Source organism: Cenococcum geophilum (genome assembly GCF_001692895.1).
Source record: "Cenococcum geophilum 1.58 unplaced genomic scaffold K441scaffold_14, whole genome shotgun sequence".
Taxonomy (NCBI): domain Eukaryota; kingdom Fungi; phylum Ascomycota; class Dothideomycetes; order Gloniales; family Gloniaceae; genus Cenococcum; species Cenococcum geophilum.
Genome location: NW_027137572.1, coordinates 860,462 through 931,749, shown reverse-complemented (window position 1 = coordinate 931,749; position 71,288 = coordinate 860,462). Strand labels below are relative to the sequence as shown.

The window sequence follows — 71,288 nt, the reverse complement described above, 5'->3', positions numbered from 1 at the left end:
CTCTTGTAAAAAAGGACGTTATATAAAACTTCCGTAACTTCCTTTAGGAGAATAGAGTATTTGTCCCTATAGATAGGGGTGCTATTAGAGATAATATCTAGGAGCAAGTTATTAACGTAAAAGAAGAGCACAAATGGACTCTATAAAAGGTTAAGCACCAACTACGCACTAAGAGGAAGCTTAACTTATAATAAAATCCAAATAATACGCCAATAGAGACGCGCTCTAATTCCATTGCTCTAGGCATAAGTTCTTATATTCCGCATCTATTGCTTCTACCTCTATCTCCAGCTCCCCAGAATCTACTAATTTAACTAGTAATGTTAACCACTACCCCTTAAGAGCAAGTGCAAGATCCCCTTACTTCGCGATTTAATAACCTTTAAACTCTACTATAGGAAGATTAGGTACCACACTATATTCCACTAAGCCCTATATCTCTACTACAGCCTATAAAGTAATCCCCACCTTAATCTTTAATATAATTTTAATGTAGTTTAATACTACTTAGAGGCACCTTAAAAATGCTTATAGAGCTTATAAAGCTCTATATAAACTAGAAGAAGAAGTTTAATAGGGAACTATATAACATCCTTAATTTAAAGCTATATATTTTCTATAACTATTACTAGAAGGTTAGACTAGAACCTAACTAATATTATAATACCTATTCCGTTATACTTAAGGGCCGCGCCAGTACCTTCTATTATAATTATTTGGCAGAAAAAGGATATAATTTTAACCAAATAATATATAAAATAAGATATTACTTTAAAATAAAAGAGAATAAGTAGCAATATATATTAGAGTAGAGAGAGACTACCTTTTTAAGAATTATTGCTACAAACCCAGGTGTCTCTTAGCTTAATTGTCTTTAAAAGCTCTTTAATTAACTTTAGATAATTTAGCGTGGTTTATCCAAATTATATTAAGAGGACCTTAGCTTACGCGATTAAGTCATTAGCGTATACTAAGGTATCAAAGAATATAATCTTACTTTCTTTAACCCTATAAGTACTTATAAAGGAGTGTATACTTAATTAAGATCCTCTATTAGCACCGCTCTATACTCTTAAGAAGTATAGTAATTTAACGCCTAACTCTAATTTACCTTAATTAACCCAGCTAACTAATATGATTATAACTAGACTAATTAAATATATAGTGGACGTAGTAGGGGATATAGTAAAGGGTACAATTAACGTCAACTATAAGGCAATTATAGAGGTCCTTATAGAGGTTCACTTTAGAGCAATTATTAAAAGAAGTGTTATATTTATAAGAAGCTAAATTACTAGTTAACTAGACACCCTCTTAATAGATAAAAGGAGGTATATAATAGGTTTTGCTAGAGCGCATAAAACGTCAGAAACTAAGAGGTTACTATAGCCTACTTTTAAAACTTCCTGGTTTAATATAAAGGCGAAAAAGATCTTAAGGGTAAGGTTAATAAGGCTAAACAGCTCCTTATAGATATAAAAATTAAGGACTACTCTCCTAACTAATACTTTACTAAGTATAGTAAGGTAAATAGTATACAAACTATCGCTATCCTTAATGACTAATCTACGCTCTATTTTATTATAAAGTTAGATATCTTTAATAAGCTAAAGGAAAGTTCCGCGTTCTCCTTTAACAATAGATACTTAGCGAACGTCTTTTATAGCATTATGCTAGATACTAGAGCCATAGGAGTATCTATAGTAGGAGAGCCTTAAGTTTAAGCTCTTTAGCAGCTTAATAGCTCTGTTTAAATTAATTAATTAACAGCAGGCCAATATACAATTCGCTTTAGTAAGGGTACTATAATCTCTCTTAGCACAATTAAGGTCTAAACCCCGTTAGGATATATTACTTTCCATATTGTCCCCATAAACACCCCGTTCCTATTCTGCATCTAAGATATAAATAAATTAGGTATTAAGCTTAATAACCTTAAGAATATGCTTATCTAGGGAGATAATTGGGTGCCCGTTATACGCAAGTAGGGTCACCCTTAGTTACTCCTTTAATAGCCAGAAAGGAGCGTTACTTAGAGCCACCTAACTAAGTTAGAGTTACATTAACTACACTATTGTTTTAGCTACCTATCTGTTTACTAATTACTTAGGGTCTTTTAGTAAGTAGGTTATAAAGTTAAGGTTAAGGTAATTAAATATCTTATAAAGTACTACTACTACTGCTAAATGAACTAGAAGTCCCCTAGCCAATTTAAGTTTACTCTTAAAGATAACTACAACTTTAACTTCTGCATTATTATAGATGTTATATATCTTAGCGGCAAGCCAGTACTTTAAGTTATTAACTTCTTAACCTCCTTCTAAGCCGTACGCTTTTTAAAAGATATATTAGCTAGGAATGCATAGGATACTCTTTAATTATGCTAGATTAATGTCTACCTAGAACCCCCTAATTAAATTGTTTATAATATAGGAAAGAACTTCTTATCTATAGAGTTTCAATAATAGGCAAAGGCAATGATAATTAAGGTTAAGGAAGTCCCCGTTAAGGTATATAATAGTATTAGAAAAGTAAAACAATATTATATACTATTACGCCGCGTATATAAGATTATTTCTTTAGAACTAAAGGGTGCTAGCAAAGAGCTTATCCTATAGATGGCTGTTAAGGCTGTTAATAATACCGCTGGCCTAGATAGGCTTGTACCTACGTTGCTAGTCTTTAGCGCCTACCCTTAAATAACTAACAATTCTTTACTATTTCCCTCTATTGCGTAATAAGCTAAGGCTATTTATAAGGCAATAAAGGAGGTATAATATCTCTACGCTATGCGCCAGGTTAATAATGTACTAGAAATAAGAAATAGCCTAAACACCTTAACTACGCTTAATCTACCACTCTAATCAGAGGTACGCGTATAGCGTAAAAAGGGAGGATAGTTAGGCCTATATAAACTCATTATAATTAATAGTTAAACTTGTACTCTTTAGATGCCCTATAGACCTACTTAATTCCGCTTAACCGTTATTAAGCCCTACTATAGGGATAATAGCTCTAAGCCTTTATAGGATACCCTAAAGGATACCCTAGAGGAGAACTATAATTAACGTGCTCTAGAAGGCGAAGGCAATTCTAATATAATTATAGTAGATGTACCGCAACTATGACGCGGTAGAGGTCGCCTAAAGGGATTATAAAATTGCTAATATCTTATTAATTTTAAAGAGCAATTTATTACTGCTATTAAGAATAGAGATAAACTATTAATAGCCTTTATAATAGCTAAAGAGAAGGCTAACTTTAAACTCGTAAAACAGCTCTAAAAGGAAGGCCGTATTATAACTTTAGGAGCTCTTTTCTAAGTATTTAATAAGTAGAAGATCGACGGTCTTATTATAAGAGGAGTCTTTAAATTTAAGAAATATAACCCTATTAAGTTCAATAGAGTCCGCATATTTAAGTTAAGAATGGTTAATAAGATTAAAGGCAAAGCTACTAATACCCCATTTAAGAAGTTAAGGCTAGTTATTTAAGGTTATAATAATAACGGTAAGGAAGTAATCCTTACGCAATCCCCTATAATTCAATAAGCTAGTTAATAAGTCATTATTACGCTAGCTTCCTCCTTAATAAAGAATGGGATAGCGGTTTACCTATAAGATATTACTTAGGCCTATACCCAATTAGAGACGCGCCTTTAGTGCTTAATACTAGTATACCTTCTAAAGCAAATTCGCTACTAATATCCTAAGGATATAATCATGGTCGTACTTAAGCCATTATATAGAATCGCAAAGGTAGGAACTCATTGGTGGGCTACCTATAGTAAGCACTATAAGGAGAAGCTTTTAATAACTATTTCTATATTTAATCCCTGCTTCCTTATTATAACTATAGGAACTCTATTTAGAATTGTCGGTATATAAACGGATAATATAATTATCTTAGGAGACGACCAATTTTTAGCTCTTAAAGAAGATAAGCTAGTAAAGGCAAACCTTATAGTAAAGCCAAAGGAAAGACTTAACTTAGTAATACTATTACTCTTTAATAAATATATCCTCTCCCTAAATAAGGGCTCCATTACTCTACGCTAGAAGGGTTAAGGTAAGAAGATTAACGTTATTAATGTTAATTCTCCAAAGTAAGGATATATGGAGTAACGCGCTCGCGGAGCTTATATGGCTTCTATCTATCAACCTAAGGCTTCCTTTAATCTCTTTATTGCCGCTTAACACTAGGAACTAACTAAGGATAACGTTCTTGCCCTAAATAAGCGTCTTTTTTAGTAAATGAACCATCTTAATCGGGGACTACTCTACGTGCCTATTAACCTTCCTACTACTAAGCTCTTTATATTTATTAATAGATCGTTTATAAATAATAAAGATTTTAGCTTCTAGTTAGGATATAAGATTATTATTATAAATAAATTTACCAGAGAGAATAACTTTATAATCTACAGTAACCTTATCTATTAGAGCTTAACTAAGAGTAAGCGCGTTACTTAAAGTGTTCTAGCATTAGAGATATATAGAATAGTCGGCGGAGTTAATATAGCAATTATAATTGGAACTACCCTTAAGATAATTATAGACCGGCTTAAACTTCCCGCTATCCCTATAATTGTATACACTAACTTATATTCCCTCTATAAGTGTTTAGTTAAGCTTAGTACTATAAAGAAGAAGCGTCTTATAATTAATATTATGGTACTTTAGCAGTCCTATAAGTATTAAAAACTCTTTAAGATCTAATGGATTAATAGCTAAGATAACCTAGTAAATATAATAACGAAGGCAAACCTAAATAAGGCACTAGAGACATTTATTAATATAAATACTCTATATATATAAGTTAAAGGTTAGGTTAAGAGGGAAATTTAAAGAAGTTAAGATCTTATAGAACTTTAACCGCTGGTTAAAGTTATCTAATTAGTTAGATCTTTGCTAAGAGCGCCACGCCTAATTAATTTAGGTGGTGGTATGGACTTCTACTAACTAATTAGGATTTTCCATACCCGGCATAGAAAATCGCCATTGGCTCGCTTACTACTAGCGTCTTAGCGGCCTACCCGTCTTCGCGTTATTTACTAAATTCTACCAACTGCCGCATTATCGTATATCGTCTGGTTTTATTGTATATTATCTGGTTTTATTACATATTATCTAGTATTGTTGTATACTGTCTGTTTGTATATATATATATAGCAACCATAAAAAGAAGAGTTACCAGTGTTGGGAATAAGGCAAGTTGCCGTCGCATAAAGCATATTGCCGTTACGTGTTGACGTAGCCCTAGCGTAGTAAGGAACCTTAAGTTCCTCACCCCTTTCCTTATTCCTATTAATAAGAATTAACCAACATCACTATAACCCTACTTGAGTAGTCGTTATTAGTGAGTCACCCTGTGTTTTTAACAATAACCGCGTTTATAAAGATTTGGTCGAGTACTTTAGGTTAGAAGTGTTACTAAACCTAGGGTCCTAAGTTAACGTCCAAAACGCGTTAAATAATATCTCGAATTGCCTACCTCTTGACAGCAAACCTATAAGATCCTATAAAACCGAAAATCCTACCTACCTTTAATATACGACACCCTGTTAATTTTATACTTACTATAGCGTTAACCTACCTAAAGAAGTATAAGGAAGATATTAACCTAAAGATATAGAATAAAGCTATAATTAACCTTGCAAATACTAATAAATAAGACTTAAATGGATTTTTATTATACTATATAGTATATTATAAGGACAGTAAATACAATAATACCGCGCTATAGGAATGTGTAAAGGAGGACTTTGTTAGATGGACAAAGGAAATATAAGCCCCCGTAAATAAGGATATTGTATAGGACTTCCGTAACTTCCTTTAAAAGAATAGAGTATTTGTCCCTAAGGATGGGGGTACTATTAGAGATAATATTTAGGAGCAGGTTATTAACGTAAAAGAAGAGCATAAATGGACTTTATAAGAGATTAAGCACTAACTACGCACTATAAGGAAGCTTAACTTATAATGGAACCTAAGTAATATACCTCTAGAGACGAACCTACCTCCGCCTTTAACTCCTCTGTATCCAATTTAACCCGTAACCTTAATATTGGATACTATACCCTAATAAGAGTAGGTATAGGATCCTATTGCTTCGCGATTTAACGACCTTTAGACTTCACCGACTAGACTTACATTCCTACTGCAGCCTGTAATGTAACCCCTACCTCCTCTATCTTAATCTTAAATTAGAGGTAGTTTAAAATTGCTTATAGAGCTTGCGAAGCTCTATTTGGATTAGGAGAAGAAGTTTGGCGGGGAATTATATAATATTCTTAATTCGAAACTACGTATCTTTTATAACTATTGCTAAAAGGTGGGAATAGAGTCTGATTAATACTATAACGCCTATTCCGTTATGCTTAAGGGCCAAGCTAGTACCTTCTATTATAATTATTTAGCAGGAAAAGGATATAATTTTAACCGCATAATATATAAGTTAAGATACTACTTTAAAATAGAAGAGAATAAGTAGCAGTATATATTAGAATAGAGAGAGACTACCTTCCTAAGGATTATTGCTATAAACCTAGGTATTCCTTAGCTTGATTGTCTTTAAAAGCTCTTTAATTAACTTTAGATAATTTAGTATAGATTATCCAAATTATATTAAGAGGACTTTAGCCTACGTAATTAAGTTATTAGTGTATATTAAGGTGTTAAAGAATATAACCTTGCTTTTTTTAATTCTATAAATACTTACGAAGGAGTATATACTTAATTAAGATCTTCTATTAGCACCGCTCTACGCTCTTAAGAAGTATAGTAATTTAACGCCTAACTCTAACCTACTTTAATTAACCCGCCTAACTAATATAATTATAACTAGACTAATCGAATATATAGTGGCTGGGGTAGGCAATATAATAGAGGGTATAATTAACAACTATAAGGTAAAGGTGGAGGTCCTTATAGAGGTTTATTTTGAAGTAATCGCCAGAAAAAGTGCTATGTTTGTAAGAAACTAAATTGCTAGTTAACTAGGCATTTTCTTAATAAGCGAAAGGAGGTATATAATAAGTTTCACTAGAGTGTAAGAAATATTAGAAATTATAAGGTTATTATAGCCTACTTTTAAAGCTTCCTAGTTTAATATAAAGGCGTAGAAGATCTTAAGGGTAAGGTTAATAAGGCTAAATAGCTCCTTATAAATATAGAAATTAAGGAGTATTTACCTAACTAATACTTTACTAAGTATGGTGAGGTAGATAGTATATAAACTGTTACTATTCTTAATAACTAATCTACGCTCTATTTTACCACAAAGTTAGATATCTTTAATGAGCTAAAGGAGAGTTCCGCGTTCTCCTTTAATAACAGATACTTAGTAAACGTCTTTTATGGTATTATGCTAGATACTAAAGCCGTAGGAGTATCTATAGCAGAAGAACCTTAAGTTCAAGCCCTTTAGCAGCTTAATAGCTCTATTTAGATTAACTATTTAACGGCAGGCTAACACACAATTTGTTTTAGTAAGGGTACTATAATCTCTCTTAGCATAATTAGGGTCCAAACCCCCTTAGGGTATATCACCTTTTATGTTATTCCTATAAATACCCCGTTTCTATTTTGTATTAGAGATATAGATAAATTAGGTGTTAAGCTTAATAACCTTAAGGATATACTTATTTAGGGAGATAATTGGGTGCCCGTCATACGTAAGTAGGGTTACCCTTAGTTACTTCTTTATTAACTAGAAAAGAGTGTTACTTAAAGCTACCTAACTAAGTTAGAGTTATATTAACTATACTATCGTTTTAGCTACCTATCCGTTTATTAATTACTTAGGGTTCTTTAGTAAGTAGGCTATAAAGTTAAGGTTAAGGTAATTAAGTATCTTATAAAGTACTACTATTACTACTAAATAAACTAGAAGTCCCCTAGCCGATTTAAGTTTACCCTTAAAGATAACTATAACTTTAACTTCTATATTATTGTTAATATTATATATCTTAGCGGCAAGCCAGTACTCTAAGTTATTAACTTCTTAACCTTCTTCCAAGCCGCACGATTCTTAAAGGATATATTAGCTAAGAACGCATAGGATACTCTTTAATTATACTAGATTAATATCTACCTAGGACCCCCTAATTAAATCGTCTATAATATAGGAAAGAACTTCTTATCTATAGAGTTTTAATAATAGACAAAGGTAATGGCAATTAAGGTTAAGGAAGTCCCTATTAAGGTATATAATAGTATTAGAAAAGTAGAGCAATATTACGCGCTATTACGCCGCGTATATAAGATTATCTCTTTAGAATTAGAGGACGCTAGCGAAGAACTTACCTTATAAATAGCTATTAAAGCTATTAATAATTCCGCTAGCCCAGATGGACTTATACCTACATTACTAGTCTTTAGCGCCTACCCTTAAATAACTAATAATTCTCTACTATCTCCCTCTATTATATAATAAGCTAAGGCTATTTATAAGGTAATAAAGGAGGTATAATGTCTTTATGCTACACGCTAGGTTAACAACGCACTAGGAATAAGAAATGGCCTAAATACCTTAATTACGCTTAATCTGCCACTCTAGTCTAAGGTACGCGTATAGCGTAAAAAGGGAGGGTAGTTAGGCCTATATTAACTTATTATAATTAATAGTTAAACTTATACTATTTAGATACCTTATGGACCCGCTTAATTCTATTTAACTATTATTAAGCCTTACTATAAAGATAATAGTTCCAAGCTTTTATAGGATGCCTTAAAAGAGGCCCTAGAGGAGAACTATAATTAACGTGCTTTAGAAGGCGACTATAATTCTAATATAATTATAGTAGATGCGCCGTAACTATAACGCGATAGAGGTTGCCCGAAGGGATCACAAAATTACTAATATTTTATTAATTTTAAAGAGCAATTTATTACCGCCATTAGGAATAGAGTTAAGCTATTAATAGCCTTTATAACAGCTAAGGAGAAGGCTAACTTTAAACTCGCAAAACAGCTCTAAAAGGAAGGTTGTATTATAACTCTAAGAGCTCCTTTCTAAGCATCTAACAAGCAGGAGATTAATGGTCTTATTATAAGAGGAGTCTTTAAATTCGAGAAGTATAACCCTACTAAGTTTAATGAAGTTCGCATCTTTAAGTTAAGGATAGTTAATAAGATTAAGGGCAAAGCTACTAACGCCCTATTTAAGAAATTAAGGCTTATTATTTAAGGTTATAATAATAATAGTAAAGAGATAATTCTTATACAATCTCCTATAATTTAACGAGCTAGTTAGTAAGTCATTATTATATTAGCTCCCTCCTTAATAAAGAATGGAATAGCGGTTTATTTATAAGATATTACTTAAGCCTACACCTAATTAGAGACGCACCTTTAGCGCTTAATATTAGCATACCTTCCAGAGCAAATTCGCTACTAGTATCCTAAAGATATAATTATAGTTATACTTAAGCCATTATATAGAATTACAGAGGTAGAAACTTACTAGTGGGCTATCTATAGCAAGCACTATAAAGAGAAGCTTTTAATAACTACTTCTATATTTAATCCCTGCTTCCTTACTATAACCACAGGAACCCTATTTAGAATTATTGGTATATAAACTAATAACATAATCATCTTAGGAGACAACTAATTCTCAGCTCTTAAAGAGGATAAGCTAGTAAAGGCAAATCTTATAGTAAAGCCAAAGGAAAAGCTTAATTTAATAACACCATTACTTTTTAATAGATGCATTCTCTCCCTAAATAAGGATTCTATTGCTTTACGCTAAAAGGGTTAAAATAAGAAGATTAACGTTATTAACGTTAATTCCCTAAAGCAAGGATATGTAGAGCAACGCGCTCGTAGAGCTTATATTGCTTCTATTTATTAACCTAAGGCTTTATTTAATCTCTCTGTTGCCGCCTAATACTAGGAACCAACTAAGGATAATGTTCTTGCCCTAAATAAACGTATTTCCTAGTAAATAAACTATCTCGATTGGGGATTACTCTATATACCTATTAATCTTCCTATTACTAAGCTCTTTATATTTATTAATAGATCGTTTATAAATAACAAAATTTTTAGCTCCTAGTTAGGATATAAGATTATTATCGTAAACGAATTTATAAGAGAGAATAACTTTATAATCTATGGCAATCTTATCTATTAGAGCTTAACTAAGAGCAAGCGCGTTACCCGAAGTGTTTTGGCGTTAGAGATATATAGAATAGTTAGCGGAGTTAATATAGCAATTGCAATTAGAACTACCCTAAAGATAATTATAGATTAACTTGAACTTCCTGTTATCCCTATAATTATATACACCGACTTATATTCCCTCTATAAGTATTTAGTTAAGCTCGGTACTATAAAGGAAAAGCGCCTTATAATTAATATTATAGCACTTTAGCAATCCTATAAGCGTTAAGAACTCTTTAAGATTCGATAGATTAATAGCTAAGATAACCTAGTAGATGTAATAACGAAGGCAAACCTAAATAAGGCACTAGAGACGTTTGTTAATATAAATACTCTACATATACGAGTTAAAGGTTAGGTTAAAAGGGAGTCCTTAGAAATTTCTTAGTTATGTGAGGTCTTAAAATATTTAGGAACTTTAACCGGCGGTTAAAGTTATTTAATTAGTCAGATTCTCTTACTAAGACTTTTTAGGAGGGGGGATTCTACAGACCCTAACTTAACCTAGCTAATTAGGATTTTCCATTCCCGGGATGGAAAATCGCTATTGGCTTGCTTACTACTAGCGCCTTAGCAGCCCTTTAAATAAAATGCTTACCTACGACTCCTAAGCAAGAGAGCTATGTACTAAGAGGCAAATTTTAGGATAGCGAGACTTATATTATAATAGCAATAGTAAGTAAAGAGGATTTATATTTGTTATAATAGTTAAGCAGTATTTATCTATAGATAGCAACTATAAAAGAAGAGTTACTAGTGTCGGGAATGAGGTAAGTTGCCGTCACGTGATGGTAAGTTGCTATCACGTGTCGCCGCGGCACTAGTGTGGCGAGGAGCCTTATGTTCCTTGCCCTTCCTCATTCCAATTAAAAAAAAGCTTTATTAACCAACATCACTGTAACCCTACTTGAGTAGTTATTATTAGTAAGTCACCCTATATAACCAACACAATATAAATAGGTAGATAATGTAGATAGGTAAGTAATATAGATAGGTAGGTAATATAGATAGGTAGGTAATATAGATAGGTAGATAATATAGACTAGTAGATAATATAAATAGGTAGGCGATATAGATAGGTAGATAATATAGATAGGTAGGCGATATAGATAGGTAGGTAATATAGATAGGTAGATAATATAAATAGGTAGGCGATATAGACAGGTAGGTAATATAAATAGGTAGGTAATATAGATAGGTAGATAATATAGATAGATAGTAAATATAGACATAATAGATTATATAAAGAAGTATATATAATTTATCTTACTAGCTTTATAAACGGCTTTAAAGTAGCCTTTATTATCTAAAATTATAAGTTATATAGGTTGCGTAGGTTACGTAGGTTGCGTAGGTTATATAGGCTATATATAGGCTACGCGTAGGCTATATATTAAATGAACTTAATATAGGCTAATTTATTAAGTTGGTTAATGCCCTTAATAGCCTACTAACGACGCCAACTTCTAGTAGCTAAGGTTATTTATAAGGGATAATATTTTGCTAATATAGGCTTTAAGTAGGCTAATGCCTACCTAATAGAGCTTTTAATAATTAGTAAGGTAGCTAACTAGCTATAGAACCCTATATATACGGCTATTAACTAAATAGGTTTTCTAATACCTGCTTTTAGTATAAGAATATTCTCTAACTTATAATTAGCGTTACTATTAATATAGAGCTAGAGGGCTAGAGCCTACTAGAAAGTAGTTATAGAGATTTTAAAGAAACTTTAGCTAAATAATATTACGCTATACTAGATTTTAGGCTATTTAGGATTTATAGAAAATAAGAAGGCTAATAAGTTTACTAAAATAGCGATAAGACTAAAGAGTAAGGAGCTATTATAGAGAGACGGCCTCCTATAGTACCTTATAACGTAAGCCTTAAAAAAAGCTAAAATAATAATAGAACCGCTTTTATTATAAAGATTTAATATAGGTAAGTTTATAAAGAAGATTAATATAATACTCTACTTTAGAAAGGCTGTAGGATTATACTAGTAGCTAATTAGCTCTAAAGTTACTATCTTTACATAGCTATAGACCGGCAAGTTATTTCTAAAGAAATATCTCCATAAAATTAATATATTTAATAATTTAATTTAATATTTAATAATTCATTACTTAACGTCCGATTTAGATCCTTATTAGGCCCACGCGGACTACTCCTTATTTATATATAGGGAGAAAACTCTATTTAAGAAAAATAAGAAAACCCCGTAATCTATCTCCCCGCCTTTTAGGACTTGCCTACTTAGCGCCTATAAGTCGCCTATAGTGCTCTACTACCTTACTATTTAACCTCCTTAGAAACCACTACTGCCGTAATAAGCCTACGGACGCGCTAGTATTATAAACTATTACTTTACTACTATAGAGTTACTAGGGGGCACCTACTGCTCGCCCCCTTACCTTTTATTACTATTTCCCTTATAACCTAAAACTAATTTAGCACATTTTAACTAATAAGCCACTAGGTAACCGCCTTAAGGCCTTTTTATATTANGAGCAGTATATTATAGTTCTCTATGCCAGCTACTAAGAGCATTATTTCTTAATTAGTACGTAGGGGGCATAGCAGTATTACATATTTTGGTGTCTATCTTAGCTAGCTATATTTATATCTTAGGCAGGTGGTTATATAGTAGAGTTTAACGTACTTGCTTATCTAGGCCTCTACCCTAGTTTTCTAGTATTTATCCCAAACCTAGGCCTAAAGGCCTAGGGGCTTTCTATAAGCAGTTAGCTGCTACTACCTTAATAGGGGGTTTCACCAGTTCTTTTAGATATCTTATAATAGGTTAGCCCAAGTACTAGTCTACCCCCCTGCAGTCTATATAAGAGTCTCCTCCTAGAGTTAGTACGCTTTTATATAGCTTAAGAGCCTTCTATAGCCTCTAGTTTTATACCTTTTCTATTATTTCCGCCAGTATAAGCATAAGCTGCCTTTTCCAGGGGTCGTAACTCCCGTCTTATATGCCTATTGGTGTAATCCTATAAAGGTGTTATGGCTATATCCTGTAATATAGAAGCCTTAGGTACCTTTTATAGTTAAGGCCTAGACTAAAAAAGCCTCCCCTACCTAAGTAACTCCTATTTACTCCTTAAGCGTATCTTACTAGCGTACCGCCCTAAAGGCAAATAGTTCCGTCTATTAATATACTAACATACGCATCCGTTCTCTTAAGCTACGTAGTAGTCTCTCTAGCTAGGGCGTAATCCTTCCTACCTACTAGGTGCACTAGGGGTCAGAGCCTAGCTAAGGGGTAAGGTCCCTAGAGCTAGCAGTAGCTATTATGTACTACGCCTTATAGGAGGCTAGTAAAAGTATAGGGGCGTAATACCCTATACTACTACTAGTTTTTGTTTCACGTTACCTATAGGAGTCTCCTTATAACAGGCCAACCGTATTTTATAGGAGGGGGGCTATAAAGACGCTAGGTCCCGCACCAGGCGACCTACTCCCCCCCTCCTACTAATTAAGCTTATGTCCCCTCTTTTTATAAGCTATACCTATATCTCTAACTGTTAAGTCCTTATCTAACTAGCCTATATTTCCCCTATAGCCTCCCCTATATATATATATTAGGTCACGTACACCACGTCTATTAAGACCCTCCTATAAGTCACCTTATATATATACGTATTAGGTTACATACACCACGCCTATTAAGACCCTCCTATAAGTCGCCTATGAGTCGACTATAAGCCAACTATAAGTCGACTAAGTCGTACGCCATAGGGCCGTTAAAGCTGGCCTGTGTTTCCGCTGCCTAAAGCTTTACCTATATTTCCACCTCGTTAAGCCGTCTAGTCGCCGTCGCGTTGCCGTCGCGTCGCTGTTGTGTCGCTGTCGCTATACCAGGTCGCGCGCACTACGCCTATTAAGACCCTTTTTTAAGTCACTTAGGTGTAACCGGATACTAAATAGACCCTTATAGAGGGGCCTTAATAAGTTCTCTAGGTAGGGCCTTAATAAGTTCTTCGCGATAGCCTTAGGGCCTTAATAAGTTTTGTATAAAGTATCTGCAACGCGTTAACCTTAATAAGTTCTTATAAAAAGAGGATCCCTACGCCCTTATTGCGTATACTTTATAATCTCAGAGCTAGTGCAAGCCTAAGGGTGTCCTATTATACGCCTAGGACGTATTTATATCAACTAGCTAGATAAGGCCAGTTTCGGGCCTAGCTACAAGCCAGGTAGTCGTATATCGGGCGGTTTTTGTATCCTAGTTTCCCTTAATGGGCCTCCCTAGATGGTAGAACAGGAGCTTTAAGCGGAGGTAGTGAGGCTCCTAGTGTTGTTAAGGGCGATGCTTTGCACGCGTCGCGGGCTTATCACTACAGAGTTGAACAACAGCGCTGCACACGCTGCGACGGCTCTCTACCATTGCCTCTGCACTTGGCTATTAAGAGGAATAGGATTCTAGATAATGTTTCCACCCGCGGCAACGTGGACGCGTATAGTAGGGCTTTGCGGGCAAATTAATATATTAGAGACGGCGTTATATAACTATAGGCTTATAGAATTAATATAGCACTTCCTTTTTTCTTATAAGAGGTAGATATAGTAGAGGTTTAAACTAAGAGAGTAGTATAGATATTAATTTGGGGATCTATTATATGCATTAAGAGGCTACTTACGTAGATAAAAAGGAGGTAGGAATATTAACGGCCTAATTAAGCGCTAGAAGCTAGATATTAGCATAATTAAAGCTATAATTAAATTTATAAAGGAGACTAGACGTTTATACCTAAGTATATAAGATATAAAGAGTATAAAAGCCAACGTTAATAAGCGAAGACTTTTAAGAATTTCTTTAATTATCTAACTAAATATACCGCAAGCCTCCTTTATACGTACCTTTACTGGTGTATTGCTAATTAAAAAGCGTATAACGCTAGAATAGCCCTACGGATATAAGGCATTGAAAACTATATTGGGAAAATATTCGCAGGATAAGATTTAGGTAGACTTTGGTTTTCGCGTTTTATATAATTGACATGCAATTTAACTAACTTAACACGCAATTGACTAACTTAATACGCAGTTGACCTACTTAATATATAATTTAACTAACTTAACACGCAGTTGACCTACTTAATATGCAATTTAACTAACTTAACACGCAGTTAACCTACTTAACATGCAATTTAACTAACTTAACACGNAGTTNACCTACTTAATATATAATTTAACTAACTTAACACGCAATTAACCTACTTAATATATAATTTAACTAACTTAATATACAGTTAACCTACTTAACAACTTTAAAAGCTAACTGTATATTTCTTAACGTGCGATTAAGGTAAAGTTATATACTATATATTTAACTATTATATATAATCTTATACAATCTTATATAATCTTATATAATCTTATAGTCTTATTACTTGGAGGCTCTACACGAGGCTTTATATAAAGCTTTGCGTATAGAGGCTCTACATAAAGCTTTGTGTATAGAGGCTCTATATAAAGCTCTATACAAAGCTCTGCGTATAAAGGCTCTGCACAAAGCTCTATGCATAGAGGCTCTGTATAAAGCTCTATATAAAGCTTTGTATAAGGCTCTACATAAGGCTCTATACGAAGCTCTACGTATAGAGGCTCTACACGAAGCTCTGCACGAAGCTCTACACGAAGCTCTGTATGAAGCTCTATACGAAGCTCTATATATAGAGGCTCTGCACGAGGCTCTGCGCGAAGCTCTGCGTACGGAGGCTCTACTTGAAGCTCTACATCGGGTCCCCGCACGTACCTCTGCCAAGTTACCCCCTTTACAGCCACCTTATTTTTTACCCTTCCTTACATCCTCCCTACCTTAGGAGGCACTGGAACGGCAGCCAGCAGAGGACCGTCGCCAGAACTAGACAACCGTCGCCAGAACCAGACGACCGTCGCCAGAACTAGATGACCGTCGCCAGAACCAGACGACCGTCGCCAGGACTAGATGACCGTCGCCAGAACCAGACGACGACCGTTTGAACGACCAGCTAGTAAACACCACAAACGATTTAATTAATTAATTGATCGAATTGAACCAGAGCTTTAATATTGGCCCGTCACTGAATCGAATTAAGACTTCCTAGGGAGGCACCCCAGACGACTACCGTTTGAATGTACAGCCAGCGAACGGCCATAGAGAACGATTCGAATCAATAAGAGCCTTCGATCAGGCCGACTCCTCCCCCAAATTAAACCAGACACTGACGCAGGCAGGCAGGCAGGCAGGTAGGTAGGCAGGTAGGACTGTTGCCAGAACTAGACGACCGTCGCCAGAACTAGACGACCGTCGCCAGAACTAGATGACCGTCGCTAGAACCACGACCGTCGCCAGAACCAGACGACCGTCGCTAGAACTAGACGACCGTCGCCAGAACCACGACCGTCGCCAGAACTAGACGAACGTCGCCAGAACCAGATGACCGTCGCCAGAACCAGACGACCGTCGCCAGAACTAGCAGACGACCGTTACTAGAACCAGACGACGACCGTTCGAACAACTAGCTAGTAAACACCACGAACGATTCAATCGATCAATTGAATTAATCTAGAGCCTATTACCGAATTAAATCGAATTAAGGCCTCCTAGGGAGGCACCCTAGATGACTACTATTTAAATGTATAGCCAGCGAACGGCTATGGAGAATAATTCGAATTAATTAGAGCCTTTAATTAGGCCGACCTCTCCCCCGAATTGAATTAGACACTATAGGCAGATGTAGATAGGTAGGCGATGCAGATAGGTAGACAATATAGATAGGTAGACGATGTAGATAGGTAGGCGATGTAGATAGGTAGGCGATATAGACAGGTAGGTGATGCAGATAGGTAGGTGATGTAGATAGGTAGATAATGTAGACCGGTAGATAATGTAGATAGGTAGGCGATATAGACAGGTAGACGATGCAGATAGGTAGGTGATGTAAATAGGTAGGTGATGTAAACAGGTAGGTGATGCAGATAGGTAGGTGATGTAGATAGGTAGGTGATGTAGATAGGTAAACGATGCAGACAGGTAGATAATGTAGATAGGTAGGCGATGTAGATAGGTAAGTAATGTAGATAGGTAGGTGATATAGATAGGTAGATGATGTAGATAGGTAGACAATGCAGATAGGTAGGCGATGTAGATAGGTAGGTAATGCAGACAGGTAGGTAATGTAGATAGGTAGGTGATATAGACAGGTAGATAATGTAGATAGGTAGCAGATGTAGATATAATAGATTATATAAAGAAGTGTATATAATTTATCTTGCTAGCTTTATAAACGGCTTTAAAGTAGCCTTTATTATCTAAAATTATAAGTTATATAGGTTGCGCAGGTTGCGTAGGTTGCGCAGGTTACGCAGGCTATGCGTAGGCTGCGCGCAGGCTGCGTGTCAAATGAACTCAACATAGGCTGGCTTGTCAAGTTGGTTAATGCCCTTAATGGCCCGCCAACGACGCCAACTTCTAGCAGCTGAGGTCATTTACAAGGGACAATATTTTGCCGATGTACTTACTTAGGCTCGCCTCTAAACTTTAACTTTCTTTAATAGTAATATATTACTTTCCTTTATTTTTTTCCTTAGTTAAGTATAGTGTTAGGTAATAGATATATAATTCTTATAGTTGGCTTCTAAACTAGAGCAAGCATGTTAATGGCAGGAAGTATCTAGTTAGCGCTCTGTAACGGCCCATACCCTAGATAGTGCATGGCCATAATAGAATATACATACATACATACATACGTTGTGAACGGCTTTTTGACGCAAATGGAGAGAGAAGTTTAGGTCGATTTTTGCCACACCTCTGTTGTTGTGATCAGAGAGAAATCGAAGACCCAGCGCGGTAGAAGCTGCGGGCAAGGAAAAGGCACCAGAAGCTTCAACAAAGAGTCAGTTGGCCACGTGATTTTGTCTGACGGCTAGAGGATGCGGTTATCCGGTAGTAATAGCCAGAAAATCTTCTCGCGGGCATTTTCAGGGAGATGTCCCAAGGCAAACTTGTTTGGCATACTGGTGATAGACTTGCTTGCTCTGTGAGACTACGGACGAAAGTGGAAATGTAACACTAAAACACGAACAACCACTCAAGAACGTCAGAAATCGCAGCTCTACTAACAGCACACAGCACCCAGTAAGCCAAAGCATCAAATGCTCGCGGCAGTACTTATACCGTATTAATCAAGGAGGAATGGCAATCGTGAAGCAGATGAATGACTTTAGAAATCGCTCGAGAATGATGATTAGCGCCTCTAGCAGCGGTTATTTATTATGAAACAGCGTTGCTGATATATATTTCTGAATTCGCTATGAAGAGAAGACGGTAGCTGGCATGCTCCGTTGTTCAGGCAGGCATGCGGGCAGGCAGCGAGCTGTCGGGTTGAAGTCATTCACAAGGTGACAGCTCTATAAAAGCGGGAAACTTGACGCTGCCCATTACTCCTCATCAACCTCACAGAGCCTGACAACCACAACTTCCGATCCACTCCGACCTAGTTTCAAGGCTCCGTTGAGCTCCCCATCCGTATACTAACTTGACCACTTAAGAAAACTCGCTACAACTAAGATGAGCGCCTCCAAGAAGCGAATCCTTAAAGTGGGACCTCATCTTCGCCTGCATCACAAGGCAACGCCAACTAACATGATGCACAGGAGTATGGAGAATGCATGAACGACACCCCTTCGGGGATGAAAATAAACTTCGATGAACAGAACATGACTGAATGGGAGATCCTGATGGATGGTCCCGAACAGTCGCTTTACGCTGTCAGTGCAAGGCCCCGAGTCCCCAAATTCTACCTGGGCGCTGCTGACCACATACTCCACTTAGGGCGGCCACTTTAAGCTCAGACTGACATTTCCTACTGAATATCCTTTTAAGCCTCCAGTAGTAAGCTTCAAAACCAAAATCTACCACCCGAACGTCAGCAACGATGACAAAGGCTCTATGTGCCTGGGCATGCTCCGTCCCGAGGCATGGAAGCCACCGAACAAAGTCGTCTCCGTCCTCCACTTAATCCAAACTCTCCTCATAGAGCCTAATCCTGATGATTCAATCGAGCCCACGATCGCAAACGAGTACAAGGACGACCGGAAGGAGTTTGAGAAGACGGCTAGGGATTGGGTCAAGCGATATGCAAAGTAGAGCATACTAAGATCATATTTGGTGCGAGGTATAGCAAGCTCGTCACTTTCAAGGCGTTCCTTATAACTGCATTATGGGCGTTGGTTATGACTTTCCTTCCGCCCTATTCTATATCCTGGATGATATACACAGAATAAACATGGATTTGCCTTGACATCATTTCTTCTTCACACTGTCTGTTTATCAAATGCAGAACAAACAGCTCGACCGTCTATTAACCTGGGGAAGCGGATATCCGAAGATATCCGAAGATTTCCTCTAGGGTTTTCAGCACTCGAGCAGACCTGTCAGACGGCGTCAACGAAATTTCGATGTACGATCTTGGCTCTGGCAGCCGAAGATGCGCTATGATATTCCTTGTCCACAAGAAAACTTGATCCTGGTACAAAAAAACGCAATGGTTGGGCCGGCCTTTGCTCGTTTTCGGCAGTAAAGTCGCTGGGAGCTGTAGCGTAAGCATTGACGGGAATCATCGAGGCAAGTTCCGGTTGATGGTCAAAGACCCACTGTCTGACATCAAAATCAAAACGTGTTAATAATTGTGTGTTTACAATTTGCTGTCCTGGGAATTGGTCGAGAGATACTGCGAGAATCGTTTAGCTTGTGAAGGTGTCCTTTTCCAGCGCAAATTGCGGGATGTTGTATTGTTAACAAACAAGCCGGGGAGTGATCCAATTGATGCAGACTCGTGTAACATTAAGAAAAAAAAACTTTTTTTTTCCTGCTAGTAGATGTGCCTCCTAGATATGCCTCCCAGATCTGCTTTGTGAAGACTAGGAGAGCAATTGAAGCAATAGTTTGAAGTCCTGCAAGGCGATCTGCACCAAAACTCTGGACGCGTCGCGTGGTTACTCGGGCCAGCCCCATGTTTACATTTAACCTTCTGTTTACCAGGGAGTCGGGGAGTCCGGCAGTGTCGTCATGGCCAGTAATGGCTAGAATGGCTAGAATGGCTGGAATGGCTAGAAAGGTTAGAAGCATGGGCGCAATGGAAATTGGCAATATAACAAAAATAATCTGTCGGGAAATTTCCATCGACACGGGATGTTAGTCTTGGTGAGATGATCCCTGCGTAGCGCCCAAGTCACTTTGCAAACGACGCCTACACCTGATAGCCACAGGGCTGCCGGCCTTCCCTCCGCGACCGGTCAATCCTCTTAATCTTGCCATCTTTTGTCCGAGGCTCTCCCTTCAACCAGCGTTGTTCTATCCTGGAGCTCCGCGCTTCTTCACCTTGCATCTCGCACCTTGTACTCTCACCACTTCCTCCCGAACCGCCCACTCGTTTGCCGCCTCCGTCATCTTTCCACCTAGTTCATAGACCAATGCAAGCACACCCGGCCGATTCATCTCCTGTTTATTATATATTGCTCCGGAGAGAACGAGGAATGCAGACAGCCACCTTCAGCAGAACCTTGAACTCTTTGTGGAAAAGGCAGACCACCAACTGCAGGCGTGGTATGGGAGACAGCTGTTGCGCGCTTAAGCCATGAACACACGCCTCCAAAATCCAGAAGACGGAGAAATTGGAGCCGGGAATGTATCAGATGCACCAAAGGGACCAATTGACACGGAGCCGGAATCCTCCTACCCAACAGCCCTTTACGCCAAATTCACGCCGCCTGCCTCTCCAAGAGACGCCGATTCTGCCTCAATAGCCTCCAACAAAAGCTCCGTATCCGTCCGCCCACGGCACCCAATACTCCTTTTGGCTGAAGCTGCACAATCACCTAGTTCCTACGATAGAGGCTATCGAACCCCTTCTCCCGATTGTACGAGGCCAGCGGGTCTCCCAAAATCAATACCCCCACCGCACCTTCCTCTCCGCAAGAGTTCGTCACAACTTCTACGACAACGGACCCTATCACCTCTTTCTTCTCCATTGAACGAAAAGGGTTTCCCGAGAGCGGAGCAATCGTCACCAACCTATTCGACATCTAGCGGAAGGCCGCGGCAACCAAGCGCCACGCCCTCTGTAGGCGACGAAAGCTCAAGGAATGGTGCTTCATCCAGAAACTCGGGAGTTTCTTGGAGGAATTCGAAGGAGGGCCATTCGTGGCCTCTAGCAAATAGAGCCCGTGGTCAGACAACATCCTCACATCCCTCGTCCCACATGCAACTACATCCCGCCCTAAGGACTGCTACATCGATACCTGACTATGCGCCAATTCGAGCCTCCAATCGAACTGGACCATCCACAACATACAAGCCTGACAGGGGGCCACGTGGCCGGGACAGTGATAGCTATCATTCATCCTTTCGCAGGGACCCAGTTACACGTAACGACGATGCACGAGCGAGCTTCCGTTCAGGGTGGACGAATACTTCTTCAGGATTCTTAGATGCCAGCGGGACAGAGCGGAGCAGTATAGTGACGAAAAGAAGCTCGATAAGCGAAAACGGAGCAAGTATCTCAAACCAACTTGAAGGAGATCCTGAAGAGGGCATGAGCGTTGAAGACGCGATCGAAATGTACGTGGGGGGTTTTTATGACGATCCTGTGGTGGATGAGGGTGTCGATATCTCCGACGAAGGTTACGTGTCTCAGGCTGGTCTCACACCCAGCCCAGAGGCGCAGGAACTGCCGCCGCCAATTCAGCGTCGGCATTCTGCCGGTATGGTAGAACGGGATAGTATCGGGATAGCACCACCACTACGAAAGAATCTTCTCGAGGCTGATTCTCCTCACATACGAACATCGACTCAAATCATCTCCAGTAGAATGCCATCCCTACAACAAGACAGAGAATCTCTAACGCCAGTACCTCGTGACCGCTACGGGTTCAAGAAAGCCACTCAGAATGTAACTGTAGACCAGTATGACACGTGGAACGAGAACTACGTAGAATATCTTGCACGCCGACGTAAAAAATGGATGGCTTTGATGAAGCAGTACAACCTACCAACAGAGAAACCGACCCGGTTCCCCCCTAAATCCGACAAAGTCAAACGATACATACGAAAAGGAATACCTCCGGATTGGAGAGGCGCAGCTTGGTTCTGGTATGCCGGGGGTCCTGGAAAATTAGCGCAGAGTCCTGGCCTCTACTGGGACTTAGTCGAGCAAGTAGACAAAGGAGGGCTAAGTGAAACGGACCGAGAAATCATCGAGCGCGATCTCAATCGAACCTTCCCGGACAACATTCGCTTCAAACCGGACCCCATACCCAGCGCAGACAGCACCGACAGCGACGACACGCTCGTCAACGCCGAAACCTCGATCCTGTGCTCCCTCCGCCGTGTCCTCCAAGCCTTCGCTGTCTACAACCCCAACATCGGCTACTGCCAGTCCCTTAACTTTCTCGCCGGGCTCCTCCTGCTCTTCCTCGACGAAAACGAAGAGAAAGCTTTCATCATGCTCAGCATCATCACAACGATCCACCTCCCCGGCACACACAGCAAAGTGCTTGAAGCCAACGTCGACATGGGCGTGCTGATGAGCTGCATCCGCGAAAGCATGCCAGCGGTCTGGGCCAAAATCGACGACATGCACCTCCTCAACTCAGGCCCAACCCACACCATGACAGCCTCCGCGCGCCTCCCGACCATCTCTCTCGCCACAACCTCCTGGTTCATGTCCCTTTTCGTCGGCAACCTGCCGATCGAGTCGGTGCTGCGCGTGTGGGACTCGTTCTTCTACGAGGGCTCGAAGACCCTGTTCCGCATCTCGCTCGCCATCTTCAAGGTCGGCGAGCAGGACATCCGCGCCATCTCGGACTACATGGAGATCCTGCAGGTCATCCAGACCGTCCCGCGCCGCCTGGTCGACCCGAATGCGCTGATGGAGGCGTGCTTTCGCCGCAGGAATGGGTTCGGCCATTTGAGTCAGGAGACGATCGATGCAAGGCGCGCGGAGCGCAGGAAGCTGCATGTGGAGGATATGGCGAGGTTGAATCGCGCGGCGATGGCGAAGGCGGGGGCGAAGGGAGCGGCGGCGGTGATGGTAGAGGAGGGAGTGGGGACAGGGGCGGAGGAGGAGACGACTGGTGGTGGGATTAGGCGCGCGGCGTCGAAGCGGTTTAAGCGGTCGATGTCAAGGAGGCGGGCGAAGAACGGGTAGACTTTGGAGAGATGCGGCAAAAGTAACAATATGGGTAATGGCATTTACAACGGGGCGGGTGGCATGTTGTATATTGTACACTGTACATTTCGGCATCTAACGACTCATGATGGGGGTTTGATAGCTACGAACCCGTTTTTCGCTCTGCTTCGTGCTGTCGATGATGCTTTTAATAATGCTCTATCCCTTGCACCGATTCGAAGAACATCAATACAGTAAAATCTCTTTAGTACGATACCGTTTGTTCGGCCGAGCGTATCGTAATATTAATGGTATTGTTATATTAAGAGTTACGTGTTGGGTAAATAAGTAGGAAAAAAAGGAGTTTAATGCCTAAAAAGGCTTAGGATATCTACCTCGCGGGCTAAACAGGGCCCTCTCCCGTATAAATTCTCTGGTTATACCGATATTGGTGGTAGGTGCTTAACGATATTGCCAAAAGTCAGATTATCATAATATTGCACCAAAAAAGGCTTGATTAAGGGGTGTAAATCGTAATATAGAGGTTATCGTTATATACCCCGTATCGTACTAAGGAGATTTTACTGTACGTAGTCTGTTTCTCCACTTTGCCAACCTTCTTGCTACGTCATAGATTCTGACCCTGACACCTTTACGTTCGCTGTCTCGTAAATGTTACACGTACAAGCCCCCTAATGTTCGGGTTCGGCGATGCGTCTTTTGCAACTTGACGATAATTCTGAATTTTTAGACATTTTTATTAGGCAGTTGTCGAGATATTAAGATGCGATTTTTCTCTTTTTTTGGTAAGAAAATAGGACTGCCCGCTCGCTTGTATGGCTGACTCGCTCATGGAATACGTTATTCTACAAGCAGTAAGTACTATTAGAGACCATTACGTTAATAGACAAAGTGAAAGCGCATTAAAAGTCAAGTAACCACGAGGGTAGCAACGTATAATTGCATGTATGTATTATCCGTTATTTATCAAAACTACAACAGGTAAGTTACGAGCTTGAGCGCATGAAGTTTGCTCGGTCTGCTCTAGACTTATTCCTCTTTCGGACATCAATGTCGTTGTCGTGAAAGAAGGCACTGTGATGGTCGAATAAAGTGTCTGATTTCCGCGGTTCAGGACTAAACATTGAGTTCAAGAATACTCTCTGTTTTCCGGTCTCATTATCAGTCGATCTCTTCCGCATAATATCACGGGAGGAAACGGCGAGCGCACGATCTAGTAAATCGCATGAGAGCTCTGAGATTTTTCCAATATCGTACTAAAATGGAGTTCAAACGTTAGGTGCACTGAATATCTGAAATAGCATCCCGCAGAATGAGCGTACTTACCGAACTAAGCTCTTTCTCAATCCACATATATCCTACCGAATCTTCGTAATAGGACCATCCCATCGTTTTCAATGCTTTAGGGTGCGCCCAGGGTTTTCCAATGACTGTCCATTCAACACGCGACGAGTTAGAAGATGAAAGATCTGGCGGAGTCATTTCAATAACATAGAAGCACTGCTTCGTTTTTCCGAGATGAAACTTGTACACATCTTGAGAAGCAGTGAACCACAGCGGTGGATATCTCGCTAAGTTAAGGACGTGCGAGAAGATATCCAAGCCACCTCTGTATGCCTGAGGTGGCTTAAAAGCTTGTCGGATGCACATGATATTGTCGATTTTGGGGTGTGAGTCATCAGTCGCCGGTTCTACTTGTGTCGGTGGCTTCTGATACTGATCAGTTGTATCCGAAGGTAGATTGTCCTGCTCCTCGGCATCTGAGTCATCATTGAAACGCTGACCTTCCTTGAGCCATTGCGGTGTGACATCGATGTTCGAAGACTGAGCAGACGGACGTGCCATATGCGAAGAGGGCATGGACGTCGCAATCGCTGGGGTACTAGATTGTGGCTGATCGTCCATGCTGGAGGATTCGACAGATGCCAGCCTGATGGCGTCCAACACTTTGTCCATTTCGATCGTCAAAGCTGTTGATTCCGTTTTATACTCTCCAATTCTCTTTGCACAGTCCGCTTCCTTGGAGAGTAAGAGCTCGACTTCCTTTTCTAGACGTTGCAGAGCGACATCGTTAATCTCTAACCACCCATTGTTTCTTTTCTGGAGCCTATCTTCGATATTTTTCCTACGGTCAGAGAACTGTTTGCTGTCACCTGAAATTATATTCTGACGCCGTGCGAACTCCTCGAGCTGCTGAGCCAAAGAGTCGCGCTTCTTCTCAGCGGCTTTGATTTCTTCGTCTGACAATTTTGGGCGTGGAGGAACAGCTGAGTCGCCAGGTAGTTCATGCACAGGGATGTCAATTTGAGTCCATGCCTGCAAGAGAGTATCGACATTGTCCAGCACACGCTCCTTCCAGATTGGATAAAGAGATTTCAAGTTCGTTTCGCTAAAATGTTGCGAAAGCGAAGAATTCGATCTCCAATCTGTTGGTGTTGCTGACCGCGGGTCAGCTGGTGACGTTGACGCTGATGCCAGATGCGGGCTGTCTGGCCGAGTAAACCTATCCGAGGTTGCTGCTGTTGTCGTGGATATGTTTCCATAAGGGTTATGCGACCTTTCGAATAGCGGCCTGTAACCATTTAACATCGCAGTTTGGTCCCCATTTGCCCGGGGCAGAGCTGGAGGCATTGCGCTTCGGAGTGATTCTGCAAGGCTCGGGGCCGCTGCTGGGTTGGACTGGACGTCATCTCCGGACTGGTTTGGACGTGCGGTGCTCTGTTGCTTTCCCGCCGCCTCTTCGAGCTTTAGCAGAACTTCCAGTGATCGCTGCTGGGATCGAAGCAGGTTAGCCAGGATCTGGCGTTCTCTCTGGTCGTCCTTGAGTCTGTTGGGTGCTAAGTATCGCTGTTCACTTGACTCTGTGTTGAGCTTACTCGTCTGCAGCGAATTTCAAAGTGTGCAACATGAGCCCCAATGTCTGCTTGGTGGATTCGAGGCTTGCTCTAATCGGGCGGACTTTTGTCTCACGGAAAACCCACGCTACCCTGGTTTTAAGTCGTACTGTGGACTCGCCTTCCGACTCAGTCCTGCCAATCATCCGATTGATCTTCTGAAACAGAGACCTGCATTTGTCAAGAACATCCGAGAGACTTTTCTTAAGGGCATCGCTGTGGATTGGCTTGGGCGATTTGAATATCGCTTCTAGCTCATTCACTATCGAGGTGAAGGAGGCTAGATCGCAGGCAAGGTCTTCAATCTGGGCTTGGCTTGAACCGATGGTGTCGCAGATAGTGTACAGCTCTCTCGATAGTTTAATGCCCGCGGCGGTAATTCCTATAATACTTGCAGTCACACTGATGGGATCAGTCATGACTAAACGAGCGTTTCGGGTTACTCCATGAGAGGGCTCAAAGGTCTATAAGGACTGGCACAGGGCCGAATAAATACGAGGTTCCCAGGTTCCCGCCCATCCCAAGCGCTGAGCCCCATTGACATGACCATGTGTGGGCTGTGAGTGACATACAAGGGGGTAACACGAACGGGGCAGACGCCCTCCCTGCTAGTATGCTAGCAGAATAATACAGCCCAACCATTTTGCAAGGGCTCGCTTATTTTGAAAACATACTAGCAAGGAGGGCGTCTGCCCCGTTCGTGGTGACCCCCTTATATTTGCAGCGCCAGCCATGCTCGGCTTCTCCCCAGAAAAGTCGAGATCGCCGATTCGGCTTTGGCTTCCCAAATCTGACTGGGTTAGCCGTGGTCTGCCGCCAACTTAAAGCCATGGCGTCTGTAGGTCGACAAAAGCGGCCACAGGCGCCAGACGACTTTATTTTGCTGGGCTCTGGCCGAATTGAAGATGCCATGCCAGTCTTTAGTAGCGGGTACGAAAAGAGAGACGAGTTTATCGCAACTTTTGCAGTCTCTTCAAATGTAAGAGGTTTTATCGAACTTCAGCCTGGTCTTTAGCACTGCCACTAGCGTGGCTGACTTGAGCGGACAGACCTAGCCTAGTTCTGAGCCTTACCCTATACGGCAAAGCTCATGCTCAGGCTTGTCTTGGCGTGGCTGGGTTTGCAACCGACTGTACACCCACCATCCTGGCACATCTACAAGGGGGCTACCTGAGCGGGCTGCCGCCCTCCCTGCAAGTTTTGGGTAGCATTATAGTAGTACCCTACGAAAATAATGTGGATTCGACTATAATGCTACCCAAAACTTGCAGGGAGGGCGGCAGCCCGCTCAGGTAGCCCCCTTGTAGTTGAAAGCGCGTGTCGATCAAGCCTCCTACTAGCCGTATGTAGATTAATCGCCCCTTCGTACGGCAGAAGTCACTTTTCGTATTGGGCGCTTTTGGCGCTTTTGGTCGCGCACCCCGGCTGGTGCGGTTTTATTAGTAAGCCCTACCAAAACACGTCTAACGTATTCGGTAAGCAAGTGGCCACCGCAAGCATGTGGCCACCCCAAAAACTTACCAAAAAACCCAAAAATCGGTCATAATATCTTAACAATGGCTTAAAAAATTATTATAAAAAATTATAATTAGACTCTCATACTTACTTTAAGACCTGTATTAGAGTTTTAGAGTAATTAGTTAAGCCGTTATAAATATATTAAGATTTAGCTCTTAAATTTAAGCCTAACTATTTTATCTTAAGAACCACCTATTAAATTACTTTAAAACTTTAATAGAGGTCTTAAAATAGGTGGGAAAGTCCAAATTTAAATTTATATAATTTATTATTAAGTCGTTGTTAAGATATTAAAAACCGATTTTTGGGTTTTTTGGTGCGGTGGCCACATGCTTGCGGTGGCCACTTGCTTACCGAATACGTTATAATGCGATGCCGATAAAATATTATAGAAGGCCACTACTAAAAATACCAATTTTTTCTAAAGAAGTTAAGTGAGAAGTCGTAATATCCCTTGCATCGATATCGTCCTTAGAATTGTGGCCCGTGCACGCGATCAAGAACATCAAATGCGTTAAATACGTCAACCACGTCAACCACAGCTATTTGGCAACCAATCGACGTAATTGACAGCATTCAATTTCACTTGGTAGCCAATTGACGTCACTAACAGTATTTAATTTTACTTGCCGGGTAGTTTAAATTTTAGCCTACGAATATTGTCCAGATGTAGAAGCGAAGGCCTCCGCTAGGCTTCTTAGTAAAGATTATGGGGAGAGCTACTGGGGACGAGCTAGCTTAGATAAATCCTTTTGATAGGTTCTTGTTTAGGCATTTATATACGATAAGAAGCTTATTTTAAGACGTACTATATAGGGGCCTAAACCCTAGCTACTTTCCTTCTTTAAGGGTAATCTTATGGTTATATAGTTAGTATTTAAGTAGCTTATTAGCTTCTTTTTAGAAGAAGACGTTAAAGTACTATAATAGTGTAAAGGCCACCACCTAAAGAAGAGAAAAGGGAACGAGATAAGTCTTAATAAGACTAGTCGAAGGAAAAGAAGTGGATAGGGTTGAGGTTGTATAAGGTTGCCTATCGTAAGGAGGTAGAGCCGAAGGCTCTATATATACAAAGGGGGTGCCAAGGCACCCCCAACCCGTCTCCCCGTCAACCCATCCAACGTCTCCCTTCAACGTCAAGGATTCTCCCTCCCAACCTCAAACGCCCCCTCGACACACCCCCAAAACTCCTCCACAATCCCCCTCTGGCCCTCACCGCCCCTCACCGCCAAATACCTCCTCCCATCCACACTCGGCTCCCAGTTCCCAGGATTCGCATCGACGACCAGGCCCCCCGCCTCGCTCAGCACAACCCACCCGGCGCACACGTCCCAGGCCCAGCACCCAGCCTCCCAGTACGCGTCGACAGCGCCGCTGGCGACGGCGCACAGGTTCAGCGCCGCGGAGCCCCACGACCGCAGCCCGTGCACCATGGCACCGCCGTCCTGCTTCGCGGCCGCCAGCCGCGCGAACGTGCGGGTCTTGACGGCGTAGTCGGGGCCCGAGCGGTCGGAGCCCCACTCGACGGCCACGAGGCACTTGCTCAGGTCGGTCAGCGGGGCGGGGCGGGTGAGCGGGAGGGGGGTGGTGCGGTTCAGGAAGGCGCCGCGGCCGCGGATCGCGGTGTAGAGGGTCTGCGTGAAGGGGTTGTAGACGACGCCGATGGTGGGGAGCAGGTTGATGCAGAGGCCGAGGGAGATGCTGACGTAGGGGTGGTGGTGCACGAAGTTGGTGGTGCCGTCGATGGGGTCGACGATGAAGGTTGGGCTGGGGGTGAGGCGTGTGTTGGGCGTGTAGGTTTCTTCGCCCATGAAGGCGATGTTGGGGTATTTTTCGCTGAGGGAGGTCGAGACCATTGTTTCGACGGCGCGGTCGGTTTCGGTGACGAGGTCAGCGGCTGGGAGGGGGGGATGAGTTAGCGGAAAGGAACGGAGAGTCGGGTGGTTGGAGGTGTTTTGGAGGGCGGTAGGGGTGCCAATGTGCGATTAGAGAGGGCATTGGAGGTATCCTGAAGCTGAATTGGAGGCCTTACAGTTCTTCTTAGACCCAGCAGCTCCAGTGCTGGGGTGGGCAGCTGTGATCATCTCGCCGGCCTTGTGGGCGATGGTGATGAGGAAGTCATGGATTTCTTGGAGGTCGAGGTCCGCCATTTTGCGAGTAGGAGAACAATTGGGCTTGACGAAGTCGATTTTCGCTGGCTGTGGAAGCGGGATATAGATATAGACATATAGTAGAAGGAATGACGATGGTTGGGTTGAGCAATAACATCCCCACCTATCAGGAAAAAACGTGGAGGTCGGCTTATCGATAGCAGAAGGCTGAATCGTAATGCCGGCAGTTAAGCATCCATGAAGGGCTATTCTAAACATTCTCAAGCGCCGTTGCAACTCATTGAAGAGGATGCCTTCTATTGGTCTTTTGGTTGAATATGGTTCTACAAAATATATTTTACAACTATATTCAAACTGTAGCAAACCATCTGCAGGCATCCAAGAGATATCCTCCAAAGAGCGGTAATAATTTTACCCCTCTCATCCTTGACTCGCATCAACGAGCCCTATCCCTCCCCCGACCTCGGCAAATCGATCCACGAGGAAGATACAAGACATGACGGCGGCCAATTTCCGCCTTTCTTGATGCTTCACCACGTCAATTAGAGGCAGCAGCAATGGCCTCCGCCGACGAGCTCCATTTCCGCAAGATCCCCTGGTGCGCCAACCTGATAAACGACCCGACATGGACGCCCTGCAACACGTCTTCCCGCCAAGCGAAGGGCAGCACCGAAGACTCCTTCTTTGCCGAGACGCTCAAGTCAGACCGGACGATCCGCAAGTTGCTGTCGATGCATCGCAAAGCAGTCGCTGAGGGATCCCCAGCAATTCAAGAAGTTCGGATGCTGGTGGACCTGGGCAACGGCGTCAATGGCCATCCGAACATTTGTCATGGAGGCTTCGTGGCCACCATGCTGGACGAGGTCATCGGTGTGCTGTTGACGCTCAATTTGGAAATAGAACAGGGCCGGAAGCGCGAGGAGTCTGTCAATGAGCCCATGAGGTTGTTCACGGCTTGTGAGTTTGCCGGTTCGTTTGCTGGCAATCGGGCAACTTGCTAACTGAGCATAGATCTTAAAGTTAATTATAAGAAGCCTGTGCGCACCCCCGGTGTTGTTCTATGTACTGCCAAGTTTGAAAAGAGAGAAGGCAATAAAGCGTGGCTGGTAGGAGCTGTTGAGGATGGTCAAGGGACCGTATTTGCTACTGGGGAGGCGCTATTTGTTGAGCCTAGGAGCAAGCTATGAAGAGCCAGGTGTTGTATGTCACGAGGGCGGTCGGATTGTTTCTCTAATGCCCTTTTTGGGAGGTTCTCGCCCCTAGCATAGGGCTAGAGAAGCTGCATCTCAAGCTACAGCATAGTCGTGGAATAAAAGGGTTGCCCGAGCGTGGATGTTCTTCTAAACTAGGAGCCATTTAAGAATAGAAGGTTGTGCCAACGGTAAAGAATCAATCACAAAGATTATATATCCTACATCATCTCTAAATTCAGGGATGGGTTTTTTCCGACACTTCCAAACGGCGTTCAGATAACCAGTAAAGACTTTCCTCTTCTTGTTTACCTATTTAATTTCTATTTGTCTTCGGATATCCAGACTATGTGTAAAGCCTTTTTGAGGATTTTGGGCATCTGTGTAGCGCTTTTTTCAAAAGACGCTCCTATCAACTCAAGGGCCACCTCTTCTAAAGCTGGGAACTTGTTTCCAAGTCCGGATAGTTGTCCTTCATACTCATCGCCGATTCCTTAAACCACCTGGAGATAACCTCACCGAAAGACGTTATCTTCGGGTGGGCTAACCAAGACGCTCAATAACTTATTCATTCAACCGTTACACCGCTAGCAGAAGCTGCCTTATCTTAATTCACTGCGGCCCTCTTGCGTGGTTCCTATTTAAGTATTTATCTCCTTCGCAACCTCCCCTCCTTCCTTTCTATCAAAGTCTTACACTTGACTCTTTATACCTACGTTCACACCAACCTAGGAGTAAGCTCGCTCAAACTCAAGAATGCTTACCATGTCTACCGACTTGTCCTAGGTCTTCCGACCGTCGGTATTTACTTACTTATCCGATATCTCAACTCGACAGATGTTCCGAGGATCAAAGGGCTTCCGGAAGTCCCGGGCGTGCCAATTTTGGAAACCTCTTCCAACTCGGTAGCTACCACCATGCCGCCGCCCAGAAGCTAGCCAAGAAGTACGGAAGTCCGAACGGGCAACAGGGTGAGCATCACTATCTCTTCCCCGGCAGGCGAAATACTAACCATAGGACCCCAAACAGCGCACCGTTCTCGCGAATACTTTCGAACCCGCCAAAGACATTCGGACCAGCCAGCAGACCGCCATGATGTCTTGCCAATCCTACACACATTCCACAAGATCATCTCTACTGATGGGAAAGCGGTATTTAATTCGGAATCGTTCACTGTTGACACCTCGCCCCGGTATACGTCGCGCGAGAGCCAGAAGAAGGCAATCGCTACAGCGTTGAAACTCCTGCCGGTACCACATTCCCGCTAGTAAGTTTTGAGATTCGCACGCTACATATTCATTTCAACGTCAATCGCTAACGTGGTCAGAACACTTACGCCGCCAACTACGGCCCCAACCACTTCAAGCATCCCGAGAAGTTCATACCAGAGCGCTATATCGGTGACTCCGCTGCTGCGAAGGCCGACATATGGTGCTGGTCTACGCACGTGCGCCGGGTACCAACTTGCTAACCGGGAGTTCTACGTCTTTCTGGTTCGACTCATCATGTCCTTTGAGGTTATCCCACCCAAGGGTCCTAAGGACTGCCAAATCCTCGATGCAATCCACTGTTCTGCCGTCCCAACTAGTTTGGCGCTTATGCCCAAGCCGTTCAAAGTGGGCTTCAAGCCTCGCGACAGGAATCAGATCGAGAAATGGATTGGCAGAAGTGAAGCCATGACGAGCCGTTTATTGTAAGCTGCATACTCGTATTGGTCGAGCATCAAGTTCTCAAATATACCTCAAGATTCAGGCCACCATTTCGATGACCTGGAGGCTTGTAGAGTTGGTTTGACTTTCGGCGCCACCCATACTAAGTGTTTTAGCTTACACTAGGCGTTCACGCCATGCACTTATTAAGCGCAAGCTCTGATTATAGTGTTATTACTTTGATGTGGTTGACTTTAGTGCTTTAAAGATCGGGGGTGGCGTTTCCCCCTGCAGGTTGAACTGGTCAGTGTGGCCTTTCAGGAAGATTTTTAAACGGTTTTTCCTACTCTTGAACAGTTACGATACCACATATATTTCATGCCAAAATGTATCAATTATCCCGCATCAACAATAATAAAACCCTCAGCGTTATTTGAATGTTTGCGCCGAGTGGCAGATAACTTCCTTAAATTCCTGGAGGACTTTGCTGTATAGGTACAGTATAGAAATTTTCCGGTCATGGGGAAGGCTCTGAGCATGTGGGGGCCATCATGAAAATTAGAGCTTATATTTGGGGCACACTAGAGTATATTCAGACTATCATCACTGATCCGGATATTACACCGTTCTCCGATGCCGAATCTCTCAAAATCCTTCGAGGCATTAGGACAATGTGTAGCGATTAACTTGTGAGGCTGGTATTTTAATCCATGATTTCTCTGCCAAATTGAGAATTTAAAATAGAATTTCGAAACACCCTCAAGAAGTATTCTAGATAGATGCTCAAAGTCACATTTTAGTGCTCACTCAACAAACACAATGCCCCTTTTCCATCCCACACTGACTCAATCAAACAATCTCCCCTCTGACGGCACGTTTATCCGCAAATGCCGCCCAGCCTCAATATCCCCACCACCAGCGGCCCCTCCGTGCCCTACCAAAGGCAAGCCTTCAATGTACCACCGCGGGCGACCAACAACTCAAAAGACAGTGGCGCATCTTGTACCTTGACGTTCTCTTAGTCTAGGAAATTAGGCTCTGAACTAACGCGGAAGTCAGGGTTAGCAGGCACGAGATGGAGATCAGAGTCCGGGATTGTCCCTAAAAACAGGGGATTTGCACCAGTCAGTCACGGCGCGGTGGCCGTGATCTAAGGATCGAACAAGCAGGTCATCCATTGTTGGCCTTGGTGAGACCTGCTCGACAGGTGCTACGGTGCGGTGCGACATCAGGATGATCTCATTTAACTACGCACCAACGATACCCCGCAAAAGCCACGCGCGGAAGTGTCCCGACACCGGGCTCATGAACAACTAGGTCCTCCCGGACCCGGACGCTGGATGAGGAAGCAGGGGAATCGAGTGGCCTGGTGGGGGAGAGGCTTGTGCAGGGTCCCGCTCCGATGGCATCTTGCCCGAGCTGGTTAGGGGGGATGTGCGCCTGGTTCCACTGCAGGCCCGAAGCCGAATCTTCATTTCACCACCACAACATCCGACTTCGAATTATTCGTCCGTTGACGTATACTGATTCTGGGATGGCCGCGTACGTTTGAATGTGAACGACTAACTGGAAAATCATACCCTACAATGAAATTCCTGGCTCATATGACACCAATCAATTTCGGCAGCATGACCTCTGGCGTCATGGGTCCGCCACCATTGTTGGATACCGTGTTCTATCTAGCGCTTCATGTTCACTTTTTTGTGCCTAGAGCGGGGTATAAAAGACCTTCCACGTCAACATCTCTTCATGACTACCATCTCCAGCTTATCCTTTCGATATTGTTGAGCTGCTATTTTCAATATGCAATTTTTCTTATGGGCTGTCTCGTGCTTATTTGTATCCCATGCCAATGCTCTGGTAGATCTTCCAGCCGTAAGCAAGGTCGTCGAAGCAGAACTAAGTGCGCTTCCTCTATCGCGTTACACGGCAAACCATGCTACAGCCAGTACCACACTGTCGACCGTCTTTGCAAGCGCTACTGCTCACGCTCTCGATTTGAAGATCGAAGCAGCTGTCAGCGATCCAGCCTATTGGCTAAAAGACATCACCCACCAAGGCCTTGCCGCTTTCAATTCGAATCCATCCGGTTATGTGGTGTTTCGTAACGTGAAGGACTATGGCGCCAAGGGTCCGTACTGAAGTCTCACTGACCAATCAGCGAGTCTGAACCTCACTTACCATCTGACCAACTATTAATAATGTCTTCCAGGTGATGGGTCAACTGACGACACGGCTGCCATCAATGCGGCTATCAGTGCTGGTGGTCGCTGCGCACCAGGAAGTTGTCAATCCTCAACCGTCACTCCGGCCATAGTCTACTTCCCGGCTGGCACGTACATCGTTTCGACTCCTATCATTCCGTATTACATGACCCAACTCATTGGCAATGCGAATTCACTTCCCGTGATCAAAGCCACCGCTGGTTTCACTGGGCTCGGTTTGATTGATGGCGATCCGTATCAGAGTTCGGGAAACCAGGGCTGGACATCGACCAATGTATTCTATCGGCAAGTTCGGAACTTGATTCTCGATTTGACTGCTATTCCCGCGGCGACGGCGGCTACTGGTATTCATTGGCCTACTGCACAGGCTACCAGCCTTCAAAATGTCCAGATTATTATGACTGCATCCTCTGACTCGCAGCAACAGGGTATCTTTATAGAAAACGGTGGGTTCCTTCTCATTCCTGGCTGAAATTGGCGGGATGCGAGACGGCTTTTCAGGAGTGGCTCACTACATACTATCCGTAAGCTTCGAGGTAGTACTATTGCAAGCACTTCCTACAAGGCGCCTCGCATTTCGCCGTCACGTGCTACATCCTTGAGGACGTAACTAACATTCCTAGGCTCTGGCGGCTTTATGAGTGATGTGACCGTCACCGGTGGTCTGTATGGAGCCAACATTGGCAACCAGCAGTTTACCATGCGCAATCTCGTCATTTCAAACGCCATTGTGGGTATCTCGCAGATTTGGGACTGGGGCTGGACGTATCAGGGAATTACCATTTCTAGTTGCACCACTGCTTTCTCAATGATCAGCGGTGGCAGTAGTGCTCAGAATGTGGGGTCCGTGAACATTATCGACAGCACTATCACTGGGTGCTCGGTTTTCGTTGACACCGTCTGGACCACCAGCTCCTCCCCAGCTACTGCAGGCAGCTTAATCCTGGAGAACGTGGTCCTAAACAATGTTCCTACGGCCGTCCATGGAACCAGTGGAACCATTCTAGCCGGCACAACCGGCTCTATGACCATCACTAGCTGGGGTCAGGGGCATAAATACACGCCAAACGGACCTACAACCTGGCAAGGTAGCTTCACCCCTGTTTCCAGACCCGGTGCCCTCCTTGCAAGTGGCACGAACAGGTACTACACCAAGTCGAAGCCTCAGTATGGAGCCTCTCCGGTAGCATCTTTTGTCAGCATCCGCAGTGCAGGTGCCAAAGGCGATGGTTCAACGGACGATACCACTGCCATCCAAAACGCGATTACTTCAGCTGCCTCGTCAGGCAAAATTGTCTTTTTCGACTACGGGGTATACAAAGTCACAAACACCATCTACATTCCTCCCGGCTCGCGCATTGTTGGCGAGACTTACTCAGTCATCATGGCCAGTGGAGGCCCATGGTCGAACAAGGCGAGCCCAGTTCCTGTGATTCAAGTTGGAAAATCCGGTGATTCAGGAAGCGTAGAATGGTCTGACATGGTCGTCAGCACCCAAGGTTCTTGCCCTGGCGCTGTTCTCATCCAGTGGAATCTTGCCGCAGCGTCTGGTTCCGGCATGTGGGATGTGCATACTCGCATCGGTGGATTTAAGGGGTCTAATCTTCAGGTTGCGCAGTGCCCTACTGGTGCTGCTGTATCTTCTTCATGCATGGCTGCGTATATGTCTATACATATTACGAGCACTGGTACGGGTGCTTATATCGAGAATTGTTGGTTCTGGGTAAATCTGCTCAAGAATTCTAAAGCACAACGGCCGCACTAACAGCTTCTTAGACTGCTGATCATGATTTGGATGACGCCTCTAGCACACGGGTCTCCATATATACCGGCCGCGGGATGCTTGTTGAGGCAAACACTGTTTGGCTGTATGCAGTAATGCCCTCCCCCTATAGATTTTTGAACTAAATTTATTTAGTTACGGCACTTCTGTGGAGCATCATGCTCTCTATCAATACCAGATTTCAAACACTCATTTCATAGTGGCTGGCTTCGTTCAAACCGAGACGCCGTAAGTGGTTTCCTTATCAGACAGCCACATCTCTTCAGATTCATTTTCTTGGGTACTAACATCATATCACAGTTACTGGCAACCGGTCCCGAACGTTCGGAACCAGCCCTACCCCACAAATTCCGCTATCAACGACCCAACCTACAGTTCCTGTCTCCCCGGCAACTGTGATGCGCTCGGTCTCCGCATCCTCAACTCTCAAAACATCTTCATCTACGGGTAAGTCTACCCTTCCCCCAGCCTCCATATATTAACCCAGCCTAACCCTCCTCGTAGTGCTGGGCTCTACTCCTTCTTCAACAACTACGACACGACATGCAGCAACGCGCCGTCATCTGGCGGTACCGAGAACTGCCAGAGCGAGATCTTCAGCATCGAGGGTAGCGGCACTAACAACATCTGGGTATACAGTCTCAGCACGATTGGTAGCCAGAGCATGGTGGTCCAGGATGGAACCAGCCTCGCGTCGTGGAGCGATAACATTAACGTCTATCCAGACACCATTTCGTACTTTACTTTTAGGGCTGGATAGAGGGCGAGTGACTAGCCGCGCAGGAGACTAGATGGATGGAGGCGGAATATGAGCGAAGCAATATAGCCTGGGAGAGAAGCTGACATGATTATTTCTTCGATAGAGCTAGTTCTTCTTCTTGTACATATCTTATGGGCTTTAGCGGGATTGGGGCCATTGGGCAGTTTTCTTAAGGGGTGATAAGGGGGGCTAGAGCCCAGCTTGAAAAGCCCGATAGTCTGGAATCTAGCTTGAGGGTCATACACACGAAGCATCTGCTACCACTGCAAGCTAACTGTCCCACTCGCTATCACTGCCGTTGGGTAAATCTTTGGCGTCCGAAAAAGCTGATTCGTCCCCGTGATGTGCTTGCTCCGGCCCCGGAACGCATAAATAAGTCGTTCGCGGACCCAGTCTCCTGCACTCTACGGTCCTCCGGTCCGAAATTGCAGACGTACTAGCCGTCCAGCGCTCATGGCTGCCGAACAAAAAGGCGAGGTCGCGCGCCATCCCCGCAGCGTGTAAACGCGGGCGTTGTCGCTCTGCGGGGAAGGCTGGGTAGCCCCCAGACGTCGGCGGAGAACCGGTGGAGAAACTGAGTTCTGGCCTCAGCTGGAACGAATGAGAATAGGAGAGGAAGGGCGTGCAGGTGCGGGTTGGGCAGTTGGCTTCACGCTGGCGAAGGAGGGTGGCGTAGGGGAGTTGGGGTGGTGGCGGATGGCGACGATGGTGGGTAGCTGCGGGTGGAGGTGGTGAACGGGGTCTTAAGGGTGGGAGGAGGGTGGTGGGTATCAGCGTCTATCTTTGATGGTGGTGTGCATTACCGGCATTGTTTCTTCGTCACGCTTAGAATTCCTCTAAAGGGGTTAGTTTTATTAAATATATGAGAGATAAACTAGATTTCTTACCTTCCATAAGCCCCTTTTAGCACACTAAAGCTCCGGAATTGGTTCCTTGGTAAAGTAAGAAGTTAAAATTACTGGTATCGACAATATACCTCATAATTGCAATTGCAACCATAAGGAAGTTTATCAACCTCCTGAGGCGATACTGCGATTCTGGGGTCTTGGGCTTCTGGCTTCGGCGTCCTAGTTACCGTGAAAGGCCAGCGTCAGCGCCCATACGATCCAGTCGGGCTTGGCAGGCCCCTCTACCTTGAGGTCTTGTGTGTTCGCGTTTTGCCTTATATTCTGCAATCTGGCCTAGATGGGGGTTTATATGATTTGTTGCTGGGCGAGGACGGGGTTAGGGGGGGGGTTACATAATATAAAAGACTCGTTGCAGGCACAACACTGGGAATTTTCAGTCCTGTAACCCCCCTGAGACCCCCCCCCCTTAACACCCAGTTATATACTGCCTAAATAAAACGCATACCGACCCTAACCACCCACAGCTCCGGAGCCACGTTAGATGGTCCCGAACCCCAGAATGTCAAGCACTAGACGCATTCGATAGAGTTTCGAGTAGAGCCTTGTATAGAGCCTTGAGTAGAGATTTGAGTAGAGCGTCGTGCAGAGTTTTGTGTAGAGCTTTGTGCAGGCGTTTATAGAGACGATAGTAGAGACATTCGTACGGACGATTATAGGCGATAATAGAGCTGTTAGTAGAGTCGTTTATAGAGACGGTTATAAGACTTCCTGGTATATTAGTGCTGCATTGGCTGGGGACGCGTCAGTGTTTACCTAAATACTAGAAGCGCGTGACTTATAAGTAAGTAGTATTCCTATTATAAAAAAGTAATCGATTATAAAGAAAACTGGTTTAGTTTAATTTATTAGCTTAATAGGTGTTGTTGGGGGGTTAAATATACGGGAGAGAGTGTCTCTCATACAAAATTGCGAAAATTAAAGTTGAGCACCATAGAGTTCCGCATCAAAGGCCCTCAGGCGGCAGGGCAAACTTAAGGTCGGTAGATAGCTGATTGGTTAAAAGAAAGTGGCGTTTTTTTAGATAGAGACTAGTGATACTTTAGTATTAGTGAGTGCGCCTTCAGTTTGCCCTTGCCGTCTGAGTCGCCTTCTTGAATTCTGTCCTCAGAGAGTGATCACAGGAGAATGGTCCCAGGAGAAAGCTTTGGGGATCTCGTGACATCCCCAGAGACACGGGATAGAAACTGGCCCTGAGCGAGGATATATATCAACGTACACGTGACTTTAGAGAGTAAACGCTGACATTCATACTGGGAATGGGTTGACAGACTAATTCCTGCCTCTCTCAACAGAGAAAGAGATCAACCTATTAGTACGGCTGCTCAAGATTCTAACAAACTATCATTGGACTTCGATTCCGCTGTTGTGATCCACCTGTAGTGTTATGTCATGTAATTTAGATCCGCCGCTTGTGCATGTGATGTCCCAGGAGCGCTCACATATGGACTGTTCTATGCTAATATGCTCTACTGACCTAGGAAGGCCGATTGGAAGTCAGGCATTGGAATTGACGAAAGCCGTTGAATTGCTCTGATGGCCTTTTCACCTAGCTTCTCTTTCTCTTCCTTACCCCTGTGGTTAAGTTTATCTTCATGGGCACAGGCGAGGAACTAAGGAGAAATTGTCAATCGACTCTCTGCACATCTGTGGAGGGGTAGAAGTGTGGTATCTTACTTTGTCCGCCTTCCACAGGCTTAACATGTCGCTTAGGCTATGGCGATCGTTCAAGCCTTCGAGGTCGTCGAAAGTCATTGGAAGATAGTGCTCAAAAAGGTTCCACTCTTCTTGGTCTTCGACACCGTCGCTTTCAATGGGAGCAAGGCTCATAGAAATGTTGAAGAACTCATGTCTCGACATGCCATCAATGATTTTCGGTTGGTAGGACGCCGAGCCGGATTTGCGAAGGAGATCATTGAAGTCGGGATCCATAGGCTCAATCGGCACTCCATCCCTTCTATCTATCAATTTCCCCATTGACGTTTTCCACTCCAGAACAAGTCTTTCGGCTCCTCCATCCACGAGATAGTTACCATCAGCGACAGATGTACCTTTTAGTCCTCTCATGCTCGCGGTACGTCTGGTGACTGGTTGAATGCGGTCGAGGTACGCCGCTTGAGAGAAATCTACTAGGTCTTCAAAACATTGCACATGGTAAAAATCTACGAAGGCTGTTAGTTCGCGGTGCAGATTATCAGAGCTGAGCCACTAATCTCTCCTACCTGGATTTTGGTACACGTGATTCATGCCTGGGTGCACAGCAATTCTATAAGAACCTTCTTTAATTTGACTCAGCATGCTCAGACCAAGAAACAGATGAATATCCGCTGCGCGGATAATCGAATATCCGCAAGCTAACCTATTCGATCGATCCATCTGTTTCTTAATCTGAGCCACTTTGGCAAGCTTTTAGAAGCCAAGCCGGTCTGTTTATATAAGGCAAACTATTAACTTTAACGAAATTAATGTAAGCAACCACTACGTCTATTATCCTGTTAATACCTACATTAGAATTGCCTTAATCAGCTCTCTAATTAATAGATTTTCTAGAACTAACTGCCAGCCATAGGCGCATCTAAAAGGCGTTAAAGAAACCCCTCTATTTCGTCTAGTAGGAGCCAGTCTTCTTAAGCTTTTAATAATAAACTACCCTCTCTATTAATTAATACCGCTGGAGGATTAAGAGATATAGTGGATATAGTGCCCAAGGGCATCAGCCGTCTTATCCCACCCCTATTATCTCCCCTATTGTCTCCCCCGTTATCTCCCCTATCACTATCCGCAGCTTAATGGCGGTCTTTAATAGCCTACTTACTACTGCCAAACTATATAGATCCCTAAGAGGATAAAGAAGTAGGAGTTAATAAAATACCCGCAATATCCGCAATATCCACTAAGAAGATATCCGCTGCAGAGAAGGTCTGGGTAATTATTGACCGTCTTAGGCTATAGCGGATGTCTATAGGAGACCTAGCGCTTAAATAGATTATAATGGCTAAAGGTTTATATAAGGCACTAAAGAAAAAAAGAGTAAGGGAGCTCCTTAATAAACTCCTAGAGGATGCTGATATCCTAGATATCTATACTAAAGAGATAGAGAAGCGCGGTATAGTGGGTGCTAGTATTACTCTTACTATCTAGGGAGAGCTTAAAGAGCTAAGGGAGAAAAAGTTACTATTTGGCAGCTTTAACTAATATGCGGATATTAAGCAGCTTGACCTTAGGCAGTACTATTAAGCCGTAAAGACTTACGCACCTACACTAGAGTATGTAATTACAGTATATTAAGAGGGTTAACGCAAATATTCTTTATATAAAGGCCGTGCGGTTCTAATAGCTTCTATGCTTGTATTTGGCCTTTTACGAAACTCCGCAAACTGTATCCCATAGCTGCTAGGGATGTATCTCTAAGCTAACGGCGTTAAGCGCCGCGTGCTTTCTGTGCTCTATGGGCTTGGATTAATTAATAGTTATACCATTTTAAACCGGCAGAAGGAGCGGATAGCCTAGGAATTAAGGTTTAGCCTATAATCTCCGCGGTGTAGGTATATACTAACCTATATATAGGTAAAAATCCGCTTAATAGGTGCAGCTTCTAATACTATTATTGTCTATAATAACTTTAACTACCTTTAACGAGTTTAGCATTAAACACTTGGGGATACTAGGACGTTCTATTCGCGTATAACTGGCAAGCTTATCTTTAGTATAAGTATACCTAATAATAGGCTTTAACAAAGCATACTTCGTGCGGATATTCTAATTAAGTTCTTAGATATTGTAGAGGCTCTAGGTAATTTATAAGACGAGATATAGAAGCAGATCTCGACAGCTTTAATCTATAAAGCTATTGTAGAGGCGTACCTAGGCCTTAATATATTACTTAGCAAAAACCTATAGTTTAAACATCTACGTATGCCTTCTATTAATATAATACCCGCTACGCGGACGTCTAGGTTTAACCTAGGACCTATTATAACTAGAGAGGCTTCTATATCTAAAACCTATAAGGTACTAGACGATATTTTTCTCTATTAAATAAATCTATAACGCACTAATAAAGTATTTAAGGAGCGACTGTTTCTAATCTATAGTGATTAAAAGACCGCAAAGCTTATTTGGTTATATTAGGGAGAATATATTAAGTTAATATCCGCCTATAATAGCCTGCGTTAGGCTCTGCCTATTCTAGCTCTTTAGCACCTAAAGCTGAACTACCTATATATAGTTATACGGTATCACTATAGTGGCAAGCAATTAGCCTAAGAGTACTCTATACTATACACCTATATAAACCACCTAGGTTAAAGAAATATCCTAGCTAAGCGCGTGCTGTTTATTATATAGAGGAGCTAATTCTCTATAGCTTTAATGCTCGTATTATAGCGTTACTCTATACTTAGATTAAGGAGTCTTATAATACTAAGTCGCCTATAAATATTAAGCGGTACCTTAAAAGCCTATCTCTGCAATGTCTATTAGCAGTGGTTAAGGATATCCGCATAGCGGTTTTTGGTTAGGAAGTCTCTTGGGCGGCCAACCATGCTAGCTAGCCTGCGGAACCACAGTAAAAGGGTTACCTTAAGCAGGCTAGCAGTGCTGTATCCTTATAAACACTTTCTAAGCCTGCTAATACAGAGTTTCTAACATACGTCCGCTTTTTACAACTAGTAGAGATATATAAGGTCCTTAAGTACGCCATTAAGCTTGCGGATATTAGCCTGCTTAGCTATATACTCCCCCGCATTTGTATTTATTTTATAGGTAGTTAAAATAAGAACTATCTACTAGAGATATTACGTTTCTTCTAGTTAACTTTAATAGATGCTTATTCCCCTAAGCTCTAGTAAGCTATCCTAGTAAATAGTCTAGTGAATATCCGCGGCGAATAGGATAGTTATTACCTAATAGATCTCGATAACAAGCTACTTAATAGGGAGCTAAAGCAGCTTATATACACTCGTGGCAATTTAATATTTAACCTAGACTTACTCTTCTGCTAGAGTATTTATATAACTAATTATATAGGGCCACTATATATAAAGTTTAAGATTACGTTTGGCAAACGGATGTCTACTTAATATACTATTAAATCTCCTATAGCGGATATTTAATTGCTTGCTAATGCGATTGCCAAAGGTTTTATTATCCGCTATTAGGCATAGCAAGTAAAGATAGAAGCGCCGCCTCTACTATAACTAGGTATTAAACGACTTAATTAATCTACCCTTAACAAGTTTAATTTACGGCTAGGCGGTAATCTTTCCGCTATATTTAATAAGCTTAATCTCTATAACGATAATAATAAGCTAGATAGCTTCGTACTCCCTACTAACTTTACTTAAACCCAGCTTTAACCTACATATAAGTTGCTTAATAAATAATATAAGATATTAGCTATAAGCTATTACTACAACCGTTTAATATCCGCTATAGTTAGTAGCACTAGTATATATTCCTAAGTAATTGATATTATTAATTAATTAATCTATTTAGTTCCTGGGCCGCGCTTGCTAGGGGTATAAAGTATAAGGGGAAGGGGGGGCGTTATCCTAATAGATATTAGCTACTATAGTTGCAATATCCGCTTAGCGGATATAAGGTAAACTCACCTAATATTAGCTAACCCCGCCTAATATTAACTAACCTCGCCTAATATTAGCCCGCTATATACTAATTAGCGTTGCCGTTAATTTCCTATAGTGCTCTTTATATATATTCACCTCTATTTAATCACGCTAACCGCCTTTACGGTACTAATAAAGACGTATCTAACTAGCGGGTTGCTGGCAGTATAGATATATCTAACGGCTGGTATAAGGGTAATAATAGAGGAGTAGGAGCTAGAGACCCAAGAGTTAGCGAAGGTATAGGTATATCCTCTTCCTAAGTTATTAGCAAGAGGTTTATAGCTAACTATTAACTAGCCTACGATATATCAGCGCCATAGTGAGGCGCTAATTGCCACGGCGCTGATATTTTAAATCTTCTATCTAAAACCTGCGAAGCCCGTATAAGAGCCTATAATAAGCGCTTATCCGTAGCAGCGTGCTGCTCTAACGCTTAGGAAAACCGCTTTAATATCTATATAATTAACCTAGAAGAACCTAAGAGTTGCCCTATTTCTTTCTATTTCTACTTTCGTTCCTTATCTACTAAAAGCTTAATAAGGGACGGAAGCTCCTTACTAAGGATATTAGGATCCCACTCAGGCATTACTTACCTTAATAATGCCGCATCTAAAACCCACCCTATATTATAGAGGCAATAAAGCTGCTTATCCGGTATAATATAATTAACTATAGGCGTTTATAATATATCCTAATACCTAGCCTCCGCCCATTGTGTAAACTACTTCTATATATTGCTTAATATAGGCTCCTAGTAGGTTTTTATAATATCCGCACTATAGCTAGTACGGATATTATACTCGTAATCTATAAATATTGCTAGGTTATAGTTACTGTAACACAAGTCTTTACTAATAGTAGACTGTGGGTCTCTATAGTGTGTAAGTTATATTACTTATAAGTATACCTAATCCTTATTAACTAGCCGCTATAGGGTAAACGGCAGTTTACCACATAACTGCGCATTAGTTAACCGCTTCTTTAGGCGTAGGGTTGGTATAATAAGCTCTTTAGGTAGGCGTACTATAGAACTACTAGGGCTTAACCTACGCCCGCTTCTTATATCTACTAACTGCTTAGTACTGACTAACGCTATAGATAAAGCATCGCCCGCAATATCCGCAGTCTCTACGTTTTGTCGCCCGCGGATATTATTGCGTAGCGCGCTTACGTAAAGATTGCCTATATACTAAGGTTATATATGCTTAGAACTACCTAATTTATCGCAAAAACCCCGCCAGCGGCTCTTAACCATAAAGATTGCTTCGCCTAAGAGGCCTTCTCCTTAGCCTGCCCGGCTAAACCGCTGTGCTAGCATATTATAGGATTTGTGGCAAGGCATTCTATATTAGATTAAACGGTAGATATCCGGGATATCTACACCGTGTGCTACTGCATCTAATACAACGAAAATTCGAATTTAAGATGTTAGGCGCGCGTATTTAGCGTATAAGCGGTCTTTATTAATATCTGCAAGCATTACGTAGTAGCTCTACACCACTTCTCTAGCAATAGCAGCATTATAGCCGCAATGGATTAACTAGCTGCGAATAGTATTACGATAGGCAGCTATCCACTCCTTAAAATTAAAAAAGATAATCGTCTTTAAAATCAGCTAAAGTTAATTAAACTGTTAGCAGTATATCTACTATACGGATATTAAGCGGCTTCTTAATTACTCGCCTTCTCCTTAGTTACTATTACTAGCAGTATGTAAATATACTAGAGCAGCAGCAATAGTAAAGTAAAGAGCTTAAAAGTCCTTCTTCTCTAGCACAGTTATAACCCTTTATATAATCTTTAGCTCCGGCCAATTAATTAGGGTTTTAATAACTTGTATATTAGGTTTAAACCTAGCTAGCTTATATATAGTCCGAAACGTAAATAGGTCTAGTATTGCGGTATATATAAACTAAGGCTTATTAACTAAGACTAAATGTACTTTAAAGAGTTATGTATACGCTATATAGAAGGTCTCTCCCTAATTAGCAAGTAGGTGTACTTTATTAACCACTATAAGGGTAATATAGGAACGAAATATTAGGTCTATTAGAACCTTATATAGCTTATTACTAACTAAAAGCTCTAGGGAGATAAGGATATATATATAGCTGCCTATGCGGATATCCTCAATTAGCTTAGCGGATATTGTTTTCTCCTACACATAAATAGGTTAAATATAAGGTAGCTTTGCAATCTTTTTTACTTACTCTAACCTAATCGCGTTAAGTGGAAGAACAATAATAACAACTGCATTAGATATAAGACATAGTAGTGCTTACATTATTATACTCTTACTAAAAGACGTCTTTGCCATAAGCATGAGATCTCGCCGCTTAAATATCAGCACCCTTAGGGCCTCAAGCTGCTCCGTATAACCGCGGTACGGATATATCTCCGCAATAGCTTTATCTAGCTTGCTTATTTAAAGTTTATAAGAGCTGCTTATAAGCTAGGGTAGCTTCCTCCACAGGCTATATAGCTGTAGAGACCGCTAGGAATCCATTTTAATATAATCCCTAGCCTATTGCGTACTGCCAGCTTATTAATCTACTTAACTAGCTTATAGTTTACAACCTCTTTACCTTATTCGCTTTAATAGAGGCATTAGTAAATAGCGCTTAAAAGTAGTAGAGGGAGAATAGAGGGTTAGATAAAGGTAGGGAGGACTTAAATACGTTATAATAGATAGATCTTAATAGGTTTTAATTATTAGATTATAGATATAATAGATAGAGAGTAGGTGGTTAAGATTAACGCGTTGTTAGTGCGGATATTACTAATTGTTTACTTTAGCAAACCGCGTCACGGCTATTTTAAAATTAATATTAGGAATAGGAAGGCGGGAAGACTTCTTATATAGACCATTTAATTCGCCGGAGCCTAGTGTATAATTAATGGATTTTTTAAGCTACCTAAACTTATCGTAAGAATAAGAAGTGAATATCTGTAATATTAGCCATGCGGATATCGCGACGTGCTTTACAAACGTCGGCCAAAGTGTCTCAGACCACATAGGGACAGATGGCCTAAACTGGTTTAGTGCCATCGGGCCGGATTTATCCGGCGTCCCATGTGGTCTGAGCATGCTGGGACAATTCTTTAATACGGTTGGTGTAGGTGGTGTGCTGACAAGCGGCTCCCCTGCGTGCCGAGTTTGGCGCGAGTTCGATAAAGAAGAGGACTGCAGTTCTCGGATGGCGTTCTTCCCTAATACCTATGTGGCTGCGGAGAGTGGACTTGGCGAGGCTGATTCGATCTTCGTCCGTCATTTCCGGTGGTTTTTTGTCCGGCATTTCAGGTAAAGGACTTCCGTTCTCCTTCTCGATATCCTGTCGTTTGCGCTCTTTCTCCTCCTCATTTAGCCCATCCCAACTATCCACGGTTCTTGACCGCTTTTGTTTCCCTTTGGATTTCTCTCCAGTCATTTTAGTGATCTCGCCGAGGTATGAAATGAAATTCAGGCACAAGTTGAAGTCGAAAGCAAGCTTCTCTTCCGGCAATTGTAAATAAAACGCGGTGCTGCTGTGCCGCAATGCAGCCTAATTGTGGCGCATGCAGTTCCATTGTCGGCTCGCGGGCCTACTTGAAACGTCGTCATCATCGCTTGCACCAAAGCCACTTTTCGCTAACGCCCCCCTTCTCCCTCCTACAAGGGTAATCATGCTACAAGGGTTACCCTCGCCCGTATCAGGGACCTTAAGTCCCTATAGCTTGCAAAATCGGTTTCCTCTTTTTGTACACATATCGACTTTCGTCCCTATATATGACTTGTAGCCCTTGGCACTCGCTTTACTTAATTAAGCCCTAGTCGATAACAGGGGTCCTTGGGCTGAGTAGACCCAAATGGTTCGCAGGTGTTTTTTCGTCCTTTAAGTTTATAATACAGAGCTTCAGCCACACGTACTGAATTCAGGTGTTCGGTTAAAATTTTACGAGAGCATGTGTAGGGGTCTAGGCGACGCGGAGCCTTTAAAAAAAAGTTCCCTGCACGGTACCTAAAGACCACTCATTGACCCGAGGTACGAGTGGTCTATACTTTCAGTGTTCCAATTTTCAAACTTTGCTAAGCCTGCTTTTAATTAGTCTAAAAAAAAACCGTGGGTGGTATCTACCTGCAGAATACACGTGACGAACATTAAAATATTTAAGATTCCACTATTAAGAAACCGACCTTTTTATTAACATCTCTATTAATACTACTATACGCGTCTTAATTATAGTAGAACCTGCTTTAATTAAGTGTAGTAAGTGCTGTTCAATACAACCCTATATTAATTTTATTAAAAACGGCCTATCTGCTAAGCTTTTAAAGTAATATCAATTATATCGGTTAAAGGCACGTTTTCCCTGTATATTACTTCTACTTTTACTTACTTTCCTAGGGCTCTGAATATAATTCAAATAGGCGGAAAGTAGAGCTTAGTTCCACTAAAATTCGTCCTATAAAGCGCCAGCGAAATACTTTACCTAAAACCGATACTAAAGATATCTTTTTACCCCGTGGCCAGAACAGTTAAGATACCCCTAAAATAGCTTAACGGCGGAAAACAATTAGGACAATATAACGGGAGCACCGCATTCTTAATTAACGGGGTGAAACTTACTCGCCTACTCCTCCGCTATATACTATAGATAAAGCTCCGTATAGCAGAAGAGGTACTCTAGATAGCCTAAATACGTCCTTACTAGAACTAGCTTCTATACCTACTCTACCGCCAATACCTACCCCTACTCCGATTACGGCTATACCCCTACCTATTTCGGCTATTAATTAGGAGCGAATTAAGAAGTTTAGGAGTATACTATAGGCTGAACGTATAGAGACGTGTAGTTATTATAAGAAGCGGTGGTTCTAAATGGGCCTAGCTACGGAGGGTGATAATATAGGTATATATAAAGCCTGCATTAAGGACGCCGATGGCCTTAAGGATCTAACCCTTCTTCCCCTATTTAGTAAAAGCAACGGGCTTAATCCGGGGCCTATTCCTGGCTTCCTACCTATACTTACCGCGGTAGAGGAGCTTCTGATTACGCGCGTATACGTTTATCTGCAAGTTATGCGTATACGCGGCCAGCAATATTGCTATACTAGCCACGTCTGCTGCTTTGGCCAGAATATACTAAAGACTTAGAGGTAGCTACCACGGCTACCTACCGAACTCGATATACTAGTCGTGAGGCCTATAGTAGTAGAGGGTGGCCAATATTTAAGTTAGCGGTTTACTAAGCGGTATACCGTAAAGCGCTCTGTTATAGCACTATAGCTTTACTTTCTAAAGGCCAATTATCCTAATTATCGCGATATTGAAATATATAGCACCCGGCTTACTAGCTTACCCAAAAATGGCTCTATATTAGATTAGCTACCTTATATTAATAAGTTAGAGTTAGATTCTAGTAGCCCAACGGCTTACCTTACTACTCCTATATAACGTTCTCTTGCTAATCCTCTGCTTGCTAAGCTTAGTAGTAATATACTAGACGGCGAATTTAATAACAATATACTAGATACTTTAGTTCCTAATCTAGTACCTAACTTTAACGAATTGGAGCTTTTAGGTCGCAAGGTTTAATATTAGCAAGACCTATAAGCGGGCCTAAAGGTTCCTACTGTGCGATAAACACCTCTCTCTAAATGATTAGCTAGCTTTATTATACGCGGCGCCTTTCCTACTCTATTTCCTTATGGCAAAGCCGACTTTAACATACCATAAAGCTATACGGTTACCCTAGCTGCGTACGCTAAGTATATACTTAAGTATCAGGACGGTCGGTTCGGCCGCTACCCCTTATTTTACTACTACGTGTTTAATTAGATTATAAGGGAGCAAGCCCTTTGTAAGAGTATATATATTAGGTCCCGCCGCGCTTGCGACAAGTTCGCAAGCACTCTCAGTCTTTTTGGCCGTATGGCGACGTGGAGGCGGGCTAACGTTACAATTGTGCTTGCGAACTTGTCGCAAGCGCGGCGGGACCTAATATATATACTCTTACACCCTTAACGCCACCCGCTTCCTTTATAGCCGATTAGATAAAAATAGCCTATCTTTAGATAAGCTCAGTAATCTTATAAACGGTAGTAGGGGTAACTAGGTTCTAAATAAGATTATACGGCATATATAGAAGCTTAAAGGCACTAGGCCCTACTAGAAGTAGAAGAGAAATAAGCTTACGGCTTATACTAAAAATATTAAAAGCGGGTCTCTATTCTTTATACTTAGCGCGGCTAATCTATATTAGTATAATCTACACTCTTATATACCTCTATTTAACAAATATAAGGCCTACTAATAAGGCTTAACGCTACTAAATTGCTTCTTGGAATCTTAATAATAATCCGCATATTACTGCTTACTAGCTATATCGCCGCTTTAATCTATTTAGGAAGCACATGCTTATAGGTCTATTTAATGGCACTAACTTTTAGTCCCCAATATAAGTAGTAGGTGTAAGGTAGCGGCTATATATATAGCTTCTTATAGAGTTTAATAGCCCTAAAGCCAGATCCGTTAACTAGTAAATTAAGGGCTGCTTTTACTAAGCACTGGGCTACTTTTATATCTATAATAAATCCTAATTAATCTAGGCCTCCTAATCTTTAATATCCTTCTGCTCTTAGCTATAAAGAACAGCTTAACACTAATAAGCTTCTTACCGCCTACCTTAATTAATTTTAACGGTACCGTAATTGCACTAAGTCTTATTGCTTAAAATTAAAAAAAGGCTCCGCTAGAGTAAAGGAGTGCCGCTTTTACTTTCCACGCTCTCTCCGCGATAAGGCCGCTGTATTAAAGGATTAAAATCCATATTACTGGACGTTCTGTCCGCAGCGTAATAATAAGCTTCTTAATAGCTATAATGCAGCTATAATACTGGCGTGGATGGCAAATATTAATACGTCGCCCGCTATAAGTATATTAGTAATAGTTAACTATATAGGCAAATATTAGTAAGAAAGAGAAGAAGTTAACTTCCTACTAAGAGTTACTCTAATTAGTACAGCCGTACGCCAACAGTCTTTATGCCTTTAGTTCGGTAGTAGCTAAGTTTATAAATAAGCTTATTGCTAAACGCAATTAGTTAGCGCAGGAGGTATACCATCTACTTCTTAATATTCCACTTTCCGAAGGCTTAAGAAATGTAGTAACTTTAGACTACCGCTAGGAGGATAATTAAAGCGCTATATATAAGCTTAAGGATAGGCAACTAAGAGGGTACGGACTATCTAACTATAAGAAATATAAGCGCCGTCCAAATAGGGTAGAGGACGTTACTTTCCTCGATTTTCTACTCTATTTTAATTACTCTACTTATAAGCGTTAACTAAGAGTAAGGCCTTAAGTTATATCGTACTTTCCGCAATATAAGGGCGATCCTTCCTATCCGTAGTATTCTAAGTTCTGCCGTATAAAGCTTATTCTTTATTATCCGTAGAGGGAGTATAAGGAAGTGGCTACTTATACTAATAGATTTGGGGCCCCTAATTATATAGCTTCCTATTAGGCTTACGTTAACTCTTATTAGTACCTACCCAACTACTTCTATAATTAAAAACTAGAGAAAGGTCGCGAAACTACTAATAATATTAATAAGTTTAAGGGCGATTTTATAGACAACTTAGAGCTATACCAGTTCTTTAAGGCCCTATATGCCCGCGTTTAAAATACTAATAGAGTTAAAATTAAGGATTCTGACAGGCTTGGTAATAGGGAGCTTAATTATAACTACGACTAAAGTACGCATTGGGGTACGTACCCGCAGCTTAATAAGAGGACTTATTGGCAGGAAGTATAGCTATAGCCTTTACTATAAAGCCGCCTATCCTAAATAGCGACTCCGTCCTCCTTACAACTAGGCTAGCGTTATATCTATAATATTATAGTTAATCACTATAGGCAGATCTAAGTGGGCCTTGGTCCCTTTCTATTGCGGATTAATATTAATAGAGAGGCAGGAACCGGCAAATTATATCTTATTACTGTCCTCTCTACTACGCTCTGTAATATGGCAAGGGCTAATAGTAAGCCAATACTATTAGCTCGAGCGGCCCCTATTAGGGTAGCTACTTTTAATATTAACGGCAGAACTATATACGATCTATTAAGGTTGCTAGTAAATCGCCCATTTAAGGAATTACCTACTGCTAGTCTTACGCCTCTATAGCAAGCTTTTAAGGATATTTACTATCTCGTCCTTAACAAGAAATCTATAATCGGGCAAGTATATCTAGCCTAGATCAATCGCCACCTCCGTTAAATCTACCCTATGCGTAACAACGACTACTTTAGAGGCTTAAACATCTTGCTAGTAGGCAATTTCTATCAGCTTCCCCCTGTAAATCAGGCGGCCTTATACAGCAATTTACCCGCTAGGCCGTTAGAGCTCGCTAGCTACGGAAAAGGAGCCTATAAGGCAATTAACTAAACTGCTATCCTAGATCAAGTTATGCGGCAGGGCGGTAATAACGCTAAGAGCTCTATATTTAGGACCGCCCTTACGAAGCTATATAGTAATTCTGTAAGTAATTCAACCTAGAAGCTTCTTTTAACTAGGTATAAGCAGGGCCTATCTACTAATAAGGTTGCGGGCTTTAATAACGTAATTCGGCTATATGGTATACGCGCTACTATAGGTAAGTATAACACTACTTGGCTTCGCGACCTTTTACAGCTAGTAGTGGCTATTAGGTCAGTTAACACTAGTATAGGTACGCAAAAAGTTACTCCTAATTAGTGCGATACTATAGATAATCTAGCCCTATATATTAGCGCGAAAATAATACTAATATAGAATATCTGGGTTGAACTAGGCTTAGTAAACGGTACTACTAGTATAGTTAAAGATGTTATATAAAAGGGACACGCGGATATTAAAAAGGATTAGCCTTAGTTACTACTAATTACGGTAAATGGGTACAGCGGACCTACCCTATTCACTTAGTAGGATAGTAAGAAAGTTATCCCTATATTTTCTATACTTCGTAAGTAGGAGGGTATAAGAGGCTCTTACTTACGGCGTTAATTTCTAGTTACTCTAGCTTTTGCTCTTACCGTATATAAAAGCTAGGGCCTAATACTTAACTAGGTGGTTCTAGATGTTAAAGAAAAGGATAAAATAGCCAGGCTAACCTATATAGCAATCTCACAAGTTAAGAAGCTTTTAGGGCTTATGTTCGAATATAGGTTTAATATAAAACGATTTTAGTTATCTATAAGTAAGACTAAAGAGGTATAACAAGAAGATTTTATACGGAGGCAGTAGCAACTACTTATAAACGACTTTTCCTAATTAGGAAATCATATACTGGCTTAAAAGTAAGCAGAGAATATAGCATTTGTCTTGGCTTCCTAACTTTTAAACAGCTTAACCACGAAATCCAATTTTCTAAATTTTAACCCCCCTATCCGTCCTACCTTCTTACCGCTTTTAGAGCTGTTAAATATACATACAATAGTATATAGGGAGAATTAGCAGTATTGCCGGATTAATATTGCTGCTATCTATAGCGTTAATTAATTTTTGGAATTTTTTAATTTTTTTTTTAAAGGGCGGAAATGTCGCTTATATAAGGAGTTATATAACCTCCAAGAATACATGCTACTTAGGACCGCATATTAGCAGCCACAACTTCTCTATACTATAGTTAAGATTTTATATATACCGCACCTGGAGCTACTTATAATAACTATTACCTATAAATCTGCCGATTTATAAATTAAAAATTAGACGTAGTTAGAGCTGTTAGTAGGGGTTATTAATCGCACTCCCCGTGATAAAATTTTGGATTTTAGTAATGTGAAGTCTAGATCGTTAAATATAACTAACTACTTACTAAGCAATTAATCTACTACCTTATTTAAGAAGTCACTACTTCTACTACCTTTGTAGTGTCTTAAGCTTCTTTACCTATTAAATAAACGGACGATTAACCTAAGTTAATGAACGTACCTGACCGATGAACGAACTAATAAATTAAATTAAAAGTTTGGAATATCCAAATAAGGTTCTATTAAGACGCTAGCTAGACCCTAACCTAGACCCTTCCTAACCTATTAAATTCTAAAAATAACAACTTCTACCGAATTAAAAATTAACCTTATTCTTAATAAGCTATCTAATTAGATTTAATAGTTCTTTATTATCTAAGACACAGCTAAAACTAACGAGGTATAGTAGTATATTGACCTATCTAAGAAAAAAGACGATTTTCTAAAGCTAGAACTACCAAGTCGGCCTACACTAAGGGACATACTACCTATGACTATATTAATAGTAAAGCTAGACCTAAACTAGCTTACTGCCTATAACTAGCTCTACGCTAAATATAAGGACGATTTACGTATATATTAGAAGCAAAAACAGGCTATAAATAATATCAACAACTATATCATTCGCACTATATCGGTAGCCTACCTTTCACTTATTAATAGCCTCAGTAGTCGGTTATATTAAATATTTAAGGCGTCTCTACTACTGTAGTAGCCACTGTAGTAATAGAGATACCCTATATTTTAGTAAGTAATTAAGCCCATCTTGTACGAGAATCTTATGCTATTAGTACTTACCAAATCACGTACTTGCAGGGCTTCCTCCCGTCTATAAATACTCCCTCCTTTATACCTTCCTCTCTTTTCCTTTCTTCTTCCTTATAAGAGTTAGAGGTGCTCTAATACCTCTCCCTAGTCCCTACTAAGGGATCTATTAGTTAACGTAGTAATATAAACAGCATTGGACAACAAGACGGGCGAGAGAGGATAGGAAGGACGGAGGAGCCTCTAGTATATATTAGTCGAGCAATGTTACTAGCTATATTATAGCTGCCTAATCTCCTATACTCGTAGGCCTCCTCCCATTTATAAATACTCCCTCCTTTATACCTTCCTCTCTTCTTCTTTCTTCTTCCTTATAAGAGCTAGAGGTGCTCTAATACTCCTCCCTAGTCCCCACTAAGGGATCTATTAGTTGATATAGCGATATAGATAGCATCTAACGAGGAGACGGGTAAGAGAGGAGATAGGAAGGACGGAGGGGCGTCTAGTAGGTGTTAGTTAAGCAACGTTAATGTCTATATTATAGCTGCCTAATCTCCCGTTCGCAGGCCTCCTCCTATCTATAAATACTCCCTCCTCTATACCTTTCTCTCTTCTTCTTTCTTCTTCCTTATAAGAGCTAGGGGCGCTCTAATACCCCTCTCTAGTCTCCACTAAGGGATCTATTAGTTAACGTGGCGATATAGATAGTATCTAATAAGGAGACGGGTAAGAGAGGAGATAGGAAGGACGGAGGAACCTCTAGTAAGTGTTAGTCGAGCAACGTTAACGGCGGTTTTTGTTACCCAAAAATTACGTTATATAACGATATTTAGGAACGCAAATATATACCCCCGTCCCATACTTATACTACTACTAAATATTCTAGATTTTATACTTAGAGCTGCTTATAATAGGTATTCCTAAAAGATCTACCGGTTTAAAGCTCTATAATTAAACGTTATTAACGTTTTATATAGGGGTCGTCGATTAAGCTCCCGGGACATAATTTTTAAAGTTTAACACTATACCAATATTATGACCTTCTTGCAGTGGCTAAGCCACCCCTAATCTCCTTCCCCTTCTCCCTCCTCCTATTACTTGGCGCTAAGCTATTGCGTTATTGCCGAGCTATTGCGTTATTATACGTCCGAACTAGGTGGGCAATAACGTGGTTACTTAATTATGTTAGACGTCTCTATATATAGTTATATCTCTTCCTATACGCGTATTTAATCGAGTTGGGGTAGTAGACTTACTTTAATTTTAGCTATACGGCGATTTAGTTATTAGGTATTAAAAATATTTAGTATATAAAGCTTTAAATTAGAATTATAATCTACTATATCAGATCCTACGTAGAGGGCTCTATATTAAAGCTCTGCAGTTTAAATATATACTAGATTCGTGACCAATATAATCCTTAAGCCCAGCTTAAGTAGGGCGCCTCGGTTACTGTAGTAGATCCTTACCTAGCAGTAACTAAGGCGCCTTACTCTTACTACCACTTCTAAATTAAGCAAAAGCTCTATATAGGGGGGTCCTAGGGGGTCTCCCCCTGGAAAACCTTATCTCTATATATATTAATTAAAGTCTATATAATAAAGCTCTAAAATTAATTGGCTTATTACTTATAAACTCGGGTCAAAATTTACGTTGGGGGATCAACGTTCCGCATGTTTATATTTCCACCTTGGTGCCTGCCACCCACAACCCAGATTCCAGACTTCCGCCATGGCATACCCTGATCAACTACCAAGCGAAGACGAGGTCGTTGAGCTCTGCCTGCCCCTAGCGGCACACTTGGATGGCATTCGGTATGGACAAAACTTATGGATCAAATTTGGCAAACATGTCTCCAAAGATGAGGTATATGCCCAAATTTAAGCACGCAGACCCAGCTATCGTCTCTGTCCCCGAAATCTATTACTGGTTCGAACGCGACGGACGGACGTACATCCTTATGAAATTCATTGACTGCGAGACTCTTCCGCAACACTTGGGAAATAATCCATCTGAGCGAGACAAATGGGATAACGCCATTGTCGCAGCAGTAGAGCATCTTTGGAGTTTTCCGGTTCACGAGGACGCGAAACCTGGCCCGTTGGCTAGGGGTATACCAACCGGCCCCTTCTTCGCGGAAAACGATGTCAACAGGACCTTCGAGTCCCAGGAGGAACTAGAGAGATGGATTAATGGGAAGCTGCAGCGATATGGACGACCGGAACGGATTGAGTTTGGTTCCGAGCCATTGGTTTTCAGCCATGGAGACCTCAATCGACGGCAGTTCATCGTCAAAAACGGAAACCTCTACCTTTTAAACTTTGGCGCTTCCGGGTTTTATCCCAAATGTTTCGAGGAGGTGGGGCTATTTCATTATGGTGATTGGTATAAGCAAATTAGAAGCAGGCTCTTTGGTTCCAGATCGGCCAACCTACCAGGAATGAGCTGGGCTAGACGCCTCAACCAGATGGACTTTGACTAAGCAGAAGGCATTATCCTGAAATGTCTCATTTCATATATGAATACTATGAGGCTAACGAGTACAGTTTATGGCACGAGTTATAGTATAGGCTTTATAGAGTTAAACCCAGGGACTAAAGCTAAGGGAGGCGATATATTTATAATTATACTTTAAAGGAAAATGCTTACCTCAGAAGCTCAGACCAAGAAATCGATTGCGGATATAGGAATATCCGCACCGTCCGCTAAGCTGATTTAGGACGGTAATCGTTTTCATGGTCTGAGAGACTTTGGCGAGATTTATGGGAAAACCTAAACACGGTTTATATAAGAAGACCTTATTAACTTTAACGAAATTAATCTACCCTCCCACAATACCTATCGACATAAAAATTACACCAAATTATAGAGAAAAGCCTACTCTATAAGTTATGAGATCTTTAGCTCCTTATACACGCGCGACATTAAGAGGAGTTCGTTGCTGCAGAGGCTCCAATTCTACTGCCCTATTAAGGCGCGTAGTAAACACGCCTACGCCTACGCCTATCCCGACTCTAGCCGCACCGGAGTACAGATGCGTAGTCATCAAATTCAGCGAAAAGGCTGATACGGAGGTCCTTTGGAGCCTCAGAGAGCCGCACAAAGTTATCCAGGAGAAGCTAAATGACGCGCTGTCTAAATTGGGTAACGCTCTGGTAAACAAGGCACAGATTACCGCGTCAAAGATCCTCAGATCCGGAGACGTTCTCGTGTTCGCTGAGACGCTAGCGCAGGCAGACGACCTACGTAGATACGGAGATAAGTGGGAAAAGATACTGGGAAGGAGCTCTCGAGTAATAAAACCTATATACGGAGTAGTAGCACATGGCGTACCAATACGGTCCGTTATTAATATGGACAAGGAGGCTGTAATTAGAAAGTTTAAGCTAGAGAACTGTAGGGTATTTGGCAACCATAGGATTGTTAAGTGGAGGTGGTTAAAGCCTCCAAAGGAGAAACAGAGAGACGCATCTCTAGTGCTAGAATTTGAGACTGCACCAGGCGCGAACGCCGCAATCCATACGGAGGTCCTCTGCTGGGATAGCACCTATAAGAGAACTAAAAAATATAATCGCGCCTACTAGGTAAGGTAATGTTTTAAATGCTACTAATACGGATATATAGGAACCTAATGTCGCGAAATAGAGATATACGGATGATGTGCCGCTTAAGATTATAATATAAAAGACTACAAGGCCGAATAGGCTAGGTACTGTCTCTACTAAGGCAAGCACACCACCTAATTGCTAGCCTACTCCATCTACAGGAAGGAAATAGCACACGTGGAGAAAGCGAAAGCCAGACTCCGCGTAAACCTATACTAGCCTAAGAACCTAGTATATATATTACTAGGGCCATTAGAGATAGGGAGTTAAAGTTTAAGCTAATAAAGCTTCCCACCCCTATTACCACTAATAACGGAAAGCATGGCAAATATAATAAACTAAACAGATAGGATAGAAACGGAAATAATAGATAGGAGTAATAAAAAAAGGGCAGTATAAAGCCCGATAGGAAGCCCAAATAGGAAGCCTAGCTAAAAAAAAGAGATAGATAACGGTAACCTAGAACGGGATACGTTACTAATATAGATAAAAAGGAGTAACTATAATATTGCCAAAGCAAAACCTAGTATAAAGAGCAGGAAGAATAAACTAAAAGATAACGCTATAATAAGCTAAAGTAAGAGCAGAAATAGAGCTAACTTAAGAAGGGAGAAAAAGAAGGAAAGGGAAATAATTAAGATTAACATAGACAAATAAGCGGAAATTAAAGATGAGGGCTCTAACCTTAGTAGGAGCTTATAGTACTCCACACGGAGCTTAGGGAAAGTACCTATACTACCATAAATAGATATATCCGGCCGTTTGTAATAACGGAAGACCCAAATATCTACACTATTAGGGTTCTATAATATAATATAGGAAAGAGCTATATAAAAATACAGGAGCTCCTATAAGACAAGCGAACGTAGTAGTATAATGTAATCGCTATCTAAAAGGTATAGCGCAGTAAGAGACCGGAAAGAGACCTCCCTATAATAACAAATCCAATCAGTAACAGGTTCTACCTTTATTACCCACCCCACTAGGGAACATGGGTGTGTCTTTTTATCAACAAAAGCATCCTAATTAGATACCTCCGTATTATAGATTACGGTAGCAACCTTATAGCAGTATTAATTATAAATTAAGGGGAAGAATAACAGCATATAATTACTATATTTAACATCTATAACCTAAACCCCCTCCTACCGTATAATCGGCTAGACGGCCTCCTAAGAGGATGCATGCTCCCAAAGCTAAACAACGCTATAAGATAAATAAACGGACCAGACCACAGCACTATAGTCGTAGAAGACTTTAATCTCCACCACCCTAAATAGGGAGGGCCTAAAGCCAGGTATAACTATAGGACAGCAGCGGAATATCTTATTGAAATAATAGAAAATAACGGGCTTAAGCTAGGCTTTAAGCCAGGGCTTATTATAAGACCAGCTAAGGGAGTAGGCATTAACCCCTTAACAATTAACCTTAGCTTTATTACTTTAGATATAATAGACTACCTAATTTAAATAGGAATCAATAAGGAGCTTAATAAGGGCTCTAACCACCTCCCAGTAAAAACAGTATTTAGATTCTAACTAAAACGAGAAGAGGAGCTAAGTAGGCGACTCTTTAAAAAGATAAATAAAGAAATCTTCTATAACATACTTAAAGATCTCCTAGAAGTACACCTAGCTCTATTACAGGACCAAATTAATATAGTAACCGTTAGAATTATAAATACCCTTACTAAAGCCATAAAACTCTCCACACTAGTAGCTAAGCTTAGCCCGCAATCTAAACTAGAATAGACGGATAAATATATATAAGCAATTAAGGCGGAACAACGCGTATATAGGCACTTTAAAAGACACCCAATTAAAGAAAACCACATTATACTACAAATAGCAAGGCGAGAGAAGGACAAAGCTATTAGGAAAGTAACTAAAATAGAGCACAGAAATAAAGTAAGCGAGGTTAAAGATATAAAGGGACTCTGGTCCCTATATACTTAGGCCTAAAAATAGAATACTATAAGAACTACATTTACGCCAGATATCAGAGACGCAATAGGTACCCTATAACGTACTATAGAAGGAAAAATAATAGCCCTTAAGGCCTCCTTCTTTCTAACACCACCGCCTATAGATCTAAAAGACCTACACAACTACTAATATCCGAACCCCCTATGGGTCCCGGATATCAAAACTTAGGAGGTAAAAGAAGCTATTAAGATAACTAGCCCTAATAAAGCACTAGGGAAAGACCAGCTCCTAAGCCGCATACTCTATAAGGCTATAAAGGAACTAAAAGAACCATTAACCCAACTGTTTAATTAATACCTTATAGTAGAATACTGCCCTATACACTTTCGAAGATTAATTACTATAGCACTAAGAAAACCAAAGAAAGAAGACTTTAAGGACCCTAAGATATATAGGCCAATAGCCTTACTAAATATAGTAGGCAAGGTTATAGATAAAGTGTTTATAAAATAGATACTCTTTATAGCGGACGCATATAGCCTCCTACTACGCACCCACACGGGTAAAAGAGCAGCAGCAGGTTGTAAACACGCGGTATATCTCCTTTTAGAGAAGATATACGCTATATAGCAAACGGGCGACGAAGACGTAGTAAGCCTACTTATGCTCGACGTAAGCGGAGCATTTAATAACGTATTACACCGGAGGCTTATTTACTACCTATAAAAATAAAGAATCCCTATATTAATGGTTAAATGGATCTAAAGCTTCCTTATAGGAAGGTCTATATGCATTAAACTACCAGAAGGAACATTAGAAAGATTCCCTACACCAACAAAAATTCCCTAAGGCTTACTAATATCGCCAATATTATACCTTTTCTATAACGCCGATCTCTTAGACATTACTATAGACGAAGATAGACTAAGGCACAGCCTAGTTATAGGGTATATTAATAATATAAGTATAATAGTAAACGGGAGAAACACGGAAGAGATAATAAAGACACTGTTAATGCTATACAAGAGAGCAGAGAAGTAGGCGCATAGACACGCCTTAGTATTCGCACCATAAAAGTATAAACTTATCCACTTTATATAGCCTAGGAAGAAGGCCTTAAAAGAGGAACGTAAGCATTTACTAGCGCTCACACTAAAGGACAGAAGAACTTAAACAGTACAACTAATAATAAAAGCTAGATACCTTGGCGTTATATTAAATAATAAGCTAACAGGGAAAGCGCACCTAGACTATATAGCGGAAAGATTTATAAGCTAACTTATATGCCTTTTGGGCATTATAGGATCTATATAGGGTATCACAACCAAACATATACGTTAACTCTATATAGCTATAGTCATACCACGCATACTCTATATAGCCTCCTACTAGTATATACTAGATAGAGGGTGTAGTTTTATAGATAGAATAAAGAATATCCACCAAGTTCTATTACAAATTTAGTATAAAGCACTTTACCTTATAATAGGAGCTTTTAGAACTACCGCTAAGACTAAACTAGAAGTAGAGATGCATATCCCACTAATTAAAATATCACTCTACTAGGTAGTTAAGTCCTCTCTAAACCAAATTAAAGGATCGCCATTATACTACAAGATTTAACAACTACGGAGATCCGCCCTATTAAAGTTTAAATAGTACAGCCCTCTCTAGAAATTAGAGTATACGGTATTACTCCGCCTTAGGAGAGAAACACCTCCTATAGAAGTAATCTATTCGGAAATTATCTACCTATAGACTAAGCCACTAAAGATCTATATTACTAAAGGGATAGAAGTAAGCAAGCTTAAACACAACTAAATTATATAGGAAGCTAAGAATAATCTAGAACACGCACTAGTATATACAGACGGTAGTAAAATTAACGGAGAGGTAGGAGCTTTAGCGTATATTTCTAAACTAGGAGCTAAAGCAGCTAACTATATAGGAACGAACTAAGTCAGTATAGTATACGCAGGAGAGCTAAGAGGGCTACAGCTAGCTCTTAACCTAGCACTTAAGCACTCGCTAATAATTAGAAGATTAATAATATTTATGGACAATTAAGTAGTAATATAAGTAGTAGCTAAACTATAGAACCACTTAGGCCAATACCTGGTCCACGGGGTATATAAGAGACTATAAGCTATATAGATGCTAAGCATACGGGTAGTAATACACTAGGTCCCGTTATACGTAGATATTAAGGGGAATAAATAAGCGAATATCTTAGCGAAGATGGTAACGGGGTAAAGAGAAGGAAGAGAGATAGGACTAAAAGCCCCTACTTTCCCGTCACTCTAAAGCCTATTATTTATAGCAAAGAGAACAACTAAGGTAAGACTAGGAAACTACTAGGTAAATAAGTAGGAGACAAAAGAGACCGGGAGAGAATTATATAGACTAGCACTAAAAATCTTAAAGCAGAGACTAAGGGTATACGGGGGTTTACTAAAGGCTTTCTCTGCCACCCTTATACAGATCCATATAGGTAAGGTGGCCCTTAAAAGCTACCTCCGTAGAATCAAACGCGCGCCTAACTTAAGGTGTATGTGCGGGGACAAATAGATAGGGCGACACGTCCTAATTAAATGCCCCAACTTTAAGGATCTAAGGAAAGCAGTCTGGCCGTATAACAGCTAACCTTAAAGCTATAAATTAATCTTAAACCTAGTATAATTAGTAAAGAAAGCAGTATAATATATAGTATAAACAGGCCTCCTAGGGCAGTTTCTGGAGGCCAGGAACAGACTTAAAGTAACTAACTAAGTCTCTCTTAGTGGTCACACGCGATATTGGCGGAAGACGGATAGTATTAAAGCAAGAACTCTAGGCCTGTAAAACAGGCCCGGCTCTAATATACGGTATAGAACGGAGGTAATTTATATACTTACTACTTTTTAATTATTTAATTTCAATCATCTCCTTTGCATAGGAACTTACCCTGCTTGCATATATCCTTATAATTATACTACTCTAGCGTTCGATTCTCGATTCAGACTTGGCGATTTTAGGCGTTTGCTTCTCTCCTGGGCACCATACACCTACAGCACGTGGTAGACAGGCGGATGAGGGCCTCACGGAATCACTGCTGTAGGTAAGACGGGTGATTACCAGGATCTACCTCTGTAAAATAGAAGACCCGGCATGGCGCCCTTAGGGCAGCTAAAACGGTGTATGATTTCAAAAAAAAAAAAAAAAAAAAAAAAAAAACGCCTACGCCTACGCCTACGCCACCAGCCCTCTTCGCAACCAGTGGGTATTCCATCTGCTATATACCTATTTAATTTATTTACTTTACAGCCCTTTACAGGTTATGGTGTAGGCCCCTCTACGTCGGCAAAATAAGTGGCTGAAATTGGCACTGGGCAACCACCAAAAACCGTCTGTTTACATGTAAATAAACCAACCAGTGTATCAACTACAAGCACCATGGATCAGTGTGCGATCCAGAAGATGTATAAATAGTATACCAAAAGACTACATGATTGTAGGAGGGCTGAAAGGCCAATGACGAGGTATTGAGAGGTAGCAAAATTAATGATTTTCTAAGGTGCGCACGTGCCAATTTCGGCCACTTATTTTGGCGACGTAGAGGGCCCTAATAGAGTTGTAAGCTCCGCGTCTGTGTAGAGCTGTAGAGCTTTGCGAGAGCTCTGCAGAACGAAGCTTATGGGGAGACCTGCACGGAGCTCTGCACGGAGCTCTACTAAGGCTCTGCGGAGGCTCTGCACGAAGCTCCGTACGAAGCCCTGTAAAAGCTCTACTCGAAGCTCTACTCGAGGCTCTACTCGAAGCCCTATATAGAGCTCCAAAGCTCTACTAACACGCAGCACTAATATACTAGGAAGGTTCTACAATCGCCCGTATGAACGCCCGTATGAACGCCCGTACAATCGTCTCTGCAAACGTCTCTGCAATTGATCGCCCGTACGAACGTCTGCACGTCTGCACGTCTGCACATCTACACATCTACACGCCTGCACGTGGCTCTGCACGAAGCTCTGCTCAAAGCTCTGCTCGAAGCTCCCTGCTCGAAGCTCTGCTCGAAGCCCTATATAGAGCCCCAAAGCTCTACTAACACGCAGCACTAATATACTAGGAAGGTTCTACAAACGCCCGTACAAANGCCCGTACGAACGCCTATACAATCGNCTCTNCAANCGTCTCTGCAATTGATCGCCCGTACGACCGTCTGCACATCTGCACATCTACACGTCTGCACGCCTGCACGAAGGTCTGCACGAAGGTCTGCACGAAGGTCTGCACGAAGGTCTACTAAGGCTCTGCACGAGGCTCTGCGCGAGGCTCTGCGCGAGGCTCTGCGCGAGGCTCTGCCCAAATCTTACCCCCTAGTAGTAGCAGAGGCTCTCCGGGCTAAGGGAGGATATTTTCAAGGAAGGACCCAACTATAGCACCTACTAGGTGTTGTAATAGCTTTATATAGTAGATTTCTACATATATATATAGTTTTATTAATATTAGCAGACTATTTAATAAGATATAATACGTGCTTAGGCTTTTAATAACGCGTTTTTTAAAGGAGCTTATACCTTAATAGGCTAAATAAGTAGAGAAGCTTATATAATTTAATTTTAAGATTAAATATAAGCTAGGGGAAAGTAACCCTACTAATAGACTATTATAACGGCTGGACTATACTAAAGGCTTTAAAACGAGAGAAGGAAAATAAATAATAAATATCTTACTCCCTATATTATAGAACAAGCTCTAGGTATAAAATGCTTAAGTACTTATAGCTCTATATACTAAGTCTTAGGCGGTATAAGCCCTATTAGTTTTTACTAATATTCCGGCTAGTACCCGGTCTATTACTAATAAGGGTTTAAATATGCCTAAATAGGACATCTGTAAGAGTACATATATTAGATCCCGCCGCGCTTGCGATCAATATCGCAAGCACTCCGTGTCTTTTTGGCCGAATGGCGACGTTGGGGCGGGAAACGTTACAACATCCCTAATATATTCTTAAAACCTAGTAATATACTACCTCTAATTACTAAGCTATTCCCTTAAACTAATAGCAAAGCTATATAATAATTAGAACTTAAAGCCCTATAATAACTAAAAGACTTTAACCTTATAGCGGCCTTTCTAATATATATATACTAAAAAGTTATAAGATCTATAATACTATCTAGTCTTATACTTAGAGTAGTATAGAATAAAATAGATTTTACCTAAAAACTATTTAAAAGGTTAATAGATTTTATCTATAAGGTATAATAGAGGGACGCTTTCTATACTATCTTTAATATAAAAGTAGACTAAAAATATAATAGAAAGGAAGCTACTATAAGGTAAGGATGTGGATAGGGAGTCTAATAATAGAATAATAGGGTATATTGCATATATAGAGACAAATCCTTAAGGGAAAAGGAGGAGTCTGTATATAAGGTAGGAAGAGTTTTCCCTAGGTATATGCAGCGCATATACCTTATAGGCGAGTTACCCCTAAGTTGCCCTAGGGTCGCCTATACCTTATAGCTATATAACTATCTACTTAGGTTTTACCTAATAATGCCCCCCCCTTTAAAAAGGGTCGTCCCCAATTCTTTATATACTTAAGCCTTAATAAAACCCTATAAAAAACCTTAGTAAGGAAAAAATTTAGAGAAAAAAAAGTATTTTAATTTTATATAAAGAGAGACGGGTAATATATATACGCGGCGCGAAGATGTTAAGGAACTTTAACCGGCGGTTAAAGTTATTTAATTAGTTAGATTTACCTTACTAAGACTCCCCTGTATTTAACCAAGCTAGTAGCAATTTTATATACCTAGTATAAAAAATCCTAATTAGTTTATTTAATAGGTAGAGCTAGTAGAGCTTAATACTATCGCCTAAATTTAGTAGACTAGAAATATTCTAAAAGCTTACTTATATAGGTAGGTTGCTAGTACCTTGCGGGTTAGTTATAGGTTATTCGTATATAGCTAGATTTATANANAGTAAGGCTATATACCTATTAAATCCGCNNCTAACCCTACTTTAGCCTTATGCTATACTNGCGTAGCGCNNTATATACTTCGCGNGTNNGTTATAGGTTACTTATATATAGCTAGGTTTAGNACGGTAAGGCTATATACCNNTTAAATCCGCTACTAACCTATACTTTAGCCTTATGTGTTATTTATATAGCATATATATAGAATAGTGTAAGTTATTAGTATAGGTTACTACTAGTAGGTTACTAGTAGGTTATAAACCTTAGTTAAATAGACACTAGTTATAAATAGGCCTATTCTCTAATATATAAATAATCTGCTTAGCTAATATAAAGTAATAGACTAGGTCTAAAAAGGGTACTTTTTAAATTAAGCTTTATTGCTAGTATACGCCGTAGCCTTACCTATAAGTTACTAGCATCGCTAGGTTACGTTAGGGTATAGCTTATAGGATATTAATAAATTAAAACTTTACCCTATATATACGCCGCAGTTCTTATAGCAATTATTACTTATTCTTTAATCCCTTAAGATATCCTCTACTCCGCTTTAATATAGGTTATATTTTAATAGCGGCGCTTACTTTTCGCCTACGCTTCGGCTATAAGGCTAGAGTATTCCGCTTACGGTACTTATCTAGTAGTTATTAATAATTCTTAAGTTCTATCTTGTATTTCTATTTATTATACTTATTTAGCTATCCTAGCTATTTAATAAGGTACTATAGTTATCTAGCATAATTCTAGTAGGTAATAATTACTTTTACTTCCTAGCTACCTTCCTTAAGCTCTTTTACTACTAGGGGTTAAAACCTAGGGTATAACCTATAAGGCTCTAGTAGGGAGATATAGAAGACTAGGTGGAGCTATACTATAGTAGGTAGAAGCTCTAGCTTATATACTTACTGCCCTATGCGCTTTAGGATCTAAAACGGTCCTATAAACTTATAGTTAAGCTTTTTATAGGGACGTTTCGTGTGGATGTTCTTAGAGGAGAGTAGAACTTATTTACTAACGGCAAAGTGCTTAGCTAGGTGGTAACGATTATAGTATTTTACCTAAAGCTTTTAGGCGTGTATTATTAACGCCGCCGCTGCCTTATATATAAAGCGCAGGCGTTATAAATACGTCTTTACGAGTTAGATATTTATTAACTTAAACCCCTCCCTATTTTACCTAGCATCTTAAACGCTGTCTAGAACTCTATTTAGGACGTTTAATAGCTAGCTATAGGCGAGCTTAATAGGGGAACGCTTTATTATAATATAGACCTTAGAGTTATAGGTAAAGACTGCTTCTTTAAGTAGGAAGGCCTAATTAGACTATTTCTAGTTTATAAATATGCATAAGTATACTTTAAGCTTTTAGTTCTAACACTTTGTCTAACTATCTATCTGCGGGTAAAATATAGTGCTAAGTTTATATTAAACGCGGAGATAGTAGTATATAGTACTCTAGTACTTACTTATAAATATACTACCCTTATTAGAGACAATATTATCTAAAGGCCCTATTTACGCAAAGACTCTAAATAAGAGTTCTATAAGTTATATAGCATTAATTATCTTACTATTACGGAATGGAGGTAGTGGCTATAGAGTGTATATATTTAAGGAGTCTACAAGACGTTATACAATCGATCGTAAGGGTTAAGGGCGTAAGGAGGTATATATAAGAGCACGGGGCTCTCCTATAGAGGCCCCTACGGTGGGGTTCCGTAACACTACCCCCCTTTTTATAAAGGCGGAGCTCTGGCGACGCTATGGTTACTATATATATATAGAAGGGATACTTAAGGTATAAAAAAGAAGAAAGGGGGGTATTACTAAAGGCTTAAAATAATGTTATATAATAAGGCTTAGCATTTAAAAATCTAACTAATTAGATAACTTTAACCGCCGGTTAAAGTTCCTAGATATTTTAATAATATTTTAGTTACGTAATTGCACTTTACCGCAATCTAACGGCAATTTAATAGCAATTTGCCCTTATATAGTAATGTATAACGATTTAACTCTATAAGGGCTCCTATAGAGGATTAGGTATAAAATCTCTGCTTAGGCCTAGTTTCTATAGGTTTCTATAGTAAAAGTTGCTAATTAGATCCTTTGCATTTTTAAAGTCTTGCTATAGTTGCCATTCTAGCTAATCTATATTAAATCCTATGTATATAGCTCTATAGTAGAGCCGTTGTCCTCTGCCTTTACTAAAGTATTTAGAGTTAATAATTCGTTTAATAGTCCACTCCTTATAGTTCTTATCTTTATTCTTATCTTAGATTAGTACTAGTAGGGGTTTAGGCTATATTTACCCTAGTAAGGGGTTAGGCTAATAAAGGTATAGTAGCTATAGGTGAAATACGGGCTATATCCCGCGGGCGGCTAGGGTAGGTAGAAGTTATAGCTTATATACAGCTCCTCTATTAATAACTCGTTTAATTAGATAGGGACTAAGGTTCTTATAATTAAGTAACTTTATAGGTCTTTACGTAGAGATATTATAAATATTTAGCTATACCTAGTCGCTAACATGTATCTCTAGGGGTGGCGTTTTATAATAGTCGGCGAAATAGGCCTACTTTGCTTAAGCTTAGGCCATTTCTCCCTTATAGTAGTTAAGTAGATTTTTTATATAGTCTATATACTAGTTAGTAAGTAGTATCTTAAGGCGTTTTTTATATAGTAGTTTCTTATTAATAGGTTCTAGTAGCTCTATACTAGATTAGGGGTAATAACCCTTATTCGCGAAGAATGAGGTAAGTCCTATAGTGGTTAAGACGTGGTTATTTATTATAAATTTACCTAGTAGGAGGTAATCTACCTAGTTATCTTAACTATAGGTAACTACCTATCGTAGGTATACTTTTATACTAGCATTAGCGTTTTCTAGTTACCTAGTAGTTTTATAATAAAAGGATATAAATATCTTAACGGAGATACTAAGGCGTTAATAGATTTGTTTCTATATATCGGAGTTAAATTATATACCTTAGTCGGACATAATTAAGTTAGGTAACCTATATAGTTAGTAAACTTTACAGAAAAAGGCGTTAGTAACGTTGCTAATTGTTACGGACCTTATATTAATAGTAGTGCGACTACTAAGGATAGACATAAACGGGTTAGTTAAGATAGTATAGGACACGCTAGAACCAATCGAGCTATGGGATAAGGGGTAGCTAAGTTATATGGCTAGTCACGTTATAAGTTTAGAACGTAGGAATGTAGAAATATAGGAACGCAACGTACTAATATACTAACGTACTAAACCCTTTACTATGGGGAGGAGTTATATATTTAAGGACACACGGTCTCTATAGATAGTTCTCTTCCTTAGAGTAAATCTTAGAATATAATTAGAGTTAATCTATTAGGCAACCACTCTACTAGTTATTATTACATTATTAACTTCTTATTTACTTATATATCTAGCCTATTAATAAGTCTACCGTAGTTCCTGCTATAAGGCTTTATTATACATTTACTACTAAAGTTATAGTATTAATAAAGTTAAATAATATACTATTAAAAGCAGTAGCCATAACGGCGTTAACGGCAGCGACTACTTTAGGATTAGGTAATAACACTAGTATAGCAGATACTAACTCTTAACTAGTTACCGTTGGACAGCTATAGGAAATAGTTAATTAATTAATAGACAATAATAGGATACTTAAAGAAAGGATTAATGGGATTAGAGTAGCTAAGGTTAAGTTACCCTTAATTAAGCAATTCTTAGGGGAGAAGTTAAAGCTTAAGGGATTCCTTACGTAAATGCACTTTAAGGTTATATAGGAAGGAGTTAAACTAGGAATGCCTATAGATTAAGTCGCTTACGCAGAATTATTCTTAATAGGAAGGGCACTTAAGTAGTTTAAGCCTTATTTTACGGAGGTATAAGAGTATAAAATAACGACTACTAACTAGGAGGTATAATATATGTTCTTAAGTTAGAGCGGGTTTATAGAACGCTTAATATAGATATTTAGAAACCTAGAGGTAACTACTATAGTAAAAAGAAAGCTTTAAAACCTAGTATAGAGAACTTTAGTAATTAAGTATATAATATAGTTTTAAATATTAGTAATATAAGTTAAATGGAATAATAAAGCGCTTATAGTATAGTATAAGTAAGGACTTAAGGCAAAGGTCTAGAATATAATTATCCTAATAAAAGATGTGGATACTCTTAAAGATTTAATTAATTAAGCAATTAAGATTAATAATAGGATCTACTAAAGAGAGTAGACTAAGAAGAGTTAGGATAGAGTTTTATAGTTATATAAGGCGTAAAGTACGCATTAATAAAGTTAAAGTTAGAAACTATAATATAGCGTAAAGTTAATAGACCTAAGTGGTATTAAAAAAAATAAGAAATAGAATAAATGACTATAAAAACCTAGAGGATAAGAATTAAGTAATTAAAGGTCTAAGGAGCAGAGGCTAAACTAGGGATCTTAGTAATAGAAGACGTTTAGGTAGACTCTATAATAAGAAAAATAGTTTAAAAAAGGGGCTTATATAAATTATAGAAAATAGGATTATTATATTAAAGACTATAAAAGTAATTAGAGTTACTACGTAGTAAAAGGAATAAGACTAGTAGAAGATATATATATATAGAGGGATAATAGTATACTGCAAGGAATAAAGGAATGTTTAATTAATAGTTTTACGTTTTATTATAATAATATATACTAAATTTATAAAAACGCTAAGTATAGTATAAGCTATTAGCTATAAGAGCTAAAATTATTAGAGTTTAGAGGAACTAATAAACTAGTTTATAGATTAGATATTAAGGACGATAAATTTAATATAGGTAAAACATTCTATAATAATAAAGTAATAAGAGTAGCTTACTAGGAGTATATAGACCTTAAAGATATTATAAAAGAGATAGAGGATAATTCCACTATAGAATAGGGAATATTAGTAGGGATTAAGACCCTACTAGATATAATATTTATCGCTTTATAAGATATAAGAGAAGTAGAATAGTAAACTACTTTGGCACTTAATAAAGGTAAAAGACTAAAGGCATAAGATTCTTAAGAAGAGATATAAGATACTTAAGATTTCTAAAATAGGATAAGATATACTTAAGGACCTATAACGGACAATAACCAATAGAGTAGAGTAACGGCTTAGTTTAGTAATATATAAATAAGCTTAGAACGAAGTTTCCTAAAGATATAAGATTCTTAAGACGAGATAAGTAAAATTTAAGACTTTTAAAATAAG

General features: G+C 40.6%; 10 protein-coding genes across 10 annotated transcripts; 5 read left to right on the top strand and 5 right to left on the bottom strand.

Annotated features, from left to right (window-relative positions):
• Positions 1–18,726: 18,726 nt before the first annotated feature.
• On the top strand, positions 18,727–19,305 carry K441DRAFT_686109 (UBC-like protein; the record flags this gene model as incomplete). The annotated part of the gene is made up of 3 exons (XM_067651955.1): positions 18,727–18,756; positions 18,813–18,926; positions 18,991–19,305. 3 exons carry the CDS (start codon positions 18,727–18,729, stop codon positions 19,303–19,305), a joined length of 459 nt encoding a protein of 152 aa, XP_067505644.1.
• A 1,118-nt stretch (positions 19,306–20,423) lies between these two features.
• On the top strand, positions 20,424–23,725 carry K441DRAFT_657481 (RabGAP/TBC). The gene has a single exon (XM_067648183.1). It carries the CDS (start codon positions 20,795–20,797, stop codon positions 23,363–23,365), a length of 2,571 nt encoding a protein of 856 aa, XP_067505643.1. The 5' UTR covers positions 20,424–20,794; the 3' UTR covers positions 23,366–23,725.
• A 2,373-nt stretch (positions 23,726–26,098) lies between these two features.
• Positions 26,099–26,748, bottom strand: K441DRAFT_54564 (uncharacterized protein). Its single transcript, XM_067642820.1, has one exon. It carries the CDS (start codon positions 26,658–26,660, stop codon positions 26,220–26,222), a length of 441 nt encoding a protein of 146 aa, XP_067505642.1. The 5' UTR covers positions 26,661–26,748; the 3' UTR covers positions 26,099–26,219.
• A 1,816-nt stretch (positions 26,749–28,564) lies between these two features.
• K441DRAFT_695146 (inositol monophosphatase) lies at positions 28,565–30,050 on the bottom strand. The gene is made up of 2 exons (XM_067652788.1): positions 29,792–30,050; positions 28,565–29,656 (listed from the first exon to the last, which is right to left on the bottom strand). The coding sequence occupies exons 1-2, from the start codon at positions 29,907–29,909 to the stop codon at positions 28,896–28,898; spliced, it is 879 nt and encodes a 292-aa protein (XP_067505641.1). The 5' UTR covers positions 29,910–30,050; the 3' UTR covers positions 28,565–28,895.
• Positions 30,051–30,427: 377 nt separating this feature from the next.
• Positions 30,428–31,057, top strand: K441DRAFT_686106 (uncharacterized protein; the record flags this gene model as incomplete). Its single annotated transcript, XM_067651954.1, has 2 exons — positions 30,428–30,827; positions 30,882–31,057. The coding sequence occupies 2 exons, from the start codon at positions 30,428–30,430 to the stop codon at positions 31,055–31,057; spliced, it is 576 nt and encodes a 191-aa protein (XP_067505640.1).
• Positions 31,058–31,383: 326 nt separating this feature from the next.
• On the bottom strand, positions 31,384–32,429 carry K441DRAFT_676060 (uncharacterized protein; the record flags this gene model as incomplete). Its single annotated transcript, XM_067650914.1, has 4 exons — positions 31,384–31,499; positions 31,874–31,994; positions 32,073–32,324; positions 32,397–32,429. The coding sequence occupies 4 exons, from the start codon at positions 32,427–32,429 to the stop codon at positions 31,384–31,386; spliced, it is 522 nt and encodes a 173-aa protein (XP_067505639.1).
• A 2,045-nt stretch (positions 32,430–34,474) lies between these two features.
• On the top strand, positions 34,475–37,741 carry K441DRAFT_607979 (glycoside hydrolase family 55 protein). The gene is made up of 7 exons (XM_067645456.1): positions 34,475–34,834; positions 34,916–35,380; positions 35,558–36,657; positions 36,711–36,802; positions 36,853–36,945; positions 37,018–37,164; positions 37,222–37,741. The coding sequence occupies exons 1-7, from the start codon at positions 34,513–34,515 to the stop codon at positions 37,475–37,477; spliced, it is 2,475 nt and encodes an 824-aa protein (XP_067505638.1). The 5' UTR covers positions 34,475–34,512; the 3' UTR covers positions 37,478–37,741.
• A 2,110-nt stretch (positions 37,742–39,851) lies between these two features.
• On the bottom strand, positions 39,852–40,539 carry K441DRAFT_552873 (uncharacterized protein; the record flags this gene model as incomplete). The annotated part of the gene is made up of 2 exons (XM_067643165.1): positions 39,852–39,995; positions 40,060–40,539. Coding segments are annotated over 2 exons (624 nt in total), but the record flags the coding sequence as incomplete, so codon positions are not given.
• A 6,434-nt stretch (positions 40,540–46,973) lies between these two features.
• On the bottom strand, positions 46,974–47,647 carry K441DRAFT_54481 (uncharacterized protein). Its single transcript, XM_067642781.1, has one exon. It carries the CDS (start codon positions 47,438–47,440, stop codon positions 47,072–47,074), a length of 369 nt encoding a protein of 122 aa, XP_067505636.1. The 5' UTR covers positions 47,441–47,647; the 3' UTR covers positions 46,974–47,071.
• Positions 47,648–56,167: 8,520 nt separating this feature from the next.
• K441DRAFT_714950 (uncharacterized protein) lies at positions 56,168–57,029 on the top strand (the record flags this gene model as incomplete). Its single annotated transcript, XM_067653963.1, has 1 exon — positions 56,168–57,029. Exon 1 carries the CDS (start codon positions 56,352–56,354, stop codon positions 57,027–57,029), a length of 678 nt encoding a protein of 225 aa, XP_067505635.1. The 5' UTR covers positions 56,168–56,351.
• Between the last annotated feature and the right edge of the window lie 14,259 nt (positions 57,030–71,288).

Excerpts from the sequence above, each read along its gene's own strand:
- K441DRAFT_657481 (XM_067648183.1), top strand. The coding sequence starts at position 20,795 with ATGAACACACGCCTCCAAAATCCAGAAGACGGAGAAATTGGAGCCGGG.
- K441DRAFT_54564 (XM_067642820.1), bottom strand. The coding sequence starts at position 26,660 with ATGACTGATCCCATCAGTGTGACTGCAAGTATTATAGGAATTACCGCC.
- K441DRAFT_695146 (XM_067652788.1), bottom strand. The coding sequence starts at position 29,909 with ATGGCGGACCTCGACCTCCAAGAAATCCATGACTTCCTCATCACCATC. Across the intron at positions 29,657-29,791 it reads TGCTGGGTCTAAGAAGAACT|CCGCTGACCTCGTCACCGAA; the intron begins GTAAGGCCTCCA and ends CCCCCCTCCCAG.
- K441DRAFT_607979 (XM_067645456.1), top strand. The coding sequence starts at position 34,513 with ATGCAATTTTTCTTATGGGCTGTCTCGTGCTTATTTGTATCCCATGCC. Across the intron at positions 36,946-37,017 it reads TTCGTTCAAACCGAGACGCC|TTACTGGCAACCGGTCCCGA; the intron begins GTAAGTGGTTTC and ends ATCATATCACAG. Across the intron at positions 37,165-37,221 it reads CAAAACATCTTCATCTACGG|TGCTGGGCTCTACTCCTTCT; the intron begins GTAAGTCTACCC and ends CCCTCCTCGTAG.
- K441DRAFT_54481 (XM_067642781.1), bottom strand. The coding sequence starts at position 47,440 with ATGACTGGAGAGAAATCCAAAGGGAAACAAAAGCGGTCAAGAACCGTG.